The sequence below is a fragment of the Achroia grisella genome, unplaced genomic scaffold (assembly GCF_030625045.1).
Source record: "Achroia grisella isolate CSIRO2021 unplaced genomic scaffold, CSIRO_AGI_Agris_v1 utg1023, whole genome shotgun sequence".
Lineage (NCBI taxonomy): Eukaryota > Metazoa > Arthropoda > Insecta > Lepidoptera > Pyralidae > Achroia > Achroia grisella.
Window position 1 is genome coordinate 902,414 of NW_026712560.1, and position 61,048 is coordinate 963,461.

The window sequence follows — 61,048 nt, forward strand, 5'->3', positions numbered from 1 at the left end:
ATAATATAGGTAAAAAAGATTGGCTTAACGTATATTACACCTTTTCATGCTTGATCAGCTCTGAAGTAGTTTTCCTGTTTACTATTTGTATATAGTGAATACAGTTAACACTAAAATATACTTTCATTCGTTATCTACTAAAAACTTTTCGTTTAATCTAAACCTGGTAATTGGGTAATATACCTAAGTATTATATTACTGATATTCTTACCCTCTTTTTTAATAGAATATTCAAAAAATGAGATGCGCCACAAGTGATAAAAAACCGAGCGTCATGACAAAGCTTTATACCACATACAGTCAGTTAAAGACTCCGACGAGTTAGACTTCAACAACAACTCGTTTGTGCGAGTACCTACCTCAGTTTTACCTAATTTAGCCGCCAAGCAACTTACTTTATAAGATGTGTTTCGACAGGTGCAGATAAGGGAGTGAAATGACATGAATACATAACATTTTAGTCCTCCGCAATGGCAACGCATGTGTGGTATAACAGGCGTCACATGATAACATATGATAATATTAGTTTGTATATATGCGGTTAACACTTATAGTTGCCGTCTATAAAAATTGGCCGAAAATATTACTAAAGAAAAATCTGTGTGTAATAAGGGCTAAGACTAAGATACCTGCCATCATTTAATTACTTTATAAAACCATAAAAAGAAGTACATATACTAGTAAATGAAATGTGAGGCGGAAAATTTAATCCCATAAAATTCATCGACCCGAAGATCGTCCGGTGTCTCCATTGTTAATCCGGATATTCATATATACCTACAGACCAGACAGTATTAAGTCTTCCTTCAAACGTGCATATATTGTACACATTATATAAATGATATATTTAATCATACCAACCCGTCGACTACACTGTAAAGTACACTGTAACCATAATTGAGGAACGCCAAATTTTCTAGCCATGTGATATGTCATGATATTGGTGCTCAAAACCAACATAGACTGCACTGAATGTACCGTCGATCGTCGAGAAGATCGCAGAACTTCTCCCTCTTATGATTAGCTAAATATTTTGCAGGACTTGAAGTTACTCTGGTAGGCTATACTTCAAATTACGTCAGGGAGTCTCGCCATTTCATACAACCACAGATAATATAATATTACATACTAAGCTAACGAAATTTAGATTTTGACGAGAAATCATAAAACAATTTATCACGATGGTTTTGAAAGGTTGGGGGTCAACCTGACATGGTACATTTCTAACAATGTAGTCCATAATCTGCATTACTAACAATCCTTTTGTACTTACATTATATTGTGAATATCTTGTCATATTTCAGGTCGACTTTTACTCTGTACCCTATTATCTATTCATGGTGAGTTGATCACTGTTGTCTAACAGATCTGACTTCATATTACCCCGTTCGTTATCCATTCATAGAAACTACATAGCTATAAACTATTTACATTGTAATTACCGCAGATGGACTGACTTAAATTTAAAATTCCAGTTTAGTACAGAATGTCTATGGTTTCCTTTCTACCAATAGGTAATACGAATAGGCAACATATAATAAGTATAATAATTATTAAGTTGACTAGGGCTGTAATCTCCACAGGAGACCTTAGAATAAAACTTTAAAATAAGATTTATAGATAATAAATAAAGTCATAATATCTCTTTATATCTCTGTACATATATCTCTATTATGTTTCTTTTCACAGTAATATCTACAAACTACGTCTATCGGAAGGTGAGCTATATCTTAAGCCTATAGGTACTGTATACCGCTTCACCATCGAAGTCTTATACAAGTGGAATGCATTTGTGAGTATCAAAATCAAATCCAAAAATCATTTATTTAGGACATTTAGTCGTTTCAAGTGAAATGTTTGTACTAAAATTTTATTTTGTGTCGTTTACAACCTCAATTTTTTTCTCTATTTGTACGAAATATAATATAATACTTTGAAGGATATATGTATTTAAAAACTAACTTAAAATTTAATAATATGGTTAACATAACATTTACAAAAGAAGTTTATATTATAGATACCTATTGTAAATATTGTGTTTGCTGAAAATACATAGGTCGGTTAAGCACGTATTTTACCTTTTTATGTGACTCGAAAAAGTATTTCGTACTACTTATTTTCTAAATAGGCAACCCTAAATAAGTATGGCTTAAATTCAATACGAGCAGCCATATTATAGACATGTACTGAAAAGCTTTATACGCGGATAGATTCTCAAAGGCAAGAGCGCCATTGGACCCAAATATACCTACATATATAGTGAGTGCCGAGACGGTCGGTCGCACAAATCAATGTAATGTGCTGCAGAAGCATAATCTAAAAGAGAACTCGTCTAGACTGCATGCGCCAAATAAATTGTGTATAGACACAGATAACATAATAGATAATTACAATGAAAATAAAATGACATTAAAAATAATTAGCTTGCTTGCTATATCAATTAGAAAAAAGAGTTTCAAAACTTAATGGAATTAAAATTTATTATAGGCAATCTAAACGTGGTCTGTAAACTCCCAAAAGTTAAACAAGGCCGTGGGTTTTCTTATTTTTTTGTTGGGTTTTCGAAGAATCTTAAGTTAAAAATGATCTAAAACATCTAAAAAAAAGGCACTACATAATTATGATAGAGGCGTTAGATAGCTACTATTACTATTGTATTAGATTGTATGATTTATAGCTAATGCTGCTGTGTAGGAAGTGGAAGATGAAAGATGAACATGAAATCATCATGTCGACAGATCCGACCGTTACTAATAATACCCTAGTAGTACTAATACTAAATGGTTTTTATTTTAAGGGCAATAATAATAACAATAAATAGTAGTTTTTTTTTTGTGGATGATAATGGAATGGTGCACCCGCCAGCGCTAACGGTTTACGCTGGCGGGGCACCAGTGGAGGATGATAAGACGAACATGAGGTCAGGTCAGTTAGCCCATCGTGACAAATTCACCAAGAATTTAACACGATGGTTTCCAGGGAGAACCGCGTGGAGGTCGACCTGACATGGTACATTGCTAGCAATGGGGTTATCAATCCACATTACTAACAATCCCCTTCCCCCTAATAAATGGTAGTTTTTTTTTTTTTTTTGTATATGATAATGGAACAATCAAAATTAACCGTTCTAGTTCTAATCGATTTCTCCAACGCGTTCAACACCGTGGACCATGATGTTTTGCTAGCTATCCTTTCACATCTTGGGATTTCATCATCGCTCCTATCTTCGTGGACGTGGCAGTTCGTGCCAATCAGACATTATCGGATTGGTGCGATCTTGTTGCTGAGGCGGTATTTTGTCTCCATTACTTTTCTCTATCTTTATCGATTTTATCACAAAAAATCTCAAATGCTCTTACCATTTGTATGCGGACGATCTCCAAATTTACTCTCAAGCTGTTGTATCTGAGGTCAATGAAGCTATTGACCAATTGAATAGCGATCTTGATCATATATTCAATTGGTCCAATAAATTTGGTGTATCTGTCAATCCCTTCAAATGTCAAGCAATAGTTCTCGGGAGTAATCAGCAACTCAGTAAAATTAATTTCGCAGTTCTTTTCAATAAACAACATATCGCGTACAGTTCCTGTGTTAAAAATCTCGGCTTATTAATTACACTCAGTTGGAATAAGCATATTAACCGTAAAGTTACACTCACTTTACGGAACTTATATAGGGAAAAATTTTCCTTTGAGTACAAAAATTCTCCTCGTCCAATCTTTAGTGCTCCCCACGCTGGATTATGCTATGATTAAACAAATTGGATCGTCTTCTCAACAATTCCATTCGCTTTATTTTCAATTTGCGCAAGTTTGATCATATTTCCTCTTTCCGTTCTCAGCTTAAATGGCTTCCTCTCCGCTATCGCAGAAATGTACGTATGCTATGTACCCTCTATTCTATTCTATACGATCCTAATTTTCCTGAATATATTAGTAGTAAATTTCACTTCCATGGGGACAACACCAATCGCTCCCTTCGCACAACTAGAAGATTTTTACTTCATGTCCCGGCACATTTGTCCGGTTTTGTCCATCAATGGCTATCAAACTTTGGAACGACTTACCCCTTGACATCAGGACTGCCACGAGTAAAATTTCTTTGCGAAGATTGCGGAAACATTATCTTTACATATAATTTTGTATACTATTATTTATTATCTTTTATATATTTTTCTCTTTAGCATTAAGTTTCTTCATTTCTACTACAAGGCGAATCATATTGTATCTATTGTAATATGCTTACACTGTCGGCTGTAATCACTATTTCATTGTCAGATTATTGGTCATATATTTATGTGTGTATGGTATATTTTTGTATATGTATATGTATTTTTGTGTATATTTGTAGGAATATATGTAGTTACATGTGTATATATATATATTTATTCATGTATATTCTATAAAATAATATATTATTGTTTGCACCGCCAACAACTTATCTCTGCACAACTCATGGTTGACTGGTAGAAAATGCCATTAGGTGTTAAGTCCGCCATATGTACTTTTTACCTATGTATGACGTGCATTAAAGTTATTTAAATAAAAATAAAAAAAATGAAATCACGTCAGTTAGAGCAGCGTCGAATTCAGTATGAATTATTGAAAAAGTTTTGCAGGGAAAACCGCGTGGAGGTCGTTCTGACGTAGAACATCATTAGCAATGGGTTCTATAAAGTCTATTGCTAACAATCCCTAATGTATTTTGTGTCTTAAACAGATATGTCACTAATAAAACAAACCCAATGTACATTAATATCTATCTATATAATATGGAATAAGGGATGATCGACCTCAGGGTCAGACGGTGACTCTGAGAATGAGAGGGGTGCGTTGCTAGGTAACCGTCAGCCGGTCTTCGATTCTCCCCATTCATAAACAGCGCACGGACAAATAGAAGAATAAACAAAGAAGGTACTTAAATGTATACTTACTAATGAGGTATAATTTATTTGATATAGGAATATAATTACTAGCTCGTAGCGTATAAATTTTTTGGCTTTCTCATAATCATAAACAGTTACCTATATATATATTTTTTAGTAGATATTATTCGACGTTATAAAAACTTTTAAAGAGAACATCACTTTTACAACGCCTCATATAGATTCTCAAAATTCTCGAGGTATCAGTAAATATATAATGCCACCTACACGTAGCAAAACCTTTAGGAATCCACTAGTAAAGTATTAATAAATGACATTGTACACACTGCTGACACTATTATAAGTGATTGTTTCTTTTATACTCTTGTCTTTTTTTGTAGCAAAAAAACCATATAAAATTATATTAATTATATAATAATAATCTCATTCATGTAGTATAATTTATATTAATATAATTATACTACGTGAATGAGATTACAAAATTTTCTTTTATTTTATAAAATACTTATTTATTATCTTAAGGCGTCATGCTTTGATTATTCATTTAGGGATTTCTTTTACATTTACAATGTAATATAATTTCACGCGGACGAAGTCGCGGGTGCAGCTAGTCTATAATATATTTAAAGTTGTAACGATTTTGGTAATCATCTTCGACATTCAGTGATTACATTAATGAAGATCTTGGATCTCTCACTATCACATCACAATGATGAGACATTATGAAAGCGACATAGATTTTTCTTTAGTGAAACGGGTTTGACCATATTATGTCCATAAAAAAGATTATATTTGTTGGGAAAATGATAGGTCGCATCTATCATATTAAGTACGTCTTGTTTCTTAGACTGCCGCCCGCGCCGTAGCGAATACCAAGTATAATTTCAGGGAAGACTACAATTATAGGGGATCGCGTGGAAGTCGACCTGTAATGTTACATTGTTAGAAATATTGCCACCAGTGTTCATTATTAATACTCCTCTCCCCATAACTAAGTAAGTAATCACTACGTTATAATAGTACGCACTCTCTTACATGCCCCGAAGGGAATTGTGAGAACAACATATGAAAAAATATGAAATCGTATTTAACATTAACATATTGAAGTCTATTTTAAGATTCTAAGGCTAAAAAAACTGCTGCAATTCCATACATTTATTAGTATGTTAGGAATATTGACTGGCAGTTCCTCTCATTCCAATTTATCAATGTCCAATGTACGCAATGACATGTAAGTGATATGATAATAAATATACTATTTTTTTAGATAAGCCTATACCTTTTCAATTTCATTACCCAAAAATGAAATTTCATAAAGTACGTATAGCGCCATCTATGGAGGAATGTTACTATTATATATAAACATATATTATATAAACAATGATATGTCTTATAAAGTTACACCTAATTCTACATAGGTGGCGTCTAAATCCAATATTTAATTATGATTTAAAAGAGATTCAAAACGAATTAATTAACAATATTGAAATGTTATAATACAACAATTTTGAAATATTGTAATAAAATTATTAGTAATACAGAGATAGTAATAATAAATTTAAAAATCTGCTAACACTAAGAGTAGCGTAATAAATTTTAGTTTCTTGCTAAAACTATAGATGTCGCTGTAATGCCTGAACTATTGAGTATGCTAAAATTTATGGTTATTTTTCTGTAAATGGATTAAATATGATGTTATTAATTAAATTAAAGTAAGAATTACAAAGAAATACATTTTCTACAACAATATATAATTTAAACTCATAGCAATTGTGAAATTTGGACAGTTCACTATACGACGAGGTGGCCGAGTGGTTAAGGCGTTGGACTGCTAATCCAATGTGCTCTGCACGCGTGGGTTCGAATCCCATCCTCGTCGATAGCTTTTGCTGTCTGAAAGTAATAAAATTAAGTCTTAGTTGTCACAGTACCAATTTATTCCGTGATAGATATATTAACTATTTATTAAAGTTATTATAGTCAACTTTTTGTTATTATAGTAATGGGACCAAATAACATTGAAACAGGGTAGTTCGATGTGGTTTAGCTTTTAAAAACTATTATTTTTATATTTGTTAAGTAGTTAATTATTTTAGCCCAAAAAATGCGTTTATTGTAAGTTGGAATAATTATTAAATTTTTAATGTTCATTTGTTAATAAGGCAAATAAAAGATATTTAAAAGTTTGGCGTAAATTGTAAGACATGTCAGTTCAAAGTTATATCGCCCATTCTATCCCAATCTTTAGCAAAACTTGAGTCCATAGGTTACCAAATTATATTTTAACAAAATGCATAGTACCCCAAGTAGAAATTATGTCAATTTTAAATATTCATACAAAAATTGTGTTATTAACATGTTTTGAATGTGGGTAAGGGGATTGTTAATGAACCCATTTCTAGCAATGTAGCATGTTAGTTTGACCTCCTCGCAGTACCCCTGGAATCCATGATGATATGACCGCGTGGAGATATTTCTGGAGAATTAGCCAAGATTACTAGAACTAACTTGACTTCATGTTCATCTTATCATCCTCCACTTATAGTCCGCCAGTATAAACCTTTAGTGCAGGCAGGTTCACCATTCCATTGTCATTTATTAAAATTAAACATGATTCTACATGTTTACTGAAATAAACTTAATATAAAACTTACAAATTTAATGGAATTGTCTGTCTGTGCATATCATATGTATACAAATATACCAGTTACAATAGCAATACCAAACAGTACAGTTGAATTGAAAGCTCTCAGTTTAATATGTTTTGTTATCGATGTTCTCCATTACTTGAGAGTTAGTGGGAGGTATAAATTGATATACATAATTTATTAATGCTTGATAGATTTTATTTCACAACCTTAAATGTTTTGTTTATGAGGTTTGCTACGGCGAGTAGAACACTACCGTACACCAGGAAACTTACAATTTTATTTAATTAAAAGCAAGAAGAAATAGTACAAGAGAATGAATATATTTATTGCCACTAAAACGATACAATCCGTCTAATTATATTGTACTACAGAATCATTTGTAAATAAAGAGCTATCCATGAACAGCGGTGGCCTTCATCATCTGCATACCATCAATTTATTTAGCAATTCCATTTATTAATATACAAAAAAAATCATTTGCGAGATTAGTACAAAGTCACATGAATAATCATAATAAAAAATGGTTTCCAAACAGGTACCCATAAATTGCGCATCTACAAAAGGCAAGGTACCGTTTTGAATTAACCGGCAACGTAACTTAATATTTTGGGGGGTAGGGTTACAATATAATGCCATATCAATTGAATGAGGAAAATATATAAAAACATATATGTACCAACACATTTTGTGTAAAAAACTCCGTCTGTACATATCATCTTTTTCTTAATTCATCTATTATTTGCCCTTCCCGTCATTAGTAACCTGTCCAGATATAAGTAAGTACAAGTATTAGAATGATTGTTGTTAATAATGAATATAATGTTAGTTTGTTCAATACACCGGTTTCACTATAATCGGGCTCTATCTATCTAATCACTAGAAAAAACAGATATACCAAGATAACATATTCGATGTATGGATATCATTCGTTACAAAATTATCTAGACCCGTTTTCTATTATCTTATCTTGAAACAGAGCAGGCAATATATGAGTGTTCAGCAATAATTTGGTCGCGCCCTACATGAAACAAGTCTGACCAAATTTTAAATTATTGTTTACGGCAACTATAAGTTGCACATATCTATTTTCTTCTGGAGATGAACTTTTTACAAGTGACAGTGATTATAGTGTAGTGTATTTAGCTGACAAATTTAAAGGACGTTAATCTTTTGGTATGTTCGATCATGTATTTATATAAAGGTATAGGATTAATTTTCAAAAATGCCTGTTACAGGCACGACTCAAAGTGCACATTTTTTAATTTATCTATTTGTTGAATATTTAACAAATTGATGATGAATATTAATTTTAATAAAGTGGAGAATAAAACTAAAGGTAGAATATAAAACTGAGTAGGTTTTGACTCAAAGAATAACGTACTTGCAAAATGAATAGTGCAAGCAACGAAGGTATTCTCAAGAGTAAAGATGGTGGTAGCATAGCAGTCGCTTACATGGTCTAACTACATCTAAATACAGAACTCGTTTCGTAGAAATTTCGTAGAGTTGATTGGAGCACAGGGCACAATATGCCATCGTAAATCCTGAACACGGATGTATATTTCATCTCCAAATTGTTATGACTTCTAACATTGAGAACAATGTGAAAACACGTATCTGTGTAGTACCTATACAACAGATTCTTTAGAAAAAGCACATATATTTCACATGACCCATATATGTTATCGGCTATACCTATTCAATTTGTACTTAGTAGATACCTGGTACTGTCGATACCATTAATACCATTTCATCTAAATTCTAAGAACAAGACTAAATGAATAAACCTAACGATAAAAAGATATCGTAAAACAATCAAAATATTACAAGCGTTTCAAAAGTATAAACAATTTCAATTCGATGTACATACGAGTATGTACGTAATGAAATTTTTTCTACAGTAAACTATTTTGATAAATTCTGATAATCAGAAATTATCAGAAAGCTAGTAGGTACATATTTTTGTCATAAAAGTACTCAATAGTAGTATGATCAAATATCAATTTGATATATTATTTTATTACATTACTGATCATCTAATTGTAAAACTCATAGTCTATGATTCAATCTCTCAAGACATTGTTTATTAAATTATTGGTGCTTTATACAAGTAGTAGTAGATAAAAGTAGAGCGTGCAAACATACTTAATTAGGCAACCTTCTACTTTCAAACGTATTAATTCATATAGTGATAAGGACAATTTGTGCCCGTTTTTAAATACTTATAGTGACACATTCTTGTGTTTTTATATTACAGATTATAAGTAATATTATTTCAATATACTTAGCTGTTACATTAATCGCCACCAACTTCGCATCACCATAATAATTTTATAAAAAATATCTAGGTATATAATATAAATTCTTGAAGTATTATTAGAAGGCACTTCACGTATAACTTTAACTAAATATTAAACAGAATGTATTGGAAATAATTTCAACAATTAATTATTAGAGATACATAAATGTACCAAACCAATAAATTATGTTTTATAAACAAAAATAATTGGTAAAGCAAAAGTACACGACAGAGCTTATCATGATCTGTTTAAGCTTATTTATAATGTTTTCCTAACTCAGTATCTAGAGATATCTAGATAATCTAGAGGTTAAATATTTGCTTTATATTGTCACTTTTGTCAAGACAATTAGCAGACTTAATTATTTGACAGGAGACGAAAGTATTAAAAGTCTAATGATATCGCATATCTCTTAAGGATAAGCTTGATCTGTTTTATTACTTAGGCCGGTACGACCAACTGATATATGAAGAACATGTTTAATATAGTTGAGGTCACATGTTATAGAATTAAAATAACAAATTATGCACGTATTGATGCATAATAATATATATGTATATTAGGAAAATTTCTTTGTTTGTAATACAGTATTTGTCATTTAGATCCTTAAATATCATTATTTCCTTTTGCCACTCCCCATATTAAAAAACAAAGATAAATTGAGCCATATTATATGAAAATTCCGAATATGGCCTGTCATCGATATCAATATCACCTTTATCATATCTAAGTACCTACTATTGTCGATTCTCGGCATTCATATCTAACTATAGAACAATGGTAATATGTAATCAATATTATTACTCATATACTAATATTAGGGAAAATAAATAAGCTGTTAGCATACTACTTGTTTTAATTTCTATGTAATTTACTTTTAGATTTCATCATGTACTTGGTAGCTTTTGCTTTATTAGCCATTTTCGGCAATGCACAAGCACAGATTACAGCTGAGGCTAACGTTGCTCCGGATTTGAGGGAATGTTACACAGATCCTGAGCTGATGAACAGAAATAACTTGCCACCAGCTACGATACAAGTCCTCATCGATATCATACAGAAATTAGAAGACAAAGACAACGTTGACCTACGAGTTCTCGCAGTTCTACTTCTCCACACGTAAGACACATCGTATACTCATTCTAGTACATTCAAATGTTTAAGTATTTAATATAAAATATATATTAGTATGTACTGTAAAGTATAAGGTAACATTTATTGAATTAAGTATATTAAATAATATTTATACAAAAAAAGTATGATATGGCTATCCATAATACACGTAACAGTGAATACAGTGGCTCTATATCATAGATACCTACGTTATAACTAATCAAATGTTCATGGCAGCTCTATCACAATATAACTCGGTAGGTGACGTTGTTTTTCATGCAGACAGAATGAGAATAGTCGAGTTCGCTAAATAAAAAAAAACGCAACTTAAAAACGCAACGGTACGGTTAATACATATATTAACCGTCAACTGTGGATCCAACAATCTTTTTTTTAACTAATTCAACATAGCTTACTGTAAAATATTTCATTATCATTATTTTTGTGGTATATGTTTCATATTGTTAACTTTACAACTCCGCAGGTATCGACAAGATGGGATAGAGTATCATCCACCACTAATGGGCACAGGCCAATCGTCCCTTGTACTTCCGTTCGCACCCACATTTCACTCCTTCTATCGTCATAAACTGTTGCTTACCAAGCTTATTCCAAGCAATCGGCAATCACTGGACAACAACACTATTTCATCGCCATTGAAGGTATATTATAAGGATACTATTATTGCTTTTACATATCTACTTTAAGAAAATTAACTATTTACGATTATTATTATAATCGTAAATAGTGGTTAGAAAATGTTTTGTACCTATGTGTATATTTATATCTCACAGTAATTTCTCGGGCATAAATTTTTGTAACACTTATATTTTCCTGATTTCAAGCAGCTCATTTCGCTTTTTTTATATGAACAGAACCGTCGCCGTGTATGTATACATGAACAGCACGACGATATGATGTCATTATGTGGTAACGCTTATGCATTACCTTAGTCCTACGGAAAGGACGATGTTATGCATTATTAATATAGTTAATCAGGTCGTATCAGGAATAACTTTATTGTAAATATATGTATTTATCTCACTTGACAAACAAAACTTATATTTTAAGTATAATATATGGCAGAGAAATCACTGGATATTGTGAAAATGTTAATATTGATAAATAGGCAACACTGTTGCATAAAACGCAACTAAATATTTAAGTATTATTACTTGTAGTGTGCTCTGCATCACATGCTGTCCACGACCGTGGATGCGAGATTACGAGGTGACGAGAACACTTGTGGACAACTATCACAATATCGCGCTTTGAGAACAGCTCGCTCAGCACCCTCCCAAGAAAATATAAATGACGACGTTGAAATTTTCTCCCCGAGAGAAACGTAAGTATATTTATTTTTATTTAAACTTAAACCAGGTAGCCATTATCGAGATTATATAACGGTTGAATCTGCAGATAACACCTAATTTAACAACTGAATCTGTAGATATGCAGATTGTACAGCCCCAAAATTATAAACCCAAATTAACTGACGATTGACGTACCAAATATACATACAGTCGAAACTATCTATATTACAACATAGAGTTCTTATAGACGTAAACATGCAAGATATGTGATTTCGAAACTTTATTAATACACTTTAAAGGCAAGGTGCCTTATATGCCAATACGATAATATTTTTCAAATACCGATTATAATAATTATTTTTGCAATCAATCGACATCGAATAGAAACAAAGTTCTGTTAATTAATGCTTTGTTTTTAACAGTTCAAAAGAATAAATTATTAACATACTCGTAAAACGTATGTAAAAGTATTTTTCCTTTTCAGAAAATCTCGCCATGCACAAATGAGACAATATAATCCCAACAGCGACGTTGATATTACTAGTAACAGTGGAAGTTTGTTCGAACGCCAGTTACTAGGCGACAGTACATGCCCAATATTAACTGGTGTTGTGAATACTAAATGGGGAGCCATATCTGCAGGGACTCTGATTGCGGGAATAGCTGCAGGTGCACAGATACAGCAAATCAGTCTCAATGAACTTTCTAGAGGTTTAATTAACGACGTTTCAAATAACCAACAAACAGTAACCAATCTCTATCCAGCTACAATTGCAGGTAACCTTTTAGTTTCCTATACTTTTGTACGATACATTGGTAATTTATATAGATTTTCGTTAATTCTATACATTAAAGATACATCTGATTGTCTTGTACAGTAGACAAAGACTGTTAAAAGTCGTTTGCATACCTGAGTTTAACTTATTTTAACCACGAGCAACCTGCTTTATAAACTGGGATTCGGTTGGAGGGTGGGATTAGGAAGTAATATTATAATGTAAGGAACACGACATCTTAGTCCTTTGGAATGGTTATACCCGAGTGGTACCACGGATGTCACCTGTCTGTGGCAAATTATATATATGATCAAAAAAACAAATTATATATATGAAGAAGCGCGAAACTTGGGGATTATTTTTGACAGTCGGCTGCGATTTGAAAAGCATATTTTAAATGTAGTACAACAATGTTTTTATCGCCTTAAGGTCCTATATAAAATTCGTAATTTATTATCGGAAAGAGTTCGTATTACACTATGCGAATCATTAATCTTATCAAATTTAATTATGGAGACATTGTGTATGGACCACGACTATTGGCCAGAACTCAACGCCTGACTCAAAGAGTGCAAAATGCATGCATTATAATGTAAAAATTTGACGTTCATAAGCGGCTAAAATGTCCTACATGAATAAATTATTTTTGAATTTGAATTTGAATAAAACATGTTGTCGTTTTTGCTTTAATATTCCCCCCTGAAGCCATATTAGTCCCTATTTAAACAATGCTTCAATTTTAAATATGGAATCGCGAAGACAGTTACACCTGGCTAGTCTATTGTTCGATGTAATAAAAAGTGAACAGCCAGTTTATCTCTTTAAAAAACTAAATTTCTCTTCTCGTATTCATGGATGCAGATTCATTTGTTCGAAATTATCATTTCAAGTACACAGAACTGTGGCATTTACTGGCACTACCAAGCAACAAAATGTTGGAACAACATCCCGCCACCATTTAGGCATCTGACTGTACACAGTTTTAAAAAACATCACAAAGAATACTTATTAGAAAAACAAATTTGGAATTCTTCTCATCCGGTAAAGGTTCTTAAAAAAAAATTTTTTTTTTTTATTTCTCTATGTTACTCTTATTAATATTTTCTTTTTTTTCTTTTTGTTGATCAGTTAAAATTATATCAAATTATACTCTGAACTATTTACATTATTTTTATTATAAACACACCACACAGACAACCACTAATAATATTGCTCCTTTTTATTTTATATTTATTTTAATTATTATTTTCACGTACCCTCAAATGGGTTGAAGCTGAAAATCAGTGTTTTAGAACATGACTTTTTGTATTGCTACAGATCACACATAATAACACAATTTTATAAATCTTATGTTGTATTATGTATTTTTATATTCTTATGAACATGTTATGTGTGTGACTAGTAACAAACAAATAAACGATATATCTATCTATCTATATGCCTTACTTGCATGGTTCTCTTTACACTTGTGTCTAGTACTCATCATGGCAGGAAAAAAAGGATGATATTTTGTAGTCAATTATTTCTAAGCCGCCTAATTTATGTACGATGGAGTTGTACATGACATGCTTTCTCTTTTTGCAGGCGATCTGGCAGAAGCAGTATTGATTCAAGGAACTAGGGGGAGTACCTCGATCAGTGTCGGTAGCACAGGCAATTGGAATAGCTCTCATCCCACGAAATACTACATGTTGAGCAATAGGAATAATGTAGAAATGACTGACCCTGAGATACGAGGTGGCATTGACGGGTTCACTCTAGGAATTCGTATGAATAATATACAACAAACATATTCAACATTGAAACTGTCGCAATTGCTCGATATGTACTATACACCGAGGGTAAGACTTCATTTTTACTTATTAAAGTTTAATATACACCTGTACTCACATACTACTACTACTAAAAAGATCTACTTATAAAAAGACAACTTTTGTTATTTATCTATGTCAATCAAGTCCCTTTTCTTTGGAAATTAAAATATATTCAAACATCAACTCATCTGTAATCTAGTATACTTGGGTATCTTCAATATTGCAAAGAATCTTCAATTTTCAATACAATTAAGGTTACGTTGTCTAGGGTAGCTAGGGCTATTGGGTAGTGCGACCTACTCAAAACGTTGAGACAGGTAAAACCTTTAACTATCAGAAAATTATTCCTATTAAAACCACTTTAACAGTAAAGTTAAAAACAATCGTTATCAGAGTAATAGTAGTACATTGTAAAATTCAATGCCCAGTCTCTAAACTATATGAAATTCATGTACTGCAAGTTTATATTTGTGTCTAGTCTTAAGGTTTTTAAATTCACTATTTTTTATAATATTTCCAGAATGGTGTGTTCGACCCTACATTACGAGCGTGTAACCGACGTGAATTAGGCCAGGCAGTACTTAACGACAATAATTTAGTTGGCCAGTCGGAAGCTTTCGCTGCAGCTTTAAATGCGAATATGCCTCTTCAGGGGACAATAACGGATGGTTTAAATCAACTAGTCACTGGTGCAGTTTCTAACTTTCAGAGTTATACAGGTAAGTGAAATTGTTTTTAAGGAACTGTTCACTAATAACACAACACCGAGGTAGATTTTGTAAAGAGTCGTCAACAGAGGTACCCACGATCTTCAACCGCCAAACAACTTGCTTTATGAACAGTGTTTCGATTTGAGATGCGAGACATAGCATCGGCGTTACAGGGTACAGTTATATCAGAATAGAAAGAACTCAGTTTTCTCTGGTTATATGATAGTGTGACTATTTAAATAGATAATACGTACCACTAATACAATAGTTAATAGTAAATAAAAATATCAACATTTGGTCTTAATATTTATAGGCAACCATCAAGAGTACTACTTTTCATTCGGTGGACTATGTCTATAACATATTGAATTATAATTTAAACAAGCAGAAGAAGAAGCAACAATTTACCTGACCTCGAAATATTTTACATTAGAAACTTCGAATTCTTTATGAATTGAACGTTGTAACAATTTCTTAACTTAAATGAAATGTTTGTATCATTTTCAGAGAGTAACTTAAATGACCTAAATTGTGCCAGCTCTGAGCTTGGCATTGATTACCGTTCCATTACAAATCTTTACATTGTTTTGGACTCGTCATGGCAATATGAGACTATTTACCCTGCGATCTCTTATCTTTTGGAATCAATTGAAGTCAATAAGTTCGGTTCCAGTGTAACTTTATTGAGTGCTTCTGATGGCAGTGTTGTAGTCAATAAAACATTTTCTTTGGCAGAATTCCATTCTAATTACACATTAGCCACACATCGGTCAAGTAAGTAGCGTATTTTAACTAATATTAGCAAAGAGACATATGGCACTGGATTGTCTTTGTCAATTTCTTAATTAACTGGAGACTGGACTGGACTTGATTATAAATTTTAGATTGAATATTAAATTCAATTTTAGGCCGTACTCTAAAATGGCTTTCTCTGCCTACTGTAATACCGATCTGCGTGTATATATGTAATAGAGACTTGTCATATTCTAAAAATGTGACTAACAAATTTTAATAAAACATATCATAGGTGAATAATATCACCTTTAACACGTACAGACTAAAAATATCAGGTAGTAGATATTCCATTTCATTAAAAATGTATGTTTAATTTGATATATTAACGCGACAGCTTTTAGATTTAAAATACAATTTGTTCATGTCCAATCTGCTACTCCAGGATAAGTATTACATTGAAATTCATTCCACCTAAAAGGTACCTCCATACAAACATTTTAGTTTATTTTTATATTTATCTGTATGTAGCATAATATAACATACATCATGGCCATAAAGTGCTAAGTACTAGACGGCGACAATACGAAATAAAACACTATATTACAGGCTATGTGGTATCGCCGGTTAATGTATGCATTATCCTTTGGTTAAAAACAAAGGAAATCGTTAATAGTCTGTTTTTCTTTTGTCGATAATTAAGCTACAAGGAATTTAGAATTTCGTTCGAAATACAACATTGAGTTCTATCCTATTAGGAATGTGTTATTTTTGGGTAATTGTCAAATAAATATTTACATAGTAGATATACTATTAAAATTAATATTTCAATAAATATCATCCTATATCAGAATTAATAAAATATAGGGATGATATGAATATATTAATGTATCCGTAATTTTTGTTGTTGAATAGTAACCCAAGGAGTTAATTTGGAGACTGTATACAGAAATGTAAAGGAGATGATGCATGCAACATTATTAGAAGAGTCTCGACGTGATTACGTAGGTGGAAATGCGACAGTACTTCTATTTCTTTTGAACTCAGGAAACATTCAAATCCCTAAAAATGTTATTGATGAAGCCAACCTAATAAATGTAACTGTTCCAGGTAAGTAAATAATTTACTGAACAAAAATCTCTTGTGAGTTTTAGTTATTATGAGGCACGATGCACTTGCTCGTGACATGACTTCAAGCAAACAATAAGATACAACCTCATCAGTGAGAAAGAGTGTGGATAGTGATAAAAAACATTGCATGCACCTATCAAAATAGTTACATGTCAGCCGGAGTTTGTCTTCGATTTTTTAAATACAAGTTCGCTGGGAACTATTACTACTTGTAAATTTATCAAAAAAATCACATCATAATAAAGAGCCTAATAATTAGTTAGTATTAAATAACACTATATTAACGTGTATAAGACTTTTATCGTCTGTATAGGGTGAGACAAAATCTATAATAGGAACTGAGGCGTGGTTTAATAAGTAATTTCTTTTGTTCTTTAAGATTTGAGGGTTATCTACGCGACTTCATCAAATCAGTTCGACAATTTGTACCCGTTGGTGAGGGACATGTACCGTGATATCCATACGATATCTTTAACGTCTGCTGGAACAAACGTAGAAACTGTTCTAACTCCAGTGTTGAACAATATTCGAGAAGGTATTTCTATGATTTTATTTAGATAACAATTATTCAATTTTTATTTCATTGTATTAATCGAGACAACATTCTTGAATTTTAGATAATATTATTGGTTTGAAATGTTTAAATATAAAAAAAAACTTTAAATATAGACAAGTAAGTCTACACATGAATCTTAATTGATTTTAATCTAATTCTGTACTAGGTACTCTAGAACATAAGCCAGAATACTGAGTAAACCTACAACAGTGTTGATTCGTTTTTAGAATTTAGATTATGGGTACTTATTACTATACACACACTAGTTACACTAATTTTATTTTCAGTCGGTAGACGAATCATCAATCCAGTTTGTGGAATCAGCTATGAAGATGATACTCTGAATATCAAATCGTTTCATGACTATATTGAACCCGGTTATATTAATTTCTATTCAGTAAGCCCTAATTACTTCTTTGAAAATAATGACGATAGAAAAGTAACAATAAGTCGCAGTAGTGGGTCAGGTAGTCTTACAATTTGTCATTCTCGTGCTGTACCTCAGCCAAGGTAAGTCAATAATGTTAATATTAATTATAAAAATTAAATTAAATTATTTTCATATAATATTAGACAAAATAAGCAGATATATTCGATCTCAATTAAAATATTACTAGTTTATACATATACATTGTTTGTATATATTAATGACAATGAAGTTGTCGGTCACCTGATTGTAAGCAGTAACCGGCGCCTGTACATGAACAGTACCATCACGTTATCATGTGCCAGTCGTGATATCATTCATGCGTTGCCATTGCAGAGGATTAAGATATAATGTCTCTTATCCTGTAATTTAATTTTTACTATTTTTAGAATAATAATTGATAACGGTGTATATGAATGACACTTTTCTTAGCTCAATTCTTGATATGAATCTAGACAATTAATTAACTCGTCATGAACCAGACCCGGTACTATGAACAGAACTGTAGTTGGGTATATGACAGATCAACAAAACAGTAACGTGCAAAATCGTTGCTTTTGTTTAAGGCGTCTTTATGCTTTGATGGAACTCCTACGTTCTTGATAAACTGCTTGATTATGGTAAAACAACAATTAAAAGTTTCGATCTAAGAACATGCAACATTGGACAGCAGGTCCTTATTTCCACAATGTGTGTGTTTTTTTTTACATATTATAAAAGTACATACCTACTATATCTTAAAGCGTGATTTTAACTAATAATCCAGCAGCAATAAATTTATGCTCATGTATCCATATACTGTATTAGTACCTAATCTTTAATTTTCAAGGATTTGGCTTATTCAGTAACACCTTGTTAAGTTGCCCAGCAGTTTTTTATGCCAGCTGTGGTACGAAGAGATAAGGTAGTTAAATTACAGAATAGGAGGCATGACATCTTATACCTTTGGAATGCACCTATGAGCGGTACCATGGGCGTCACATGATAACAACATGTCCGTAGTATATTGATATTGTCGTTACAATTACGTAAAAAAATACGTACCTATGTAATTAAGCAACTCTTTTTTTCACGTGTACTAAGTTAATTATAATAAAATAAGTAACAGATATAAATACAGTAGTTAATTTTAGACAAACAGCGACTACCACTAACTAACAGAGATTTCTTAATTTCGTTACATGTTATACTTATTTCTTCAAATCGCATCATAAGATAATGGACATTTTAGTGAAGTTGTTGCATTAGATAAAAAAATACTGTAAAGTTATATCGTATTGTCATTATTCCTTACTGACGACGACAATTAATGCACATTACTTTTTAGGAGAAATGCGACTATTGTGGGTCTAGACGAAAATTTAATAACGTGTCAAGACTTAACCTCTTCCGGTACTGTGGAAATAAGTCTGCAGAACGCCTGTGATGGATACGGTTCAATTGGATCGTGTCCATTATTTTACATTTCTGTGCAGTCCATAGCTGGTTCCGTTGCAAGTGCTACGTGTACTAGTAAGTATTTTATTGTATTATAAATTCATTGACATCAGTAACTTATAATAATATTTACTATAGTACTAAAGTAAGTGTAGCAATTATTTGAACATCAAATAAGAATATAACAAATATACCAATATACCAATATAACAATATTATTAGACTAGAATATACAGAGTACGGCCTCTGTGGTCTAGCGGTTTAGCACACCGCCTTACTTCCGATGGTTGCGGTTTCGATTCTACGCACAATGCAAGCTTTTCTATTTATGAACATGAGTGTTTGTGTTGGTCTGGATGTTTTTTGTGTATATTATATATATATGTATATATAGTTACCAAAAAAATGTATTAAGTACTAGCACAGATAACATAATATTACATACTAGTATTAGTAAGTACATCCATTAGTTGTCTGGTAAGAATAACACAAACAAACAATGAAAATGTCCTGGATTATTATTATTATTACATTAAATGTAGGAGTTTTCTGAATTGTTTACTTTGAAAAATTATTTTCTATATTGACCTGATCGAAAGATGCATTTATGCGAAGTGGTTCACAATACACTATACGAATGTTTGCCATTTGACTCACTATAAATAACATTGACCTACATACGTTTAGCTACGGCAGTTGACGATACCTCTGATTACCACATCTGGGGTAACAAACGTGAAGGTAGATTAGTATCTAAGTATTTTAAGAACCAAATAAAGTTATTACTGACAGAGATTAGAATAAGAACGATTAATATATTTATTTTTATTAATATTTGCATTATCACACTTCTATTCATATAATCTTTATTTATTTACAGGTAATACCGAATGTAGATTCCCCTACAACATGGTATATCAGATACAATTTGAACAGCCAGGTTGCTTCAGTAGCGGCACAAGTGTTGGAGCCAGCCTAATTTTCATAATATCAACCTTATTACTTAGTGTTTATAGATCATTGTAGTGGCAAATATACGAAAATATATTATGTAATTATAGTCATATTTATAGAATTTTAAATTGGAACTTAGGTCGTTCTAATTAACAATACCAACGATGTATTATAATATTTTTTTTATTCCATTAACACGTAGGTACAGTTTAGTCAATAATGTCGAGTAGGTACATGTCACATGTCGTTGCCTATTTGTATTTAATTTGAAAATTTTATTTACAGGGTAGCCACAAATATTTTAATGTATAAATAAGATTAAAGTGGTATTAATACAATAAATTATCGTCTTAAGTAAGATTTAGTATTTAAATCGCTGTGGATTTTTTTACCAATAAATTATAACTACCTATTTTGCATATTTTAATCCATATCAATTTTGGTAGGTACCTTTCCAATATGAAATTACCTAAATATAACTTTACTAGATATAAAATTAAACAGGAGGAAAACTGACTTACTATACCCATAGGCCAAAAGTACTTATAAGCCAGATGTTATCAAAGTTTTTAGAAGAAAAGATAAAGTCAATCCCAACTTCGCCAAATTCTTTCAAGTTCTCACCACATACCTAATCGAAAATTCGCTCTGAATTTTTGATACATACCTACTCTCGGGGATCATGATAGATATTATACGTCAATATGACGACAGTTTTTTAACTAAATGGTAGTAAAGGTAGGTAGGTATAGATAATAACACGTAAAAACTTCTCATAGCCTAAGTATAAATCTGCAAGATTTTCTATAAATATTATTTATTTTTACATAACTTCAGTTCCAGTGTATAGGTAGGTACATAACAATTTTAATGGAAAAATATTCTAAATAATGAATAAATTATTTTTGACGATTATTTTGTCTTAATAACTTTAAATTAATTCGTTAACATTGGTTAAAAATTTTGAAACTATGTAATTACCTACAGAAATCTCGATTTATAAATATTTATGATTTTAGAAAAAACTGTAGCACGATGTATAGCTCACATTATTTTTCATATGCCTACTGTAAAGATTCTGAAAACGTATTCTAAAACCTATTATTAATACTACATTCAGTTAATTCTGTGTTTGTAGAATTTTGTAGCATGTATGTGAACCCATACCTACGTCATTACATGTTTTTGAATATTGAGTAAAAACTGTTACTTTTTGATAAGCATTTCGTTTTCATTATTAAGTGATTCAACTAATAAAAAGAAGCAGTTACCTAATATTTTCTATTAAGATAAGAATATCCTTGTACCTTTATATTAAAATATAAGTGCCTAATATCTAAATAAGAGACATGGAGAAAAATAGTAACAATGGCATAATCCCCCTAGGATTGACGATATTATTGTGATAGGTAGATGTAAAGATTTGAATAATTCGCAAACCATTCCCATATATCCTATAGATATTTCTGCATTTAATTATCATAAAAATCTTATTTTAATAAACTAGTAGCATGGCTAATGGCAACACAAATCGCCACGCCAAAAAATGAGGAAAAAAAATAACTAGTAGCGAAATCGATAGTATTGAAATGGTAACACTGAAACTGTCAATTCTGATATAGATATACTGTCATTTCTGTCGAAAGTGTCAAATTTGTCAAATAAATACTTGTTAATTGTTTGTATATGTTTTCGTTGTAGAATTTAATTGTATAATTTGAAATGTCTGGAGAAGATTGTGATGTAGATCGTGGCGATAGTGATGGTCAAAAATCTGATAAAATGTTTACATTGAAAAAATGGAATGCTGTAGCAATGTGGAGTTGGGACGTTGAATGCGACACTTGCGCTATTTGCCGTGTACAAGTGATGGGTAAGTAATATTTATCTGAACTTCATGCTACCTAAAAATAGTCAAAATAAGGAAATGTTAATACGCTTTAATACTGAAAGTCGTCAATGCTTTGTTTTCATCAACAAAATTTAAGTTTGTGTCATTAAAAGTACAGCAAACTTTTTATTTATATTCTTCGTTCTTTATTCACCATCTAAAAGTAAGTTCTTGCTCCAGTGAAATAATGGCATAATTCTAAAAGTCTATATAATTGTATATATTTTAAAATATATTTATTCAGTCCTTTTTCAACAATGTAAAACATAAAATAATCATTTTTTACATACATATAGGCACTGAAATGGCTCCACCTGTATCATCTGTTACATTTTATTCAAACATAATTTGTGGTCCTAGATAGTGAAGTGAAGAAGTGCCTAGATTTCTGGCCTTCAGTGTTGACGACTATGGTGGTCTAGCGGATTGGCACACCGTTTTACTTCTGATAGGTACAAACTTTTATATTCATGAATACAATTGTTTGTATTGGTCTAGGTATTTTCTCTGTATGTAATTACGAAAAACAACTGTGCAACTCCTAATATCAATAAGCATGGATTTAAATAAGTACTCTTGCCGCACAGTACATATTAGCAGTAATTTGAGAAAAACAGTTTTGAGAATATTGCTCTTAAATTTTAGACTGTTTTACACAACATTTTGAGTTTTTTCAGTAGTTAAGAGTGGAAGAATAGTAATGAATGGACATTCATCATTCATTACTCTTAAGTACTGAGAACAAGCTTCAAATAGTATAGATATACATCTATTATTAATCTTAGTGTAAAATATGATGTTTTATTTATTTAGAAACAATAAATGGGTAAAATATTTAAATAAATTATAACATTGCATGCTAATAAACTAATTATTTACTTGATATGTTGTCATCTATGAATTTGTCTATCCTGTCCTAAGGCTTTCTTACGCAAAAATTGTTTAGTATAAGATTTAAATTGCCTCTTTGTCAGATTTAGTGCAGATTCTGGCAGTTTCTTATAAAATCTTTCGCAATTACCATAGAATGAATTACTGACTTTGTGCAGACAGCATTTAGGTAAAATTAGCTTATTTTTATTGCGTAAGTTTCTACTTGTACAGTCTATAAGTTTTTTAAAAATCTCTAAATTCTTCCATGTATACATGATATTTGATTCTTTAAAGAACTGACGTAATGACTTTCTTGAACCGATACCATAAATAGAATGTATGGCTCTCTTTTGTAAAATAAATATAGTAAATATATATATTTGACAAAATGAAAAGCAAAAACCTTTTCTCTTCTCTTACTTAGTTTTTTTATTGGGAAACAAAAACAATAATTAAATATATTAAATTCTTAAATAGAATCAGATCATTCTGTAAAATCATTGAAAATTTTATATTCACAATTATTATAATATTAAATAATTATATTCAGTTATGCCATAAGTGAGATATAATAAACAAACTACGCCATGTTTATATTTTTAAGAAATAATGGTAGATAAAATGAAAAAATAACTAGAACAAAATATTATTATGTTAACTGTTAATTATTATTAATTTTGTCTGTTCTATTTTTAATCAACTGATCAATGAAAATGAGCTGAGATAATTTATTACGCAATGCAACTTAAACAAAAATAGAATATATTATTTCTATGACTAATATTCTATTATATTATGGTACTATTAAATAACACATTTTAATCTCAACATTTCATGAATCTTCTTTGAGCTCTATGTACTTCAGAATTTGTGTTTTTTTAATTTCGAGTTGTTTAAATTAACATCCATTTGGCAATGGTTTAATATTTGCTATAGAACTCAACCTACGTGTTCTGGTACTTGGTTTACCCAGCATTTTATTTTCTATCTGTTCAAGACTCTTACCACGAGTTTCAGGTACACACACTATGACAAAAAATAACCCAGCAAAACAAATGCAACCAAAAAGCCAAAATGTACCGGCTGGACCAATCCCGTCAAGAATATTTTGAAACGTTTTTGTTACTGTGAATGTACATAACCAGTTAAAAGCAGTACATATTGAGGCAGCAGCTCCTCTTATTTTTGCTGGTAATATTTCTCCCATCATAAGCCACGGTATAGGACCAAACGCCAATGAAAATCCTAATAAATAAACCATTAAACACGTCAAAGGCAACCATCCCAAAGAGGAGACATCTAATTTCATATTATTCTGAACATAAAAAAAAGTTCCTAATACGACTAAAGTAACAGTCATAGTAACGGATGAAATATACAATAAAATTTTTCTTCCTGCTCTATCAATAAGTGCCGTAGCTACAAATGTGGATGCAAAGTTAACAATTCCAACTATTATCGTTGATAAATTCTCATCTATTGTACTTCCTGACATCTTAAATATAGATACAGTATAAAATATAACGGCATTTATTCCAGACAACTGTTGGAAAGTCATAAGGCCTAAACAAATTAAAATTGATTTCATGTATTTCATATTAAATAGGTCTTTTATGCCTGACTCACTTGCTTCAGTTTCTGCATTTATTAAAGCTATGTCGCGCATTTCGTTATCAATTTTAGTATTTTTCCCACGGAGCCATTGTAAAACTTTGCGGGCATCTTCATTACGTCCACGAGATATATACCATTGTGGAGTCTCCGGGATCATAAACATTAGAAGGAAAAACGGTATAGGCAAGGCGGCACCCAGGTAAGCAAGTTGAGACCAATCGAGATATTTACCGGCAAGATAGCAAATCAAAATACCTATGTTACCGATAGCCGTAGGAAAAAGTCCCAATGTTCCTCTAACTTCTGGTTGAATCGTTTCCCCGAGATATACAGGGAAAGCTAACGATCCAACGCCAACACATAGGCCGCATACCACACGACCCGCTAATATTAAATGCACAATGTTTGCACTGGCTATAAGAATCCATCCAATAAAAAAAGGTGGAGCAGTAAATAAAATTGTCCTACGTCTTCCAATATAATCAACGAGAGGTCCGCCCACGATTCCGCCTGCAAGCGCAGCCAGGGGCATCAAACTGCCCACCCAGCTTGCCTGTTAATTGAAAAGTCGTTGTCAGGAGTGTAAACGAGGCATTGAAATAACACACTATTTCAGAAGCAATTGAAAAAGTAATATCTATGAATCATTACTAAAAACGGCACTGGTTGTAAACAAACGTCATGCATAAGATTCTCATTGAAAAATTAAGTTAGCAGAATAGAACTGAGTATGAAGTGGATAATGTTTTTTATTGGTACATTTTTGATAATTTAGGTTCGGGCACTATTATCTACTGTTATATGTAGACTTTTGCTTAATTGTGCCAATGTACCATATTGACGTTGTAATGATCATAATGCTGCATAAAGTACATCGCAAATAATTAAATTAAATATGGAACAAATAATTATGGATATACACTTGTACTTAGTACTTCTATTAGCATATATTCATATATACTATTAGTCTATACATTCGCTGAATATATATATATATATGAATACCTTCAGCGAATGTGTAGACCACATCCTGCAACTTACTTCTTCTTTTGATATTGATATCGTAGTGCTGTTTTCCATAGTGACCAAAGCCGGCGATGTGTATGCGGAGGAAAAACCAATTATCATGGAACCCATAGAAACAGCTATTGCCGCTAACACCTGCAATATAAATTACATTGCAGACATTTCCACCTCTTCTGTATTTTAAACTATAATAAACTAGTGTTGACTGATCTAACTGTTTCAAGAATATTTATTTGGCTAGTTAATAGTGTTCCGAATTTATATATAAAAAATAATTCCTGTAGAGCATTGTGGTATGCAGGCAGACTGCGCCATATTCAACTATTCGGTACGTGGAATTAAAGTATTTATGTATAATAATATTATAAAAGCCCTATCAATTTTCAAATGTATTAAGAACTGATACTACTATCCTACTCATATCATCTTAATAATATACACGTAAACTGCGTAGATACATATGCGAGTAATTAAATTGTTTTCACGTTGTCATTGCGTCGATGGCGTTTCGTTTGACGTTGTTTGCTGGAAGGTGTGGCGCGATACGCCTACAATTAATCTAAACAATCGTCTGCCTTCCATGTGTCGTCTGTCCAATTGTCAGTTGTTTATAATAATAATCTCAGGACAATTTACAAAGCGCCATCTAGACCCAAGTTAAGCTAGCTAAAGCTTGTGTTTTGGTTATGGGTACTAGATAACTGAAACAAATACATAGATATATTTTTTTTCGTAAATACATACATATTATACATAGAGAACACACAAACCAACACAAACAATCATACTCAGGAATATAAATATATGTGTCGTGCTAATCGAAGCTGCGACCATCGGAAATAAGGCGATGTGTTATACCGCTAGACCACCGAGATCGTCGCGTTTATAATAATGGATATTTAATATTTGATTGTAATGGAACGTGTAACATAAATATGAATGATTTTATTAAAGGATTTTCATGTACTAACGGTTTCCAACTACTGTTCTCCATAAACTGATAACGTAAAAACCATGAAGAATTAAAAATGCATGAACGCGGTACATGACAGATTAAAAACCAAAACACTTATTGGTATAAGTTGATTTTTTTTTGTTTTACACCTTGGTACTGCTACTAGTGTGATGTAATTGCCTTTTAATATTAGAATAAGTGCATAAACAAATAGCATTTAATACAAATATGAAGTCAAATCACCTAACTGTTGTAAATTAATTTCTTCATGTTTATTGGGCTCAATTGACAACCGTCACATTGGTGGATGTGAAACAATGATCCTTATTGCGAATGCGTTTGTTCCAATGCTTTTATATCACAGAATTTATTTAAATCGAAAAATACTTTTAATTTAAAATTACAATGTATGTGAAAATTTCGCACCTGTGTAAAAGTATATTTTGGTTCCTCGTAGTCGCTGCTTCTAACGCCTATGCTATAATGCGTGTCTGCTCTCATTAAAATCTTCATGTTTATGGTTGTCTATATCACAGTTCGGTTCATTCAATACTGGACTGCACTGGCTAAGGCTTGGTTCGTAACTGTGCCACAAGTTGTGCGAGTACACCATAAGCTACTGAAGAAATGCGTGTCTCTCACTACACTAGCAGCAATTTATATAGGCACAAATTGATTGGCCTCGAGATTTGATTCAAAACAATGTCTCTGAAATGGTTCAAGAAAACCATGATTTCAGTTAATTACTTGCATCCGCTGATTTTTTTAACTTTAGTGTGTAAAGTTAGTATTTTATTTAAGTGCAATTCAAAAACATAAGTAGTCTATGTTATTTCTAATAATTTTAGCTGTCTACGAGTGAGTCCAAATTAAATCAGCTGTTTCAGAGATTAGCAAGAACAAACCGGCAAACAAAAAATGTATGTATATATATATTTAGTGAAAAACTAGTAAATTGAAATTATAAATTTTATTTACTTGTATAGATTCTGGCATTATCTATCTATAGAGGAGACCGGGATAGATGACCAATGAAATAGTCATAAAAATATGCTATTAATTTTTTTTATTGAATCCTAGAGGCGATATTCTGTTACTTCAATTAAAAACAATAAATTTAAAATTATAAGAATAAACAATTATATCTTTAAGCATTAGACAATTTGAGAACCTAAAAATAAACAAGGTACTTTTTATTTAGTGTTTATAACATCTTATAAACTTTAAACTTTCTTTCGATAACAAGTACCTAATCATATTTATTATTTGGTAATAGCCTTGATGTAAGTATATATTTATATAAATATAAATACATACTTCGGGATGTATTTATATTTAGCTTTGGAGTGTTTTATACGTTACAGAAAACAGTTTCACCGTACATTTAATACTTGTTGTTTTTGTCAAAGATAACTTTTTGACATGCTTTATCTCTTATATCTTTGGGTGTACTTTCTCTATTAATCTTTGTTTTATATTTCGCATTTCGAAACAACATTTTTTGTATAAAATTTCAGAAATATCGCTTTATTTTATGTGTGAAATATCCAGGAATATCCATAATATTGTGACCACCTGGTCAATCAGCCTGGCCCTGCATTTGTCTACTAGCCCCGAACCACCTTTTAATTTTTACCACGTGCCATAAAATCGAAACTGCGACGAAAGCAAACAGAATAACACATAAGAGAAGTAACATGAATCAAACATACATATATTATAAATAATAATAATATGAGGACAATTCACACTCGCCTTCTAGATGGCGCAGTGTGAGTCACAAGTTAAGCTAGCTAAAGCTTGTGTTATGGGTATTAGATAACTGTTATAAATACATAGATATATTTTTTCGTAAATACATACATATCATACATAGAAAACACCCAGACCGATACAAATAATCATGAATACAAAGGTTTATGCCGTGCGAGAAGTCGAATCCGTGACCATTGGAAGCAAAGCGGTGTGCTAAACCTCTAGACCACCGAGGACAATTAATAACCATGAATAAGTAGGCATTATTACCAGTACAGTAGGTATGTTCCATAGACAACGCATACGTGATGACACCAAATGCATGCATTATAAACAATAGTTTATAAACAAATTGCGAATCGATCGCCACGCGTCGTTTATTACATACTCGTGTACCATCCTCCGATTACAATTAACCATGTGTCTAAAGTAGGTATGTAATATCTACTAGAGCCTGAATTTTGAAATGCCAACAATATTGCATACAAGCTGCCCCGCGCAACTTCATCTGCATCACACTTACTTAATATTTATCATTATATTTCGCCCAATTTATATTATAATTTTTTAAATTATAGCCTATGTATTATTCTGATATATATATTTTATTTAACTTTGAAACTTTTCAGTAATATAACCGATATTAGATACTGTAAAGTTTCATAAAAATCTGGTGGTAGTTTTTTCGTGAAAGAGTAACAAACATCCGTCCACATTCAAATTTTTTTGTGTTTATAATAAAAATAATATATTGATAGTGGAGCATTTAGCTAATGTTCAATTTTGTATTAATTAGTACATGTTACCAGTACTTCGTCCGCTACGACGAACTTATTTTTTTATATACAAATAATTTTTCTAACATTAAAATGGCCTAAGTTACTCCTTATAATAACCTTAGCTATCTCGGAGTGAAAGTATCTAAAAGGGTATCTAATACGATTTAAACACTAACAAGAACTAACAAACAAGAAATGCAGGTAATTTTTTTTTTATTTAAGGTATATGAATTGAAAATGAAATGAAAACACTTTATTGTTCCTCTCACAGAAAGAAAAATTACATAAATTAATATGTACATCAAATATAAAAAGAAAAAACAACATAATTATAATATAGAGGTAACAATGGGCGGCCTTATCGCTAAATAGCGATTTCTTCCAGGCAACCTTAGGATGGAGAGGAGTCATTAGACTGTGTCTGGTCGAGGTATAACAATTAGTTATTACAATTTACATATCATATACACATACCTACATATAGCTACATAATAATCACTATATATATATATATATATATATATATATATATAATATACATACATGCATATATATACATATAAATAAATAAAATAATAATATCTATACAATAGTGACGTTACTGTGAAGATAAATTTCGTGAATAATATTTTTTAACGCTCGATTTAAAGATACCTACTTTCATATGAATTTAGTGATACGCTGATAATTTAAAATGTCAAACAGACAGTTTTATTTATTTGTATCTACAGATAGAAGAGACTTTCCATGTTACCTTAAAAGTGAAATTATCTTATTTTGTCAGTGAACAGCAGTGGGTTGACGCTAATGACAACTCAATAACGAAATTCACCCATTACAGGCTCTGTGTCTGATCATACATTACAGCCTCGGTGGTCTAGCGGTTTAGCACACCTCTACTTCCGATTATCGCGGGTTCGATTCCTCGCACGATGTAAACATTTCTATTCATGAGTGTATTTTTTTGTATTGGTCTGGGTGTTTTGTATGTATGTATTTACAAAAAAAAGTATTTATAATAGTTGGGTGAAACCCATAACACAAGCTCAGTAAGGGACTGGATGGCATTGTGTGCATTGTCCTGAGATATTATTATTGTATTCCAACAGTGACCCGCGGCTTCGCCGGCGTAGCATATACGTTATTCTGGTGTAATAAGCTATATTACTGTAAATTTTCATCAAAATCCGTTAATTGTTTTTTAAAATTAAAATTTCATTATTTTTATTTTCTTAATTTTATTTAATTTGTATAGCTCGATTGTTGTTTATATTTAAAGTACTTAATTTGCTTAATTTATAATTACTGATAAACACCTGTAATAATGTAAATGCATTAAAACAGGGTATAAATATTTTATATAATTTCTAAAATAAATAGATTATATTTGTTTTACAAATCTGTAAAATTACTTGCACAAAACTTTTTCTAGTTTTTTAGTTTAGTTTTGTATTAACTAGATTGAATCTAACATTATTATGTTGTTGCTGGCAGCTTGTCTATCATTCTTTTTATAAACTTTATATTTTTATATCTATTTTTATACGTCACTTTTGACTATAATATATTGTTTTGTTACTTCTTGCTGTGAGCCCTTTTTGGGAAGAATACACATTTTTGCTAATATTTGGATTTTATTAAAATAGTAGTTGTGTTCCCGCTCCAGTAACAATGTAATTATCTCAACGGTTTTTGGTAGGAAATAAAAGAAAGAAATTGCTTTATATTTTATATTAATAAAAATATTAACAAAACAATAAATATCACCGTAATATACGGATTAAGGTTTAATAAAATACAATTAGAACAAAGCAGTAATTTAACCTAAAATATTTAACTATATACATTTGGTAGTACAAACTAGATATCGATTTGTCATGATAAAAATAAAATTTAGACTATACATTCAGATCACAATTATTTATGGGGATACACGTTCTGCAATGTTTGCTGTCATTCCCGAGATTCCGCGTAAACTAGTGTTGAGACCACCACTTATGGATATAGGTCCCGCAGTAAAAGTCCGTCCAAACAGATGAAAATGGCCACATGAAATGATCACAATATATTACTTTGGTGCAATATTCTGTACTTTTGTATTGTTTGAATTTGCCTCATTTTTGTGGCCATAACCATACTACTAAAGAAAATATTTAAAAAAATATGAATATATTTGAAGGAACCATTATTTATCATATTTTACAACGTTAAATACCTATATTTCTATACACTATATTTACAACTAGAGAATTCATTCAATCCATATCAGTCTTTATTATGTAAACACTGGCCGGCAGTGTTTTACCTAATTGCGATTCACTCTTATAAGACTAAAACAGCACAGCTTTTACGCAGCCTCTTCATTCTGGAATGTGCATTATATGTATTTACATACTAGCAGTACCCATTACTACATCACCGATCACAAAATGCATATAATATGATAATATCATACCATCCATATAAAGAGAACTGGCCCAATGTCATCATTGATAATATTATATACAGACTATTACAATTACAGTATCCACAATCAATATATTTATTAAATAATATTGAAAGTTAACAGCCATTTTGACCTGATTTTACAGTACTTATATTTCGTATTCTCCTACCACCGCCTGTAAGTTTTAATTCAATTTCCTCCAAACTTTTACCACGTGTTTCGGGTACAAAGAATATAACGAAAAATAGACCTATTAAACATATGACAGCAAACATCCACAGGGTGCCATGCATGTCAATAGCTTGGCTAATACTGTGAAAGGTTTTAGTGACAATAAAGGCACATGTCCAATTTAAACCAGTTGCCAGAGCTGCAGCAGTACTACGTATTTTCGACGGTAAAATTTCGCCTAGCATGAGCCATGGAATTGGACCAAAACCAATTGAAAAGCCTAGCACGTATATAACAAGGCAGGCTAGTGGCAACCACCCATATGCTGTAACATCTACTCCAGTAACCTTGACATAACAATAAGATCCTAATGTTATTAAAGTTATAATCATTGATATTGATGAAATATATAATAAAATTTTTCTTCCCAGTCGATCTATAAGAGCTGTTGCTATAAACGTTGATATGAAGTTTACGAGGCCAATGATGATACTTGATAAGTTCTTATCAATACTGCTTCCAGACATTTGGAAAATGGTTTCAGCATAAAATATGACTGCGTTAATCCCACTAAATTGTTGAAAAACCATCAATCCCAGCGATATTAGGACAGCGGGTATAAATCTTTTGTTAAAAAGCTGTCCGAATACGTTACCCCGTACAAGATTCGAATCTGCTTGAAGTCGTGTAAGATCTCGCATTTCTTTGTCAATATTTGTATTTTTACCCCTTAACCATTGAAGAGTCTTACGCGCGTCTTCTACGCGTCCTTTCGTAACATACCAACATGGTGTCTCTGGGGTCAAGAGCATTAGCAAGAAAAATGGAATAGGTAGCGCTGCGCCAAAGAATGCCAAATTTGACCAGTCTAAGTAGCTGCCAACGATGTATGCCAACAAAATTCCTGTGTTACCGAAAGCTGTGGGCAGTAATCCTAGTGCTCCTCTAACTTCAGGTTGCAACACCTCTCCAAGATATACAGGAAATGCAAGAGATACTATTCCCACGCAGATGCCGCCCAGTGCTCGACCAACGAGCACCATAGAGACAGTATATGCGTTAGCGATCAGCATCCAACCGATGAAGAATGGTATAGCAGTACCTGTTATTACCATACGTCTTCCTAGGTATTCAATGAGTGGACCTCCTGATATGCCGCCTACTAAAGCAGCTAGTGGCATTAATCCACCTACCCAGCTTTTCTGAAATAAAAAAAAGCTACCTTTATTATTTCGTTCTCAGATGTTAATATTTATTTATATGCAATGAAATGAGCTATATTACAAAATAAATAATATTTACTAGCTGAGATTGCGACTTCGTAGACAGGTATTCGAAATAAAGATACTTTATAATTATACTCTTTTGTTTTTAAAATCGATTGCAATAAAACAATTGCTTAATTTTAGATCAATCTATTTTTGAGATTAGAAAACGCATAGACAAAGAAACAAAAATTTTGATAATACTTTTTGTTTGGGTTTTATTACGATGATAAAGACCCTAATACTAGTCGTTCTACTACATATACCTTGTACTAATAATTTTATTGAATTTATATATTTTTTACTTGTATCGAATAATTTAATTTGAGTCTAGGTAGTATACAAATAGCATAGTAAATATACAGCGTTACCGTTATTACATTCTTAACTGTCTATGTATACATTATAATGATTAATTTTGATATCATTATCATAATTTTGAGTAACGTACCTCCTCAATTGTTATGTTAAATGTTCCGTTAATGTTCGTAAGTGCAGGAGAAGTGTAACCGGATGAGAACCCAACTATCAAAGAAAAAAAATTTTCCCACTTTTTGGGACTTTTTTCCAAAATTAACCCAAAATCGGGGAAATTTTTCATACCAGGATAATCCCATTGAAACTGCAAACAGCAAATTGCGTTGAGTCAAAAACGAAAAAATTTTTTTTTCCCACTTTTTGGGACTTTTTTCCAAAATTACCCAAAATTCGGGGAAATTTTTTATCGCAATACTGAGAGTAGCCATCATCTTGGAATCTGTAATAAAAATAATATAATAATTAAAATCATATTACATATACGAGTTTCTGTTTGAATAAAGTACAAATACCTTTCCTATGCCCGACAATCGGTGTCGCCAGCACCCCCGCAACTATGGAGGATTTTCATTTATGTCGTACCGCTTGAAGTTATTTTTGGCGTATTTGTTTTATGTCAACATTCCACTCCACTTTTGTTTTTAAAATCGATTGCAATAAAACAATTGCTTAATTTTAGATCAATCTATTTTTGAGATTTAGACAAAGAAACACTTTTTGTTTGGGTTTTATTACGATAACCTAATACTCCTAATAATTTTATTGAATTTATATATTTTTTACTTGTATCGAATAATTTAATTTGAAAGGTTACCGTTATTACATTCTTAACTGTCTATGTATACATTATTGAACTTGGACAAATGTTTTAAATGTTGTTAATGTTCGTAACAAATGTAATAAAAATAATATAATAATTAAAATCATATATACTAGACGAGTTTCTGTTTGAATAAAGTACAAATACCTCGTAGTTACAGCTGGACAAATGTTTTGAAACAGGTTGTATACCTACAGCTAACAAAGGTTGAGAAGTTACGTGGGTAGGAAATACTTTTGTTTGCAGCTGTACAGGATAGGGTCAATCAAGATGTGAGTGCGAGAAACTTATGGGTATAAGAAAGAAAATTATTTTACTACCACGTGCATAATTATTATATGTACGTTACCAATTGTCATCACTAGTCCGGATGTACGAATATTTTGTATAGTTTCGAATTAGCTCTATTTACCCAATTATTGGTTGAAATACTTTTATCAAAGTGGTGCAAAGACGTAATTTACATTATTAATTAATTAATTTACTTACACACCTAAATTATGTATTTTCCACGGACTATTATAAGGAGTCGTCCCTTCAATGTAGAATGTATGTAGCGATAAGGTACTCACTTATTGTTATTGTCTACATTGGAAAGACTGTTCCTTATAAATAGTCTGTGGATAAGGCTCAAACTCGCCTGTGGATCAGATTACTGTTCGCCAATTATTAAAGTCATGATATTAAATATTAATGGGAAAAAAGAGATGAAATGCTTACCTGTGTCCAAAGAAATAATCGCTTTGTTGTAGGTCGAGACACATCATCCCCATTGATAGTATGATCATTTTTAACTTTATTGCTGTTTATGCTAAGCTGCTTCACATATGGGATAGAATTTCTTAAATTTTCGTCCTTAATTTCCATTTCCATTTTATATTTAAACTCGTTTCCTAAGCTGATTTGTCGTAATTGTTGAAAGTGACGACGAGTAGCCTCAAAGGAATCTTCTTCTTCGCTACTACTTTCTGTAGTATTCTCAGGAATTGTTGCGTAGTTCGGAGCGAGCGTTCCTTGCGAGCCACATGAGGTTGCAAGTGAAGTACTAGTAGTGGAAGCAGAAAGCGTTGGGCGTGATGGTACTCTTGCGTATTTAGGGCCACGGGAACGATACAATCGTTCCTCGTCGCCTTGCCCCCGCCGATTTTGCTCACTTCCACCCTGGAAAATTAAAATTCCTATGTAAATACTATTTAATTCTCAAGTACTATGGATATCTGTAATTTAATTGAACTGTAAAAATGATTAAATGAACGTATAAACAACCAATTGGATAGAGAAGAACTGGTCACTCAAGCACACATGATATCCGATACTGAAGTAGCATACCGTAAACATACCCCATTTATTATATATCCGCTATCTAATATGCGTAAACCAGCAATGATAAGAGGTGTGACCTGAGGGAGTATGGGTTAAACACAGAGCATACATCGCTTATTGAACACAAAGTATCATAAGGTCACAGCATGCTACTGATAACCTAATCAATGAGATGTGAACCTTGGCCTTACAACGAGCAAATTTTTGTCTTAGCGCCTTCACATAATATTGCGAAGTTATTTTCGCACTTATACACAAAACAATACTAGTGGAGCATTTTATAGATATCGAAAACTGTTAGTGGCAAGTTGCGAGACCGTGCTACCGTCTATATCCGATGTTCTTGGCGTTATCGTACCATCACAACTTCGCGCGTCGCTCAGTAGTAATAATGATGTTTATAAAACATATTGTATAAACATGTTTGCCATACATTGAACCAGTGTTTCTTCAAGGCACTCCATCGTCTATGTTTACTGTAGATAATGTTTTTCTTTTATTTGTGCTGACTACTCAAATAATTAATATGCATCTATTTTCTCGAACCAATAATTGAAAGTATTATAATTTTTGTTCATTTTATTACTGTTATAATTTCTCGTTTAATAGCATGTCTTGTAGTTCTTGTTTGTGTACTATATGGCACATTCGCAATAATATCATGTCATAATGTCATGTTATCTTTATAATAATTTGTGTTACAATTTTGACAGGTATTTTTTAGGGTTCTTAGTCAATATTGCAAAACGTACTTTTATGTTGCCATTTTTCTGTCTGCCTAAGACTGCGTCATATTACAGGAACTACTAAAGTTATTTGCAACAGGGTTTTGAAATTCAAAGAAAATCTATAATTTTGAGTAGTGTAGCTTATAAAGGAGGTTTATATGTACAGTTCGAAATCGGTTTTTAGATCTTGATAATTTAATATGTAAACAAATTGTAATCATTGAACGAAAACAAAAACGACTGTTTCCAATATTTGTTCGGAACCTGTATGCGTTACTCGTTTACTCGTTATTTTCTACTTTTTTTAGAACGCATGCAAACTCGACTATAGAACAAGTGATTTACTGCGGAACTACATTCCCGCTGATTACTAATAAACTGTACAATATGATTTTTTAAGGTAAATTATAGATTATAGATTGAAGGTAATTACCACTGATTTATTAAATTATTATTATTATAATCAAATTTCCCTATGGATAAGTTAGGATAGGCAGGTGACTCTATCCTATGCGTTATTATTACATTTTTTTAAAAAGTCAGCAATAATTCAGTATTGGCATTGGGTATGGAATACCTGGTTTAATAGGGGTTCGTACCTATATCAACCACCTGGATCTGGTGGCGAACGTCTACTATTTTTTCCCCCAATTTTGTGGTAATATATAGTTTATTTAAAATTCCACAAAACTTAGTTTAAATTCCCAAAAACCCTTATTATGAAGATTTCGTGATCAAAGCTGAGTTTGTTAATAAACTAAACAGTTTTTTCAAATATATGCCGCGGCTTGGAACTTAGTTCATTCAATAATTTTACTGTATATAATATGCATAATGAGTAATTTTATTAATTAGATTTTATGAAATTAGTACTAAGATATTTGATGTGGTAATTTATAATATGTGACCATGAAGGTAGATTGAAATGACGTGACGGCCTGCCTCAATGCCGCCGGCAGGTGCAATAACAGGTGACAGTATTGCTCTTGCTGTATTTACATAACCTACACCAACCGAAATCACACAGCATTGCGAGTCTTAGTCTATTTTATAGAAATTACATACACGTTAACGCTTTGTTAAGTTATAGTTTTATGTTACTGTTGTTTTATAAAAGTATTATTGTACCAAAATCTTGTTCTAATGAACTCCTATAATACGTAAATATGTAATGATTCAACATTACATACTTATTACAACAATGTTTCTCAATCTGAGGTCGCGACCCTTTGGGGGTCACGTATAAAATCCTACGAAATGTCCTACAATTTATGTATATATATAATATTTGTAGTAAAATACATACTTAATACATTTGTGACAATAATAAATTAAACAGAACAAAATTTTATTCATTTTATATAAAAAACTAAATAATAAGAGTGTATTCATTTAGCATTGAATTATATTTAGGAAATTTAAGAATTTTTTTGTACTTATAATTCACCATTGCAGAAGCTACAGTAAATTGTTTATTGATTTACACGATCTATATAAATAAGTTTATTTAAATAGAAAGTTTATTCAATTAGAAAATATAGTTCAACTTAAAATACCTATAAACAACTACTTAAAAATTATTCGATTTTCCCACACAAATATCGTTATACAAGATTTTTACATCATGAATGTATAAGAAAGGATAATTCAGTAATAGCGCCATCTGGTTCAAGTCACGTGTAACATAAGCTAAAGTAAGTGTGCTATAAGTAAGTTCTCGTATGATTAGTACGTAATACTTTTTAACACAACCGAATAATTTTATGAGTATTTTCTTTTCTTGGAAAACACTTATTTAGACAAAAGTAATGTACACTATAGCAATATTATTAAACAATATGCTAAAATATTTTTACAAAGAAATATTAAGTGAGTAAGAGTCAAGCAAACTTAGTTCAAATATATATATTAGTTACCGTCAGATGGCATTAGTTGTAATGCTGTTTGCATTATTCATATAGAGATTAAACCTACGATATAAATGAACATTTGATAAAAAATGTTTAATCTATAATATATCAGCTGTATTATAGTTAATCTGTGATATTTGCTGTTTCAGTTTTTACAATATCTCTTGCTAAAAAAACTAGTTAAAAATAGATACTAGTGGTTACCAGGTACAACCAACCTACTACCACTATCACAGTCCGGAGCAGTGGGAAACTAGCGGCATACCGTATCTTGCTTCGTTCTCGAGCTTTCCTAACCGTAAGTAAGTAAGATAATTCCAGAATGTTTTCGAAGATTTTAACTATCAGTTCGAAATAACATTCATGTGCACTATAATTTGTAATTAATTCAAGAAAAAATGTTATTAATTGTATATGTAAGAATGTGGTCCTAATGTACTGAAAATGATGTTTTTAAAAATTAAACTATATAAATGTAAGGACCTTAAATCAATTTATTTAACTAGATATGGGACTTATAAACATACCATTTCAGTGGAAATCTGCTTTATGTATCCCATTATTTGCTGGTAGGGATTGGGGTTATTCTTATTGAAACTCATCTTGAAATCTTCGTTTTTGCACTACTTTTAAATTTTTTCTATTCAAGTTTATTACGAATCCAGTGTTTTCAGTTCACGTGCAAATCGAACACTTCACTTTAAACATTACACAAATTCAGAAAGTTACTAAAAACTTCGGCTTGACGTGCCTATTAAAAGTTTATATGCTAATAGAATACTGTATGTTTATGTTGGTCACTTAAACATTTCCTATTAGTTATTAATATTTCGTTTTGACAAAATTATATTTCGCGCCGCAAACCTGCAATGATGCACAACATTCAACTTTAACAGAACATACACAACGAACGATAATGTGTTGGCAGCAGGTACCGAGTTCAAAGCGTTCAAATTGTCTATTGAAACTCCAGATGGCAGGCCAATCTTATATATATAATTGTTGCCTCCTCGCCCCACTCACTCTCAACTTGTTATGGTGTGAGTTACACACACATGCAGTACTTAATAGTATACCTGTGATAATGTGAGTTTTAATTCTATATAGATTACATACGCTGCTCTTTCGATGTTGTTTATAAATGAAGTTACTTACATAAGCATATACATACTTATTTGAGTAATATTTATTTATTTATTAAAACTTTGCATTCCATAATTTTACAGTAGGGAGATAGGTATATTTCAAAGTAGGTTAATTATGGACCCTGTTGGGCACAGTAAGCGGAAGAGAAGAGAGGAGGACGAGTTATTTTTTAATTAATTTTAATGAATGAATAGTATTATATATAACTAGCTGTACGCGCGATTTGTCGCGTGTGGAATTTAACTTTATTTTTCTAAAATAAAAGTAGCCTAAGTTACTCCTTATTACATTAGCTACCTCCCAAAAAAAGTCCCGTCAAAATCGGTCCAGCCATTTCAGAGATTAGCCGGAACAAACTGACAGACAGACAGAGAGACAAAAATTGTAAAAAATGTTATTTTGCTGTATGTACCGTATTTATATTCATATGCTACATGCATAGGCGTAAAAGGCGGTTATTTCAATATTACAAACAGACACTCCTATTTTATTTATATGTATAATAATAATAGTTGAGTACATATTTATAATCAAAATTTTAGTAAGTTCAAGTAGATACATTAATTGAAAAATGTTATCGAAATGTAGACTAGTCGTATGAATTCCACAGTTTATTATAGTCAATAATGGCCATACAACAGATAATAATACAGCAGTTGTTATATTTTTATCACAATTTTTATGAAAATATTTTTTATATTTTAGATTGTGTATTTTTAAATGATATATGCTGGCAGTCTTACTTAGATTGCCAGCTTACATCTTACATCTAAATATATCTAAATATTCACATAATTTGCGGAATTTATTATTGGTTAATTCCTTCTAAATAAATATTTAGAAGTAATTAACCAATAATCACCAACTCATCTAATTCCCTAGTGTATATTTACATCGCACTTACTTATTAGCGTATGAATAATTATACAATACTTACCTACTTCTAACGAATCAGTTAACTAGCACTTACCGATTTTTTGTTATTGCTCTACCAAAAAACATTCCATTTATGTTACATATGTAAGGCATCTATTAAGAGCCTTTGCATGTACGTTACTGAACTATTGAATGCTATAAATATCTACATTTTGTCAGTGATTGATTATAATATTAATTATAATATGAAGACAACCCAACCTTCAAGTCCTAATAACGGCACGGTGCTAAGTTTTATTTATCGTGTCTGAACTGTCGCGAAAATATTTTACGAAATGTTATATGAGTTAATTATTATTATTATTTATTCAAATTACCAATCAGGCAATAGATAAAATAAAAGCCAAAATAGTTTACTATCATAATAATAGTATAGTATACATGATGTGCCGAGGGACTGTATTAAGCTGCTTTAAATGAGACACGTTCCTAGTGAGGTAAAATGTGTATAATCAACTACTAGAGAAAACATAATGACAAAGAATACTCTTTACTTAATCTTTATTGTGGTTGTTTTCTAGTGCCATATGCGCTAGAAAACAATCACTGTAAAGAAAAGGAATATAACGTTAAAATATAAAATGCAATAAAAATATATTTATAAAAAATCTATAAATAAGTTTGCCTACGGCAACACATGGTATGCAAAGTTTCTTTAATATACTTAATATTAATTTTATAATACTTGTTATTCGCAAGGCGCGACACTAAATGGGTTGAGTGGTGGTGGTTTTAATAACTGCTTCATAATGAAAAATGTTAACTAATTTTGAATATTAGCTTTCCATATTCTCTGTCAATAATAAAAAATATAAGTGAAAAAATTACTTCAATACGTAGTATGGTACGTACCTACGCGGTGTTCGCGCGTGATTCTGCATTTGACCATACAAACATCACTTGCTCTTTTTACTTGTATGTAACCGATAGCATCATCACCAAAGCTGTCTCTTGCCGACTTGGAATAAGTTACAAATAAAAATAAATAAAACGGCCTACGTATCTTATTAATAAGACAAATCAAAATTAAAAAAAGATTTAATACATCTGTTCAACCCACTACATTTGCAATAAATCAATATATGTGTTTAGTTAAATTTACTAAGAGAGGTACCTATATTCACAAATGTACATACGTACCTATAGATATAAAACTCTAACACATATTTGTTGTCTATAACGTAAAACTTAAAAGATTTGGTACTTCTGCCTGCTGCTATAATACTTGCAATGACTTCAGTTGGGTATTTTTTTTTACAAAAAAAAACATAAATTATTTTCTAAATAGCAAGAAAAGTTAACTTATGTTTGCATTTTTATTCCTCGCATTTCGGCGTCAACGAAATCACTATCTGTTGGTAAAATGACGTCACATGTCACGTGACTGTTAGCGGGACTCGAAATTTATCGTAAGTTTAAATGCCTATAAAATCAAAACTAATACATATTTTTTACTAAAACAAAAACTAGTATATTTGTATACAAACATAGTTTACTATAGCAACTTTCGACCGATTTGGCGTACCTATTAACATTCTTCATTAGGTAAAAATCACTAAAAAATTTGTGGTTTAAACAAAATACGTTGTAATATCGGAACCGGTTTCGTTTGTTATCATTATGCAACATTAACGAAGGACATACTATATAGCATGGCCATCAACCACGTGGTGCGCAGCGTACGAGACGAGAGAATTGTTTATTTTTAATAAATTACATTGTTTCTCATTTAAACATTTTACAAGAAATATAAATAAGTTGTCGCATCGCTTATTTGCAACTGTTTACATCATATTCGAGTTAGTCAAGATGAGTCACAACTTTATAGTGTAGAGGTCTACTAATACTACAAAAGCCTGTTTAATATAAAGTCAACAGGTTTAATATCCATTTTAGAATGTATTCCATAATTATTTATATCAAGTATTAAAGAAAAATCTATAAATAGTACAAAGTAAATTCACTGTTTTTGTCCGATTGTGTAAAGCTTATTTTTAAACCACACAACGGAGTTTAATACGGTTATCACTATCATTTTGAGAAATTCTTCTGAAAGGTTTTATGTATAGTATACAACATGCAAGCATACTCAGGATCTCCGTCATCACACTTTATAAATCGAGATGCCGACTTGGACGAAAAAGGATCAAGAGCATATTTACACATCTATCTCTTTTACTTATTTCACTTGTATTTTTATTGTGTAATTTAGCTACTACTATTTAGCTAGCCAGTCATACATGTGTAATTTTGTAATTATACGATGAACTCCTATGGAAATTTTTAATCAGTTTAATCTAGAATTTATCATATAATGCGATAAGATAAGGAGTTGAAACACTTCGAGTTGTCTAGACACGGTTGTTAAGAAGGCTGTAGGAGCCTTTTTTAGAAATATATATTTGCCATTTGCGAAATTACAACTTGGATTTTGAAACATTTTTAACCGAGTATATTGGTAAACTTCATTGGCTATTATATGTAGGAGATAAGGCATAATACATACATACTACTCAAAACAAAATAAGGGCACCATAAGTAACATAAGCCTCGTAATTCAATAAATTTTGATTCATAATATATGAGATAGATTATTTGAAAATGTTCGATTGGAATTCATTTATGCCAAAAATTGCATTTTGGGAAAGAATAAAGAAAAAAACAATGGATTTAAAAAATGCGATATTTTCTTAATGAACGTTTAAAGATTATTTTTTTGTTGTTTAGTATCTTGTGTGACCTCATCCTTTATTAACACATTCCCATATAATTGAAGAATTAAATGGCAAACGTTAACTTTTAAAATGCTCTCCCAGCGCCTTTTCAGAGATGATGATCTTGTTGCGTATTTATGCGAATGTCACTTTCTCTGACACTTTTTTTTAGTTGATCCCATAAATTCTCGCTCTGATTCAGGTTCTCTGGCTGGCCACTGAATCACTTCAATTTCAGCTTCAGATAATATGGAAATTGTTACTGGCGCCGTGCGCAGTCGAGCATTGTCCTCCAGCAAGACGAACCCTGGTCTAGCTTGCTGTGCAAATGGAATAATCTGGTGTTGTACCATATTGTTAACGTAACTTTGGGCAGATACAGCAACTTTATTAAAAATTACGAGCTCAGTTTTTCGTAGTAGAGTTATTCCGCCCCAAACCATTACACTGGGTCCATCAAAACGGTCAGTTCTGTGTGTTTAAACCGTTTCTCCAGATCATCTCCGCACTCTAATACGTCGTCACTCTAAAACTTAATTTTACTCTCATCAGAAAAGAGCACTGCAGCACAGTCATGAACTCTACAATCCAGGTGTTGTCTTGTAAACTTAAACAATTTGCGCGATGCAGTTAAATAAATACGAACTAAACATCTTCTTGAGTATTGTTGATCTTCATGGAGATGATTTCGTACAGTTTGGTCGCACTCACGAGTGTCTGTAGCTCGGCATAATAAAAAGTTATAAAATTATATGTCACAAAGACACAATTTTCAAGGGTCTTCAAGTTAAGCGTTAAATAAAAACAGTGTACCCACGAAAATGATTTGTCACTATAATCATTAGTAACACTTTAAAAAGCCCATAATTTAACATTTACAGACTATTACAAACTTGAAACAATAGTAATTTTTGTTTATAGTATTATTTTATTAGTGGCCCTTATTTTGTTTTGAGTAGTATATACTCATCTGTTTTTGCTGAAAACAAAATTTATAATTATGTTAGATAAACCGGATTAACTTAAAAATTGCAATTTTGCAAAATCCACTCTAAAGTGTGTCTTTGTTGTATAAATATGTAATAAAACTATTAATGACTGAAAAATATATTTTAATGTTATAGTAGATAGAGAAGGTGACACAATATAATTTTGTTTTTATATTTTTGATTATAGAATAGAAAAAACCTTTAAATATATTAATATCAAAAGAGTTTTCTCAACATTTCCTCCCGTAATCAAAACATATATATAACAAAATACAACGTAACAAAAACAACAGTATCAAAAATACAACATAGTAAAATATATACACGGTTCCTTTTCAACCTCCGTGTAACGGCTAGACCTTTTCTGAGTAAGTCCATACCTAATCGACAATATTTCTTCAGCCATTCACCATGTGAAGTCATATATACTGATGTTCCATAAATAGATTATCCATTTGTCACAATTTCTGTTTTCCAATCTAGATACAACTACAGGACAAAGGTAATCCGTTGTATCTTTAATATCCTGTTCTATTTTGGATACATTTCCCTTCTTGTCCCTTTTAAGTGGACATTCAGGACTATGTTTATACATTTAAAACATATAATAGGCCTCTACTTTGTCTCTTTTAATTGCGAAGTATGAAATTCAGCACCGTCGTTCTGAGCAACTTTTGACATTTTACTCAACAACTTGCTTTTCACCATTTCCAAAGTCACTTCAACACTAGAGTTTTCTAAAGCCATTACTAATCGTACAAAACGTGATGTCAAACCTCCCAACAGTATCGCAGCAAGAGAACTGTCATCGATCTTTTTGCCTATGTCAGCCAAATCTAGAGCAGTTGTCAAGACTGCATTGATGTACGACTCTATATCAGTAAAATCAGATAAGGAGTACCTGTACAGCCGTCTCTCCAGTGCCAATTTTCGACCTAGACTCCGATCTTCATATGCCTTTTGCAAAGCACACCAGGCCTCTTTTGTCGATGTTGCTGTCCTCACATGCGTCATTGCGGCACCGTCCACACAAAGACAAATTTTTGATAATGCCTTCTTTTCATTACGTTTCCGCACATGCATAGGTGTATCATCACTGGATTCATAACCATCTATTGCATTCCACAGCTCTTCGTATTCCAAGAGACTCTTCATTTTGAGTTTCCATGCCGTATAATCTTCACGACTCATCAATATTTTAATTCCATTAAAATTATTTCCAGCCATTATAAATGAGCTAAATCGTCTTTTAAATTGATTTATTCTTCGTGCTGATAACGAATGTTGTATAAATATGTAATAAAACTATTAATGACTGAAAAATATATTTTAATGTTATAGTAGATAGAGAAGGTGACACAATATAATTTTTGTTTTTATATTTTTGATTATAGAATAGAAAAAACCTTTAAATATATTAATATCAAAAGAGTTTTCTCAACAGTCTTAAACTCTAATTTTAAAAAATAGATTTTTTTTGTTATTCCAATACTGTACTTGGTATGCGATACGTAGATTTATGCTGTTAAATAAGAGGGGGAAGGTGATTATTAGAAATGTGGACTAATGATCCCATAGCTACCAATATACAATGTACGTAGTTCCACTGAAAACAATTGTGATAAATTGCCTGGTGAATTTAATGGGATAACTTACCTGACCTCAGCGTAAACCGTTAGCATAGGTGCGGCACAATTCCATCATCCATTAATAATCACAGAAAGAGAAATAATAATAATAGCATCACAATAACTTAGGACACCACTATATGCACTATACTGTTTCTTTTTCAATACATAAAAATATGATTTAATAAGCAATTAGCCGATAAAATTATAAATCTACATATTATCTAACGTATGTAAATACGAACTGATGCCCGCGACTTTGTCCACGTGGAATTTGTTATTCCTTTTTTCTTTGATTCCTTTGATTAACATTCTTATTGTAGTGAATTCGACTGATACGATCGTTAAATAAAAGGAAAAGGTATTTAACCTTTTTACATTAAATGTTAAGTGTCATTGTAGCTAAAAACAGTGTCGGGGAAAGAACAGAGCCGTGCAGGATGCCAGCGTTAAAGTCCATGCTATCGAAGCAACAAACATTGAGCACGGTTTTGATGCATCTTCCATGAATGTAATCATGCAAAAAACTAGCGACCCATTTGCATAATCCTTTTGGTATTCTGTACGAAAGCAATTTCGATAAAGGACCTTGATGCCAAACCCGATCAAATGCTATGAATAACTGCCAACACCTCACCTTTACTCTCAATAACAAGCGCCCAGCAGTATGTGAAATACACTATAAGATCACCAGTTGAGCGATTATTTATTGAGCGATCTCCAATTGGCGAAAGCCATATTGGAGACCGCTCAATAAATGTACCTTTGTAATGTAATTTTAGCAATAAATCAGAAATCTCCTGTGCATTTATATTTTTTCCTATCCTCATCCCCGTGTTCACTGTAAGTGCATCTGTGTCATTTGTCGCCAAAAGGTTGAGGTCTTTAAGCATGCTTGTCAGGTTGTGGTCCCCGTGGTACTACTGGTAACGTTTGTATAAAATCCCATCAAAACGGCAGTGTTATTCCGCCCATAGGTGGGTCATGTTAATGGATATCTCTGAGGGTTATATCGACCGCCTCTACTGCTTATAGAATATCAAACAGATTATTAAATAACTTTACTTACCATAGGTTCTGTAGTAAGCTGTATAAGTTGCCATAAATTTTTAACGATCCCATGGAAACTCTTTAATTTTCCATGATTAAAAGAATCTAAAATGTTACCGGGTACATAATGTAACCACCACATAAATTTCATTGAAATTAATCCAACAGTTTCGAAGATTCGCCTGTACAAACAGCAAGAAAAATATAACATTTTGAAAAAATCTGGATGTGTTCTATTTCACTTTTAACATACCCGGGACTCGGTTTTTGGTTTTTTTTCTGTTGACACATGTTCGACCTCTACAATTTTATTATATGTATGTTTAGGTATTAGATAAACATACATATCATTTATATTAATTATGCCGTATCTTAGATTCATAGAAAGGACATATTATGTGATAATAACAATCCATTTCACTCCAATAAAATTTGAACATAGATTATATTTTGAAATTAGAACTCAGACTACTGCTATTACTATAATATAAACGAACCAGTAAAGAAGATTCGAGAGCCAGACAACTACGGGCCGTCAAGTATTATTCCACTAGTCAACTTTTGAATGCATGACGTATGCGTGTATGCGAGGTTTGGTTTCCTTCGTGTGTGTACCAATGCGAATACCCTGCGAGTGTACTGGTGGAGATATTAACGATGACGAAGACTTGACGTAATATTTGCAAAACTAATCATTCGATTATCAATTCCCAAAATAACAATATCTAGAATATGAGTTAGTGTTAATAACTATAACTTTAGGTTTCATGACTGAGGAGTTGATTGTTGTCTGATAGTTTTACAGGACACTTACTTTATTAGCTATATGTCTACTAGTCCTCAATACTGATAATTAAAATTAATACAACATGATGTAAGCGCGCGGTATCGTGCTGTCACAATTACGAAATATAGTCTCAGTGTAACTATGTAGCATAGGACAAAAAATAATATTTATAAGTTAAAAATGTATATAGTCTCTATTCCACCTATTGCGGAGAGGTTCCTAAGTTCCTCGTTCTATTAAATAAATTCCACAAGCATTCACAAATTTGGATAGTGTATTTAGTCCCATTTCTAACACTGAAACCTATGATAATATTATGCCCATTTTTTATAGTTGTTTGCTGTAAGCTTAGTGTGTATACATGTATAATGTAAGCATATTCGGCACGGTGTAAAGGCTTTCGGGATAGTTCTCGCACGTACCGACGCACGCTGATGACGTGCCGGCGTGCCATAGTGCACGTGCTCATTTTGCCCGAGCACGAAGGAGGCTGCACTTTGCTGGTATAAGCGAACGCGGGGAATATGAAAAAACCTTGTCAGCAAAATTAACTCCGATTTAAAAATATTGCTGTCTTTTACAATTATTACAAAAAAGTCGGTTATTTACATTTTTTATATAACTAAAATGGAAAATAAGCTGAAGTCCTACTGATGAAATGTAGTGTGGATTGTGTATGACTGTGTGCAGAATCAGCATGACAAGCAAAAAGTACATTACGACGCCCGTAGTAGACTATCTCTCGTGCATAGCTATTTCAGGACTACGGAGTCATTCTATAGTACACTGTAATCACTGTCACTGCTGTATTTCACAATTTAATTTTGCGTCTTAAATTGGGTGTACAAATAATATTCATTATAGGTAAACAAGTTTGTACCAAGTCTATTTCTGTAAAAACTAAATACAGATAAATAAATTGACGTAACTGAAAGGCATGATAGCGTCATATGGCTGATTTGATATCCGCTTCCCGTAATGGTTCATAATGTAGGCGCGGCTAGAATTTTATTTAATCAACATCAACGAAATGTTACGTTACAAGTACGTACGGAGAAAAGACGTTTGCGACGCGCCCACAAGTAATTTCTATCTTTTGTTATTGTCTACATTATATTTGATTATGATGATGATATATATACAGCCCATAAAAACAATACGACTACATACTAGATATATAACAAAATGACACGTTTCTTGGAACAATTGTGTGCTTGAGGACTTATTTGTTTTCAAAATGACCAATTTTATTGTAGGACATAGTATTTCCCACTACAGTATAATTTACTAACTATCAACGGCTGCTATTATATAAATCTGTATTGTATTATATTATATATGACTCACTAAATATATTAAGTATTATTATGTAAGGTTTAAATTGCTACTTAATTGCTATTATAGTTATAATTATAAAGAAAATATTGCCAACTAGCATAAAAGGCATTGTTTAATTGTTGTGGGAAATGAAGAATGTTAATAGGTACGCCAAATCGGTCGAAAGTTTGCTATAGTAAAGTTTGTTTGTATACAAATATACTAGTTTTTGTTTTAGTAAAAAATATCTATTAGTTTTGATTTTATAGGCATTTAAACTTACGATAAATTTCGAGTCCCGCTAACAGTCACGAGACGTGTGACGTCATTTTACAACGATCCGCTCCGCTTAGTAGCGAGTCGTCAGTATTTTGTTTTGTTTTCATCCGCGCCTTACGTTATTATTCTATTAATTAATGAAATGGATGAGGGATTCGAAAAATGGCAATCTGATAATATGCCTAAAATAGATACATTAATGGTTGCCCATTATTTATCAACAGATAGTGATTTCGTTGACGCCGAAATGCGAGGAATAAAAATGCAAACATATGTTACCTTTTCTTGCTATTTAGAAAATAATTTATCTGTTTTTTTTTTTGTAAAAAAAAATACCCAACTGTTGTCATATTAGATATACCTGCCCGGTCTCGTCTTGCGAGATCAAGCCATGTATTTCTAATCTTTTTGTCCATTGGAAAGGTAATAAATAACTTTTTCGGCGTTTTTATTATTGTATTAGTACATTGAGGGACCGCACACCATCGATACACATTGGGATTCATAGTTATTGCACTTAAATCTTCAAAAACTTTCAACAAACAAAGGTATAACTCTACTATAACTTGTCACTTGTCAAGTGTTTACAAATCGTTGACGTCACAGGCGACGCCATTGGTATTGTAGCGTTTTTGCGCGAAATTTTAATTGTATTTTTTAAAAAAAACATTTTTCTATCAAAGACTTAAGTTTTTTAAAAAATATGTAAATATATATATTTATTTAAAAAATATATATTTGTTTTGTATAAATAACTATAATCATATCATGACAATCTTTAACGATCAGTAGGCGAAGAATATAGTTCGAAATACGAAATATACGTACATCATCATTACATAGTACATAGTATAAAATAAAGTCGCTGTCGCTGTCTGTCCCTGTGTATGCTTAAATCTTTAAAACTACGCAGCGGATTTTGAAGCGGTTTTTAATAGACAGAGTGATTCAAGAGGAAGGTTTATATGTATAATACATGTAGTCCTGTGCGAAGCCGGGACGAGTAGCTGGTAATTTATATAAATAAATGGTTTGGTATATGAATTCATTTCAAGTTTTTGTTCTTCGCCGATTTATATGCACTTATACTCTAGTCTTTGTCTTTCAGTCTCAGCTATTTCTTGCCTTAATTTCAGTTATGTGAATTCAGTTTTAGAGAGGCATGACATCTTAGTTCTTTGGAATGGAATCGCATCAGTGGTGTTGGGGGTGTCCCATGATAACGCTTATATATACCGCTTACCATTGCTTGTTTGCTATTGCAATTACATAGGGTTATAGGGAAAGAAACGTATACCTGAAATATATTTGAAGATGGAATGGAAGCTGTTTTAGATTTTGTTATTATAAATAAATCCTAACACGTCTCACGGCAAGTTTAAAAAAATGCGGCACTTGTTTCCTGAACTCATAGACCTTCAACTTATGAAATATTAACTACCGCATTCGAACATAGCACTCAGCAAATATCTAGTTTTTAACTGCAAATACTAATTCAACATTATAAATACTAGAAATATTTATAACACAATTTTTAATGCCTTCCTGCAGAGTGTAGGTATTTAATTTTACCGGTTTATTATTTTGATATTATATTAATTTAATAGATAATATATTTATATACATAATTATAATAACAATTTCTCAGGATAATTCACACAGTGCCATCTAGTCTCAAACTAAGAGCTTGTGTTATGGGTACTAAATAAATAGTTATTTTCGTAGATACATAAATAATATATATAGAAAATCCAGAACAGTTTAAACAATCATATTCATAGAATTAATATGTTTGTAACGTGCGAGGAATCGAACCCGCGACCATCGGAAGTAAAATGGTGTGCTAAAGCGTTACACCACTGAGGCTGTCAATTATTTGTAATTAGTGTCTAAATTAAATAAAAGTAATTTAACATAATTTTTGTTGTGTGGCTACATTAGCAATGATGCCACTAGGCTACATAGTGGAGCCGTTCATACAATTTCACATTGTCGTATCCATTTCTTGCATATAAGACTGTATTCGACCCAATATTATTAAGAGAAAGAGACGAATACATGTTTATTGGTTTCCAACTAAACATACGTCAAGATTTCTGACGGAAAAATACTCGAAGAAAAGTGCAGTAGTTGCAAACAGTTTGAATTATTCCCCCGTGTATGTTCTTGGTATTCAATGTCATAATATATTTCAATCACACACATGTAGTATACATTTACATTTGTTATTCCAATGTGACCATAATTATAATTCCATTCACAGAACATTTGATTTCCTTAAGAATAATTACGACGTAATATTCTAATAAACTTTATATTTTACATCGCTTTATGTACGTAAAGCGCTTTATTTTTAAGGTTCAGTACCACTGGCAAACCTGTTTAATGACAAACACTTGTGTGAACTGTTCACACTCTCAACGTTTCGCAATGTTAACAAAGCACGCACACTTTTGGTAATATACATATATGTATATATGAATATCAACTTATATGTGTGTAAAAGAATAAGCAAACCAGAGCGCCATTAATTTTACATTGCTAGGACTAACTTACGTCGACGCAGAGCCAGTGCGAGTATGATATACATAAGAAGCTAGAAACCATCCATATGCGAGTATAATATTTGGTCTTAATTATTTTGGGCCTAGTAGTTAGGGATACAATTTTTCAATTATTTATATCCGTTACTGTTCATGAAAATATTTCATTTTATTAAAATTTATTATATTTTTATTGTTCAAGACATTTAAGACTTGTTTATACATATTTATATAAACAAATGTCATTCATTCGTTATTAATAAGGACATAAAAATTAAATGTGAAAATATTACCAGCTGCTGATTTTCACCACCGTACCACCCGCCAGAAATTAAAATACCATCCTGATCATCTGGATGAATGACTGCCCTCCACAGTGAGGTTTTCTAGAAGCTTTTTGCCACGTTGTGGAATCACCTTCCAGAAATGGCATTTCCGTACCTAAAATTAAAAATAAGATGTCCTGCCTACGTACCCTACGTAGGCAGGACATCTTGTTCTTTAAGGTGGCAATGCATGAGGGGTACCATGGGAGTCATATAATAACAATAATCATAACCCTGGACAATTCACTCAGCGCCATCGAGTCCCAAGCTAAAAAGCTCTATTATGGATACTAGACAACTGATAAGTTTTTTCTTAAGGTAATGTCAACAGGTGAAAATGACTAAAAGTAGTTAAATGAAATTGATAAAATATCATTGAACTTCATATAATTTTTCATAAATCAAAATTGTGAATAAAATCTCAATATGTTACTCTGCAGGGTGGGTGGCAATGAATGAGGTGTACCATGAGCGTCAAATACCTAATAATATCAATCAAAACCTTGGACAATTCTCTCAGAGCCATCTAGTCCCAAACTAAATATGTAGCTCTGTTATGGATATTAGACAACTTATAGGTTTTTTCTGAAAGTATAATGTCAACAGGTGAAAATGACTGAAAACAGTTAAATGCAATTTTATCAATTAAAATTGTGAATTAAACCAATTACGTCCCATGACAACACGGTGACATGTCTATCACTCGCCATTTGGTAGTGGAAGTAGTTAAGCACTATATCTGATTTTGAAATGACTAAGAAAATACTTATGTCATGCCCAAAACAAATATTATGTTGAGTTATTATCAACCCTAACTTCCTAAAATATACTTATACCTATTTGCAAATGTGGTGTATGTAGCCTTTGTTAACACACACTTATCGGCCGTGTTTGTAGTGCAAATTAAAATTGTTTATCAGGAATTTTAATTTAATTTACATAAGGTACTCAAAAATTTGATGTCATCCACCAGAACTGATATATGTACGTACGTATTGTAAAAAAACCATTGCATCTAAAAACTTATTTGCTTAGTATTTTAATCACTCACTGTTTCCGCGATTTCACCTGCATGGAACCATTATCTCCAGTCACTGTGAGAATTTTGGGTTGTCACTCTTTAGTCTATTTTATATATGTAGTACTATAATATCATAATCTTACCTAACTATCTTTTAATAAAATAATTGCTATATTTTATTAGAATAATTAATATATTACAGATAAAGTATCTGTAATATGTTAGTCACTGGCTCACCGATCTGCGAAGCCATACATCAGCAGAGTTCAGCAGAGTAACATATTGAGATTTAAGGCATTGTATGGAATATATTTAAATGGAAGTTACTAGTTACCTCATATATTTAAGTTTTTTAAATTTAGAATGATATTAGATGGTATTGATCCGTTATATTTTTTGGATGAATTTGCAAATGTTGTGTTTAAATTCATCGGATTTAGAAATATTATTTTCTTTCTTATTCAGAGTCGAGTTACAGGTGGCATTCTGCAATCTCTACATACTTCTGAATTAAAAACAAAATATTACTCCGAACCCCACAATATAAAAAGGTCGATTAGATCAGCAAAATATTACAACTCAATCGGTAACAACAGTTCTTTTAATATTACAGATCTCGTTTCAACTAGAGATTAATTATTATTCTTAATAAGCATACATAAGCAATTACGGATCAGTCATTAAATGGGTTTCCCCAGAAGTACATGAATTTATTCATTTCTCATATATAATATGATAAAATATTTAAATATATTATATATGTTCGATATTTATTTTATTTAATTATAAAAACAATGTACATACTTACGTATATATACGTAAAGTCTTTCTTTTCGTCCTGTTGAGAATGGAATACTAAATACTGCAAATAATAACATATCACATTTGCTTTTTTACCATTCAATATACTTTAATTCTGCTGTTTTAAAACCTTATTTGATCATATTTCTGAAATTTTGTCGCGATAAATCTGTTTCATAATTCTTCTTTAATCTTATTTCCAAACATCCGCGGTGACGCATCTATTAGTTTTCATAACATCAGCATATTTTTATTTACAGAGGTTAATACTGAAATAATGATGCTGTTCTTCAAAATTAATGGCTTTACTTAAGAGACCAATGATCAGGAAAGAGTGTCGATGCGCGATTGCGTTGATTTAAATAAATGGGCACGTTACCACGCATTATATTGGCATCCATAAATATGAATGAATGTACACACCTCCAATGTACATACATCACGCTTCAACGCCTTTCCTAGCGCAACGAATGGCATGTCCAAGTAGACGTCAATCGTAGACCGCGTCCTTCCAAACAAGAAAATATATCGAATTGCCTCACAAATTAACCGCATCCGACCGTCAATCGAACAAGAAAATTAATATTTTTTTATTTTTTTTCATAATTTGCGCGCATACTCTGCAGAGGCACTGTGCGCATAGGGTGCAGTAGTCGATGCCTTTACGCGGAATACGTCCAGTCGACCAGGTTGTCGGTGACAATTAATAAAAAGTTGTATAAACAGCTGTAATATATGAACGTAAAATTTAAACGAAATTCATAAAAACAATTCTATTTTAGATTATTCGAATCCCGCTAACTTGAACAATTTTATATGACTGTAGTTAGTTAAATATCGTATAGTATTAAACAATTACAGTAGCTGAAGTGTAAGCGACTAATTTGTCATTTCTGTTCGCATTTTAAAATTTATCTATTTATGTGATATTAACTTTAATTAATTAGTTATTAGTGATACATGTCATGTTAAGTACGTACATACATTTACATTACAAAAGCCGCAAAATGAAAGTAGGTATACATAGCTTCATGTCGGTAGATCATATCAGTGTTTTGATTTTTAATATATGGAGTTGAGATCTGTGGGGGAGGCCTATGTCCAGCAGTGGACGTCTTCCGGGCTGCGATGATGATGATGATGATGATATGGAGTTGATATAAATAATTACACTCTGTCGATTAGAGTGCACTGCTTTATCAACGTTTTTTAATTATTATTTTATTTTGGGGTTATTTTTATGAACAATGCGCTCGTATTAATAAGTATCTATTTTAGTTGTTATTCCGTATACTGACTGAAATCTGATGAAAATAGTCAAAGTAATCAATCATTGGTGAACTAATGTACGTTTTTTACGCACTCATTTGTGTTGTGTCTAATGTCCAAGAGACCAACTCCATGGAATATTTTTTCATACAACTACAATTACTTAGTAATTCACCAAATTACGATTTCAACCATGCAATGTTTACACAGGTTCTTTCCTCTCCGTGCAATCAATTTGCAAAATTGTTTACATGTTTGCACACGTACCTATTGGAAACCAATGAAAATATCCGCAAGCGCAATAACACATGTTGGGCAGGTCAAGTTGAGGACATGGCGGTAGTGTCAATTAATATTCATAAAACAAGTCACTTCTTCTTTCACTGCCTGGGTACTTACCTACCACTATTTATTTAGACATTGTTTAGAAAGTGCTATTTGAAGTGTTATTTGTGTGTTGCTCTTGTCATTGAAAATATTTCATATTGTCTTAAAAATAGGCTGCCCACTTCTTTTTCTTCACTAAGCATCATGGTAAGTGTCCCAAGATCAAAATATATTCATACTGTATGACAGAATCAACTAACCTACGTGTTCTACCTGTCTGGTGATTTAGATTTTACTCTTTGATACTATTTTATTTTAGTACACACATGTAATATATACATTTCAATTATTGTCTATATTAAGGAATAAACTACAACTATGGCATATAATTGACAAAATTTGAATACAATATAAACCTTGATTCTTAAAATAAGATAAATCCTGAAGTAATTTATAATTCAAATGGTGAGTCTACGTATACAACGTGTATCTAATGGTTCCCTATCTAACATTACCATAATTTTACAAATTACAATTATTTAATAAGTTATAAATCACATCACCACATATATTTTACATTATGTAGTTATTAGTATACACAGTAGCTGTATTTATGTCAAAAATTTCTTAATAAATAATTTATTATGCTCTAAAGCTTAATGAATGAAATATAAAGAGAGAGAGAGAGAACATTAATAATATTCTCTCTCTCTCTCTCTCTCTCTCTCTCTCTCTCTCTCTATGTAAATATAAGAGAGACCTGAGTAAATCTCTCACACTAATTATAATTACGTACCTGTGAGAGGTAAAATATTTAGCTTGAGTATGTTAATGACTTACTGTGTACTTATTTCCCATTGAATGATCTGATAAGCTAATAATAGCAAAAGATAATAATTTCGTCATTCAAAGTGGAAGTGGAATGTTCGCCACCGAAAAATATTCCTGACATTTGCGTGACTATGTTTATTTTTTAAGATTGATATTTATTACCCTCCGGTGGTTTTAAAATTTAGTAAGGACAAAATCTTAAAATAAACATTTACTTAGTTATCATATTTGAAATACATGAGTGCATTAAGGTGGTATAGTCATTTATTTTAAATTATATCTTTTTACAGTTCATTACTAAATACTACTTCTGGAATAAACTTGTTTATATCAACAAGTATTATTTTATTTGTCAAAATAAAATATTAGTGAAATTAATATTAGTATATTAAAGAAAAATTAATTGCAAATAGAACTGAAATCGATTCAGATAAGTCGATGTAAAAAATCTCAAAAATCAAATAGGTACTATTAGCAAACTATTTTATGCTGTGAAACAGTTTGTAAGAAATATGTTATTATATGGCATTTTATATATTTGAAGAAATGAAATGAAAATAATTGACTGTGTCTACCTATCATTTACAGCGAATTCCTTAACATCTTATCATGGATGAATATTAAACTGTGCCCCCACCTGCGCTATATGCTGGCGAGGCATTGTCAGAGGATGATAGGACAAAGATATACAGCTAGGCTAGGCTAGGCTAGCTAGGTCAGCCCATAGTGGCGACTCCATCGTATCACTCAATCACACTAGACAAGGGCATGTGTTGGCTGATGACCACTGGAACCCATTGTTAATAATCCTCTACGCACAAATTAAAGTAGATATTTATACATACAATACTAACAATTAAACACCACTTTAAGTAATTTTGAGGATACTACATACCTGTAATAGGGCTTAATTCGATTAGTTTTTTGGTGCGGTATATAGTTTAACTGCAATTCTTGAATTCAGGCGCTTAACAATGTTTGCGGACATCGTATGGGTGCTAGTTCAAAAGGAGCACTCACGTAAAAGACAACTAGACAGAATGTATTGTTGCGCGATCAGGTCTATCTGTTCTTTTTTGAAATTTACATACCTCCACATGTACAATGCATAGACAGAGCACACGCTGTTTTATTTGTGAGTTCGAATTAGAACAGAAGACATTGGCCTCACATTGAGCAAATAATTGTTTCTATAAAGATACTGATTGCTATTACTATCAAATTAAGTTTGCTGAAAATATAATAAATTCTCCTAATACTTAAGTGTCTAGTGACTGTATCCAATACTGAGGACAGGGCCAATCCAACTGAAAGGAATTATTAATTATTACTATAAAAATGCGTAGTTAATATCCATATATAGTCTGAAATTAATTATATATTCCATTGTTGGATTATTTTTTAATTGATTGTTCTTTTCCTGTTACTGTTATTACTTTAATTGTACTATGATATTATGACGGCCGTTAAGTCCGTTATCTAGCTATTATCCAGGAGAGAAAATTCAATATACACAATTGTTATTTACATAAACGTAACATCAATAGAATGATCTATTCTCTCGATGTCCAACATGCAAATTTATAATGTTTGCCAGTAAGAAAGTTGTGGATTTTTTCCATTGACCAATAAGATCTCATAATCTATTAAAAATATGCCTATCACTTATATAATGGATATCACTTCACACTATAATATAATTAGAATAATATTTATTCATCTATTTGTATGCTTAATAATGGATACAGTTACAGCTTTTACAATTAATTATATTTTAAAATTACATCATTAGTAAATCAATACTCATAAAAGCGAAAGTATGTCGGTTTGTCTGAGAGATTAATGAAATTCAAAAAGATAAATTGTATTGCGAGAACATTAGTCCTCACGTGAAAAAGATTGCCTATATATATCTATATTTAGGCAATCATTTTCTTAAAAAACATACTAAGTCGCGACTAATATATAGTACTATGTTTAATTTAAAATAATTAACTGTATCCTTTGTATACTCGAATAAATTATTTGTTTAGTCAAATATAATATTTTAATTACAGACGCATGTTTACGGTGCCAAGGAGAGAGCAAGAAGGACTCATACGGCAAGCAAGACTGCGTGGTTGTATGGGGCGAATGTAATCACAGTTTTCACTTCTGCTGCATGTCACTCTGGGTAAAACAGAACAACCGCTGCCCACTATGTCAACAAGAATGGTCTATACAACGAATGGGTAAATGAAATGTCATCGTCTCCTGTACTATTCATCTCGTCTTACTTAATAGGTAGCTATTAAGTAAGAAGAGATGAATATATCACTTTTTTTCTTTAATTAAAAAAAAATATCTATTAACTATAACATTAATATTGTTTTTGCTATACATACCCTCAACACCCCGTAATAATAAACATAAGTATAAAAATATTAGTAATTTTATTACATGATAATAAAATTATATGTTAATAATTAGGTTAGGAAAATTACACCACGGAAATGTATACCAAATAGATTTTAAACACTGCATTAAAAGGTCGTACGAATATGTTAATTTAATATTTTGAGCGAATACTTTTATAGCTTTGTTAAGGTTACAAGCTAAGTGATTAATTATTTTATATTTACTAATATATTCCTACCAGAAATTAGCTATTGATAATACCAGATAGTCATAAAAATAATATCCCTGGATAATAAACACAATGCAATCTAGTCCCAAGCTAAGCAGAGCTTGTGCTGTGGCTACTAGACAGTTGATAGACATACATTTTTTTTGTAAAAAATACATAATACATGTATATGTATTATGGGTGTTTTCGATGATGTATATCATCGAAAACACCCAGACCAATACAAACAATCGTATTCATACAAATGTTTGCATGGTGCCAGGATTCGAAACCGCGGACTTCAGAGGTAAGACTAAACCGCTAGATCACCGAGGTTAATTTATAAGAATATATTCTCTTCTTCAGCGTGGGGTAGTGCGCCGTAGGGCGTATGCCACTCCAATCCGTTTGCACGCTTCACGGTTCGTAACCTGTTGGTGTCATAATTTTCCAGCGGTACTTACTATACCATCGGGCCACCCCGCAGCTGGTCTGGGTATCGCGTTGTCTCAATTCGAGAACTCATCATAAAGCTTTTAGCTAGGTTACTGATTTCCTGCTTCTTTGGGTGTTGCTTGTGGTGGTAGGTATTCTATGGAATAATAAACATCTTACTAATGTTATGGACACGATAAATGTTATCAATATGGGTGTATAGATGGATGTTTGTTACTCTTTAACGCAAAGAGGATTGGACGGATTTCAATGAAACTATACTCTAATATATTTTGTGCATCAGAATAACTATAATTTATAGTTATTCTTCACGCGGGTGAACCCGGGGTCATAACTAGTTTTCAATATAAATAGAGTCAATCGTAAGGTTTATACCAGTCTAATTACCATTGAGTGTGATATATTGTTGTCTACCGAGAAAATCCTGCATACTAAGTTTTCTTTACAAATACGAGTATGTTAATTGGTGGATATTATTATTAGTTAGAATTATATAACATTATTAATACAACAGATGTGTATAAAAATTGTACTGCTGATTTATCTATCTTATAAAATTATAGTATTTATACTACCCCATGTCACATATTTCAGCCGATAAACAGTTTGCTTTGTAAGCTCTGATTCGGTTGAAGGGTATAATAGGTATGGCAGAATAATAAAAGTATGGAAATTACTGGATAGGCTCCTCTGAAATGGTAATGCATAGGTGGTATCACAAGTGTCACATGATAACGTGATGTCCGTACTTCTCTTTATGAATATATGTAGATAGTTAAAAGCGACAGTTACCGCTTATATTCCTAGTTATAATCATATGGGCAATAAGCTTGTTTGTCGCTCCAAATAAAAGTCTTAATATATATGTTCATATGGCGGACTTAACACTTTAATATATATATGTATATATACTAGCTGACCCGACGTACTTCGTAACGCCTAACAGTCGATTCTCTATTTTTTTAGTTTATTTAATACTTATTCTGCTATTCAGGACGCGGGGTTAGCTAGTAAGATAAAAGAAAGTAATCAAATCAATAATTATTTTAATAGTCAATAAAAAATTACGAATTCAGTTTTTTTATTATGGTACCAACTTAATATATTTCATTTTATTTTTACTTATTCGAAATGACTTTTTATTTTTATTTTAGTACCTTATGATACACGATATTCTTTATGTGAATAATGGCAACTTAGTCAATACTAGGTGCATTAAAATGTCCTGCATGTTGTGTTGACCCACAGGAGTTTTATCAGGTCTAATAACAATTTTGTGATTATCAGGCGGCATCATATCTATTGCACTATTAATGGAGAATTGCCTTGCCTTGCAGTCGCTATCTG

The 61,048-nt window shown here is 31.6% G+C and overlaps 4 protein-coding genes and 1 non-coding gene across 5 annotated transcripts; 3 read left to right on the top strand and 2 right to left on the bottom strand.

The window, feature by feature from the left end:
* The first annotated feature begins 6,685 nt into the window (after nucleotides 1-6,685).
* On the top strand, nucleotides 6,686-6,767 carry Trnas-gcu (transfer RNA serine (anticodon GCU)). Its single transcript has one exon. It is a non-coding gene; the product is annotated as a tRNA-Ser (tRNA).
* Nucleotides 6,768-8,526: 1,759 nt separating this feature from the next.
* LOC131840635 (uncharacterized) lies at nucleotides 8,527-21,205 on the top strand. The gene is made up of 13 exons (XM_059188846.1): nucleotides 8,527-8,712; nucleotides 10,721-10,958; nucleotides 11,437-11,614; nucleotides 12,134-12,297; nucleotides 12,750-13,042; nucleotides 14,626-14,882; nucleotides 15,376-15,574; nucleotides 16,073-16,339; nucleotides 17,213-17,407; nucleotides 17,808-17,963; nucleotides 18,272-18,494; nucleotides 19,739-19,923; nucleotides 20,729-21,205. The coding sequence occupies exons 2-13, from the start codon at nucleotides 10,729-10,731 to the stop codon at nucleotides 20,872-20,874; spliced, it is 2,493 nt and encodes an 830-aa protein (XP_059044829.1). The 5' UTR covers nucleotides 8,527-8,712; nucleotides 10,721-10,728; the 3' UTR covers nucleotides 20,875-21,205.
* Nucleotides 21,206-22,425: 1,220 nt separating this feature from the next.
* LOC131855640 (RING-box protein 2) lies at nucleotides 22,426-59,003 on the top strand. Its single transcript, XM_059206973.1, has 2 exons — nucleotides 22,426-22,675; nucleotides 58,698-59,003. The coding sequence occupies exons 1-2, from the start codon at nucleotides 22,525-22,527 to the stop codon at nucleotides 58,877-58,879; spliced, it is 333 nt and encodes a 110-aa protein (XP_059062956.1). The 5' UTR covers nucleotides 22,426-22,524; the 3' UTR covers nucleotides 58,880-59,003.
* Nucleotides 24,254-27,744, bottom strand: LOC131855551 (facilitated trehalose transporter Tret1-like). The gene is made up of 3 exons (XM_059206857.1): nucleotides 27,588-27,744; nucleotides 26,222-26,341; nucleotides 24,254-25,733 (listed from the first exon to the last, which is right to left on the bottom strand). Exons 1-3 carry the CDS (start codon nucleotides 27,672-27,674, stop codon nucleotides 24,465-24,467), a joined length of 1,476 nt encoding a protein of 491 aa, XP_059062840.1. The 5' UTR covers nucleotides 27,675-27,744; the 3' UTR covers nucleotides 24,254-24,464.
* On the bottom strand, nucleotides 31,704-39,622 carry LOC131840730 (facilitated trehalose transporter Tret1-like). The gene is made up of 4 exons (XM_059188957.1): nucleotides 39,204-39,622; nucleotides 35,411-35,876; nucleotides 34,029-34,117; nucleotides 31,704-33,514 (listed from the first exon to the last, which is right to left on the bottom strand). Exons 1-4 carry the CDS (start codon nucleotides 39,276-39,278, stop codon nucleotides 32,258-32,260), a joined length of 1,887 nt encoding a protein of 628 aa, XP_059044940.1. The 5' UTR covers nucleotides 39,279-39,622; the 3' UTR covers nucleotides 31,704-32,257.
* Nucleotides 59,004-61,048: the final 2,045 nt, after the last annotated feature.

Bases quoted from the DNA above. Each gene is read 5' to 3' on its own strand.
- LOC131840635 (XM_059188846.1), top strand. From the start codon at position 10,729: ATGTACTTGGTAGCTTTTGCTTTATTAGCCATTTTCGGCAATGCACAA. The intron at 16,340-17,212 runs GTAAGTAGCGTA...GTTGTTGAATAG, and splicing joins ATTAGCCACACATCGGTCAA to TAACCCAAGGAGTTAATTTG. The intron at 19,924-20,728 runs GTAAGTATTTTA...ATTTATTTACAG, and splicing joins TGCAAGTGCTACGTGTACTA to GTAATACCGAATGTAGATTC.
- LOC131855640 (XM_059206973.1), top strand. From the start codon at position 22,525: ATGTCTGGAGAAGATTGTGATGTAGATCGTGGCGATAGTGATGGTCAA. The intron at 22,676-58,697 runs GTAAGTAATATT...TTTTAATTACAG, and splicing joins TTGCCGTGTACAAGTGATGG to ACGCATGTTTACGGTGCCAA.
- LOC131855551 (XM_059206857.1), bottom strand. From the start codon at position 27,674: ATGAAGATTTTAATGAGAGCAGACACGCATTATAGCATAGGCGTTAGA. The intron at 26,342-27,587 runs GTGCGAAATTTT...TTTATATTGCAG, and splicing joins CAAAATATACTTTTACACAG to GTGTTAGCGGCAATAGCTGT. The intron at 25,734-26,221 runs GTAAGTTGCAGG...TTCAATTAACAG, and splicing joins TATCAATATCAAAAGAAGAA to GCAAGCTGGGTGGGCAGTTT.
- LOC131840730 (XM_059188957.1), bottom strand. From the start codon at position 39,278: ATGAGTTTCAATAAGAATAACCCCAATCCCTACCAGCAAATAATGGGA. The intron at 35,877-39,203 runs GTATGTTTATAA...TTAATTTTCCAG, and splicing joins AGCAGATTTCCACTGAAATG to GGTGGAAGTGAGCAAAATCG. The intron at 34,118-35,410 runs ATTAATATTTAA...AGTGGGAAAATT, and splicing joins CATTTCATCTCTTTTTTCCC to TTTTTTCTTTGATAGTTGGG.